We start from the raw sequence: 69,921 nt of genomic DNA, 5'->3' as shown, positions 1-69,921 counted from the left end.
TCCCAGCCTGCGACAGGCAGGGCGACTCCCCCATTGAAGGCCAGCATTAGAGGAAGGCCTTGCGATACTTACTGGCGTGTGAGCTGGCTGCAGCCAGAGATGACTAAGTGCTGGAGTCTCCGTAGAGAGCTAGCGGCCTCCAGGAAGCCTTTGTCAGTCAGCTTTCCGCAGTGACTCATGGACAGCTGCTCCAGGCTCTGGCAACCCCTGGCCACCGCTACCAGGCTGGCGTTGGTGATCTCCGGTAGCAAGCTGAGGGACAGCCGCCTCAGGGTGGGGAAGCGGATAACCTAGATGGACAGATGGATGAGAGCCCATCGGGCAGAGCTGGCCTGAACCTTTCCAGAGTATTACAGCTGTTGTGCTGGCACTCAGGTGGGCACATCTTCACCACCGGCTCCCGGCCTGGGCAAGGCTTGCACAGAAAACTTCAGAGCATAAAGTATTAGGAAGGAGAGAAAAGGCGTCCTCAGCCCGGCTCCCCCCCAGAGCCGCGGCACCGGGAGTTCTGAGGAATGAGGTCTTACCCCCAATCTCGCCCTGGGTCAGTACCGCTGCTGGCACTGCGCAGGAGGGGGTTGCTTTCTGCTGGAAGGGCAGCTTCTAACCCAGCCAGCCTGGCGTCTGCACGCTGCCCACCCAGCCGCACGGCAGCTCCCCAGCTGGAGAAGCAGATCGGAGCCTGATTCCTCCGCCTCAGCGCCCTGCGTCACGTGGGCACCTGGTGGGCAGTGGTGACACAGTCCGGTGCTGAGGGAGCCGTTAGCACCCGGCACCGTTTCCCCTGGTACGTGCACAGGAACACGCAGCCCAGGAGGATTTCACTGGACAGCCGCTGGGCTGGGCTGACCCCAAGCCACGGCCGGGCTCTCCATACCTTGGAGATGCTGCGGTCGGTCAGCTTGCTGCAGGCCATGAGGTCGAGCTCTTGCAGCTGTTCTAGCGCCTGCAGGGAGGCCTGGTGCTGCTTCTGGGACTCGTTCCGGGCGGAGTCGCTGAGGACCTTGGGATCCTGCTCCAGGTTCTGCAGGGGCGGCAGGAAGAATCCCATGTTACCGAAATTCCTGCTGAACTGTGGCCCTGCGTCCTTCTGCCAAGAAAAGGGACATGTTGCTGAGCCCGGGGGGCTCTCGGCCTCCCATCCTCTGAGCTGTGGCAGGGACTGGGCCTGGGGTCCCAGAGAGAAGGAACAGCCCCACAGATGTTCCCGTTCCATGCTGGCCCCCTGCAGGAAACCAAGGTGCCGAGCTGGGACTGCGCTGCCACCACCTCCATGCATCCTCCTGCCTGGGCACAGGCTGGCCCTTGGCAGCACTCAGAGAGCCCCTGCTGCCTCGGCTTTCGCTCCACGGGCATCAGCCAGGCTCCGGAGCGGGCTCTCACCTCTCTGCGATGGTTACGCTCCTCTCTGGGCTCCTCTACGCCCAGGAGGCCCCAGTCCGTCAGCTCCTTGCACCAGGCCAGTCGCAGGACAGTCAGCCGGGGGAGGTGGGAGGAAATCGCTTGGATGCTCACGTTGGTGATGGAGACGCAGGAGGAGAGGTCTAATACCCGCAGACTGGGGCTGAGGGACCTGGCCAGCGAGAGGACAGAGCTGTCCTGGGGAGGAGAAGGGAATGAGTGAGAAGCCAAAGAGCTGCACTGAGCAATGCCAAACATGCTCTGTGCAGGAGAGAGCCCCGGTGGGGCAGAGCCTGGCGGCCCGGCTGCAGGTGAAGGGGTATGGGACTGAAAGGCAGGGCCCTGCCCCCTCTGCCAATAGCAGGAATTGGGGCACTTACTCTGAGCAGAGAGCAGAAGGCGAAGCTGAGGGAGGCCAGGCTAGGCCGCAGCTCCGGGGTGGAGCACACTTTCACCAGCTCACTGCCGCTCACGAGGCTGCACTCAGACAGGTCCAGCCTCTGCAGGTTCCGGAGCTCAGCAATGCCCAGGAAACCCCCATCCGTCAGGCGCTGGAGCTTCCCCAGGCCCAGGCTCTGCAGGGCTCGCAGCCCCGCGGACACAGCGAGGGCGGCCCGGTCGGACAGCTCAGAGCACCCAGTGAGGTCCAGCACGGTCAGGTGGGGCTGGTGCGTACAGAGGAGGCCGATGGCCTCGTTGGAGAGGTCCCTGCAGTTCTGCAGCACGAGTTCCCGCAGGCGCAGCCCCTCCACTTGCACCAGGGACCTCATCGCCGGCGAGGTGATGCTGGTGCCGCTCAAGTCCAAGGCCCTGAGGCTGCTGGCCCGCTCCTTCAGGAAGCGCAGGAGGTTGCGGAAGGACAGCAGGGCAGAGGAGTTGTAGTTGCTGGACCCGCGGTAGGGGTCAAATTCAAAGGTGAGGTGGCAGCGAGCCAGTGAGAGTCTGGCCAGGTGTGGTGCACAGCCTGTCAGCCGGTTGAAACTGAGATCCGACAGGTAGCGCAGGCCGGCCAGATTCAGCTCCTGGAGGTTGGTCAGCGCTCGTCGGGCTTGGCTGATGGTCTCTGGCTTGGAGAGCAGCGTCCCAGACATGAAGAGGCTGTTGCAGCCACTCAGATCCAGCGAGGAGAGGCAGGGGCAGGCAAGGAGGAGGTGCACGAAGGCCGTCTCGGTCAGGCTGCTCCCACGCAGACACAAGCTCTGCAGATGTGGCCCCAGGTGACAGGAGACAGCCTGGATCACGTCCCGGGAGACAGTGGAGCTGTCGAGGCTGGTCAGGCTGACGCAGCTCACGTGCCGTCTGGCCAGACTCTCAATGGCAGCCAGGGAGGCGGAGGTGGCTGGGATGTTGTACAGGATGTTCTCCTGGAACCGACAGGGGAGAGGCTGTTGCCACAAACGGGGGAATTCAGAGTAAAGGCGCTCCCCCATCCAGGCCTCTAGCAATGCCCCCGGGAGGGGAGGCAGGACTCCAGGGAGAGATGCTTGGGGGAAGCATTGGAGGCACAGGCTAGCACAGGCCTTGAGGCTCCAAAACCTGGGTCTGGGGGCATTGGGGCAACAATGGAGGTGCCCTAGGCTCCACAGACACAGCCAGGGAACAGCTGTCTTCCCCTCCGCCCCTTCGTTGGGAGCAGACTGAGCATGTGCAGAATGAGGTGGTGAATGCAGATCCCAGGGAGTGACCATAGGAGTGCAAGCCTGTGCACTGCCTGAGAGCTGGTGGGGGGCAGAGGGGGGGGGAGGGGGAACTGCAGAGTGAGCCTGGGGGGGGACTGAGTGCTGCAGTGAGCTGAGGGGGTGGGGGCGGGAGGGGGCGAGAGCTGCAGAGTGAGCCGGGGGCGGGGGGACTGCATTCAGGTATGTGCTTGGCCTGGCCCTGTAACTCTCCTGTGCTGTCTAAGAGTAAAGAGGGGGTGTTAAAAAGTTCCTTGCAAAGCCACTGCCCTTGTTTTAACAGCCACCTGGTGCCTGGGGCTTGAACTGCCACCCAGAGAGCCTACAGGTAGGTGAGGCTCTGGGGAAATGTGCAGAGGCTTGGGAACTCTCAGCACTAGCTTTGGGGCCTGGGGCAGCTGGCTGTGGGAGTCCTTCGTCCCAGGAAGGGGGCCACATGACAGGTCTTCCCCGAGGATGGTGCCCTAGAAGTCCTGCCGCTTGAAGCAGGGACTGGACACGGCCCAGAGCCGGCTGCCTGGGCACATGTGGGATCCAAAGGTGGGGGCCGATTAACACAGGGGACTCAGCAGGACTGGGCCAGTGGGCACGCTGCGCAGGACCTGCCGCTGCCTGCAGCCAGCTCCGCACCCCCTGCCCGCAGCCAGCCCCTGCCGCACCCCCTGCCCTGTCTCCAGCCAACCTCTGCCGCACCCCCCTGCGGCACTGCCCGAAGCCAGCCAGCCCCACAGCCCCCCCTGCCCGCACCAGCCCTGCACCCCCTGCCCTGTCTCCAGCCAACCCCTGCCGCACCCCCCTGCCTGAAGCCAGCCAGTCCCGCACTCCTCTGTCTCCAGCCCTGCCAACCCCTGCCGCATCCCTCTGCGGCCCTGCCCGAAGCCAGCCAGCCCACCCCACACACCCCTGTCTCCATCCAGCCCCGCACCCCTTGCCCTGTCTGCAGCCAGCCCCTACCTCCAGCCAGCCCCTGCCTTGCCTCCAGCCAGCCCCATGTCCACTGGTGCCCTGCAGTTCCCAGGGCAGTAACCCTGCACACCTGCTTCAATGAGGGGGGCAGGGAGCAGCTGGGACCCACACATGTGCACACCCTAGGGTGACCAGACAGCAAGTGTGAAAAATCGGGAAAGGGGGTGGGGGGTAATAGGATCTTATATAAGAAAAAGACCCAAAAATCAGGACTGTCCCTATAAAGTCGGGACATCTGGTCACCCTAGCACACCCCCAGGGAGTGGCGGGGACCCACACATGTGAAACGGAGCTCATTTCTAGTTCAGGCCCATCTTTTTAAAAAAGGACTTTAGGTAGGGTTAACATACATCCGTATTTTCCTGGACATGTCAGGCTTTTTGGTTCTTAAATCGTCGTCCGGGAGGAATTTTTAAATTTTAAATTTAAAAATTCCTCCTGGGAAAATACGGACGTATGGTAACCCTATGGTACAAAAAATACATACTGTGGCACATCCCTTAAATCAGAACTTTTTATAGGGATCCGGTTGCTAAGAAATGAAAGGCTTTTTTTTACGGGTTTTTTTTTAGTCATCCCTGCCGGGGCCCCGCCAAAAATGTTCGAATTGGGCCCCACACTTCCTAAAGCCGGCCCTGACGCCGCGTGGATGAGGGCTGCTGGGAGGGGTGGGCTTTACCTGCCGAAGGGAGTCCTGGGCCGCAAAGTACCAGGTGTGATTCACCAGAGAGGCCTCCTTCCTGTCGGCAATGGGCAAGAAGCTGAGGATGTAGGTGATGACCTGGGAAGAGAATGGGAGACGCATGGGGAAGGGCCCCAGAGCAGGACTTGCGCAGCACAGAAGAATTAGGGCATTTGCTGGGGAAGCCGTGATTGGAGAAGAACAGCAGTACCTGACTTGCTCCCGTTTCTGAGACGCTGCTGTACAGTCTTTAAAATAAGAACACAGCATAATTGATGCCGTGATGTCTGCCTGGGTCTGCAGCCAGCCTGAAGCAATAGCTCAGAGGTGCGAACTACCTTCTTTGTGCGGATGGTGTGAGCTCTGAAATGCTCATCTAATGTCAGCATGGTGAACTGTCTCACTCCAGACAATTTCAGCTGAAACTTCCAGCTCACGTTTGTATCCCACAATCCCAAAGTGGCTCTCCCTCCTTCCCAGGAGGCAAAAGCCCCAGCTGTTCCCAACTCTGGTGCAGGCTTCCCCCAGACAACTTCCACAATGTCATGCTATATGGTCAACACAAAACTCTGAGTATGCTGTCAACTTAGAGACAGTGCAAAATCAAATGATCAAATTCAACAACCCAGAGACGCTGCACTGGTTCCATGATTCATTGCCCTGTTTAATGAATCAATAGACCACCTCCCTGTTTTAATTTCTCTGAAGTTTCGGCCCAATTCCCAGGCTGCTGCATGGGAGGGCTGAAGAATTCAGATCAAGTTTGCCATGCACATGGCCCTGAGGAGAAATGTGGATTACCTCACCCCACCCTGAAGTGTGACCACTTCTGTGGTTGGACACAGCAGCTGGGCATGCACAGAGACGCTGCCCAAGCATTTAGGACAGGAAGTGAGGAATGCTTTATCCTAGTATGCTTGCAGGCACAGTTCCCAACCTCCTTTGCACCCTGTAATATTTCATGTCCACTTTGGCCAGGTGCTGTCTCAAGGGTGGGCACTAACTGACAGGACTGGAGGAATACTCCGCACATTTGTAGTGGGAGCAAGGCCAGCTGGGATTAGGATTTTGTTTGGCTCCAGCAGAGAAGTTGTAGTTACTGAGTCTGAAACATCCGTGTTGTTTTCATTCCTTGATCAGAACCTCGTGACTCCACACTAAAGGACAGAGAGGCCCAAGCGTGGTCAGAAAAGCCTAAGTAAAAACAGCGTGGCCTGCTTACATGACGAACAAACCTACGTGGCCTGGGATGGATTTGGAGCTGCCTGTTTTCACGGATCCACTCCAGCTTTTAAACAGCTCCTTGGAAGGACCCCTTCACTGTGCCAGACTCGCAAGGGGTCTCACCGTTCCTTCAGGGTAGGCCCGGCAGCCTCAACGCTTCCAAGACTGAAGCTTTGGGTTCCAGCACTCCTGTGTCACACCATGAGCTCCGCCCAGCGAGTCCAACTGAGACAGACTCCTGGTCAGAGACCGTTACACTCTTCTGGGACCAGCGCACCTCAGCCACTGTTTGCGGTGACACCAGGCAGAGGCGGGTTTGTTAGTCACCCAGAAGACAGCATCGGGAAGTCCTTAGGTTAGTACAGACAAGCAAAGGTTAAGACATGGTCCATCCTGGCCAAGCCAGTGTTTACCCAGCCATGCTGCCTGGAATCCATTTCTGGCCCTCTCCCTCTGTCACCTCTTTGGCCTTGGCTACACTGGCGCTGTACAGCGCTGCAACTTGCTGCGCTCAGGGGTGTGAAAACGCCCCCCCCCCGAGCGCAGAGAGTGCAGCGCTGTAAAGCGCCAGTGTAATCAGCGCCTGCAGCACTGCACGCTCCCTCGCAGCGCTGCAAGCTATTCCCCTCTGAGAGGTGGAGCTCTCGCAGCGCTGGCGGCGCGACTACACTCGCGCTTCACAGCGCTGCCGCGGCAACGCTGTGAATCCCCAAGTGTAGCCAAGGCCTTTGTCAGTCCCAGGTGAGAGCTGCTGAGTCTCTCCAAAAGCCAGCTCTGATCCCCCTCCTGCCAACCCATGCTGAGGTGAGGTCACATGTTCCACCTGCCAGAGATTCCATGTCCTGGGGCCTCCCATTGTCATTCTAGATCCTCCACTGATATGGGTCAGCTTCAGCCAGTCCTTTAACGCCCCATTCATCCCACCCCAGACAGTTCTGTGACACACGCACCTCAGGCTCCTGCTCTGCCCTAGGTGTAGAGTTAACCCTTTTGCACCACGGGGTGGCAATCCCGCGCTCAGTAAGTTACTGCCATGCATATCCTTCCTACAGATATTACAGACCAGTCCCACTTTGCCACACCTGTGAAGCTTCCTGAGCACTGCAGCAGGCCAGGCCGCTGTGGGGTTTACCCAGGCATCTGGTGAGCTAGTTCAATAGCAGCATTGTCAGAAATGCCCTAGGAAGAGGGGGTGGGCAAGAGCCCTTCACGGGGCTGTTCCAGCCTGACCGCCGGCAGAGCTCACCAAACTGCCAAACCCAGGAAACGGCCAAGCAAGGCCTTTGGCTGGCTCTAAGGACAGGGGGCGTGCTGGGGGGAAATGTTATGGGGAACAGTCTGTCCCCCCACAGGTAAGGACTCTAGACGTGTAGACTTTGGTTGTTGTAAAATCCCTTTTTCTCTTATGCTCTGCTTGGATCCTGAGGTCACACGAACACTGCTTTGGTCTGAGAGAAGGCTGCCTGGTCACTAGCTCTCCAAGGGAAGACCCACAAGCGCCGAACCCCATCACACCGGCAGGGTGAGCATGGTCAGTCCACAGGGGCCTGCAGCCCAGGGCCTGGTCTAAGAGTGACAGTATCATCACCAAGTCCCACAGGGGATCAAAGGCATTGAGGGAAGCTGAGGGAGGACAGGTAATAAAGGCAGATAAGCAGTCTGGAGAATTCTAGTGAAGCTGTTCTGCCAGTCTATTGCTTGTTACTGTTAGGTACTTTGGACTCTGGACTCTGGATCATAGCAGAGCTGTACGTTAGCTACTCTTATCAGCATCCTTAATGACCCCTCTAAAGGGTGTTTCCACAGCAGCACTGTACGCACTGTACAGAAGATGGCTGAATACTTTAGGTGCTTTTCAAACTTACACCAACCTCTTGATGCAAAGGTTTCTAACTTAGTGCCATGCTGAGCACTCTCAGCTCCCACTGAAGTCAAAGTTATCCCAGTGAAATCAAAAGGAAACTGAGGATGCTCAACACCCAATAGAAGGCATGCAGCACCCTGCAGGATTGGCTCTTTACTGTGACAAGGAACATTTGCTCTCCCTTGGTTGATTGAAATATACCTAGTGTTACACACAAAAGTGCTTCCATTGACTGTTGGGTGGCTAAGGAACCAGACAGACAGACCTGGCATTCTCAGGGCTAAGCACCAGGATCAATCACCCGATGCCAGGGCAGGTGAAAGTGCTGGCACAAAGCTAAGCACCCCAGTGGGGAGAGGGGTGCTGTCAGGAGCAGAGTGCCAGCTCCGTTTCACAGTTCCCTTCGTTGGTAGAACTCCTACAGTCCCCCCTCATGTCCACAACCAACAAACATAAGAATGGCCATGCTGGGTCAGACCAACGGTAAGTTTGGACCACAGAGGAGGGTGTCTCAGGACTTCTCCTTAGTTCAAAGATCTGCACCTCTCGAGTGCTTTACCAGCAGAGGTACCGTGGCTAAAGATTCCTTGGTTCAGCCTGTGTTCCCTGCTTTCCCGTCACATTGTCCCCGAAGGGGTTAAACTAGAAGCCAGAGTACCCACAGCTAAGGTGGGGCTCGGGGGCTGCGTGTGTATAGTGTTTTATGTTCCTTAATATAAACGAGGCTCTTTACAAGAAAAAACGCCAAGGAGAGAGGTGCTGGCTGATTTGGAGTTTTGGTAATGGGAATCCTGGGGGGCTCAGGAGGTCTCAGGGATGAGGGGGGCAGCATCCCACATCCCAACAAGGGCCTCAGCCAGGAGGTCTGAGCCCAGGAGGGTAAGCTGCCTGAGCTAGAAGCAGAGCCAGCCGGCTGGGAAGCATGTGGGACCCTGCTTGTAAGAGACCTAGTGATCATAGAGAAGGGCCCTGTGCCAGGTTATAACATTGTCTTCTCCAAGTGAACAACTTACTGGGGATTATAGCAGTTGGCTGTGAACATCAGCATCCCTTCAAGCACTGCACTTGGAGTGTTTTTATTGCAGGCTGTGGCCACAGAGGCATACACATTCGTCCTATAACGTGTGGTAAAGGTGTGATGAGCCCTAAAGAACCACTGCCCTCTCTGAAGCCACGAGGGAGCAGCATCTCTGGTGGATTGAGTCCCTGTCCCTGGAGAGCAGGGCCGACACTGGTCACACAGACACCAGCAATAACATTCTAGTAGCCCATTTAGATGACGCAGGCTGGGCCCTGCTACCAACCTAGAGCCCAAGGAAACACAGGAGTGTTGTCCTCATCTGAATCCCAGTTCCAGTCATATGAACTCTTGTGACCCTCCAGACACTGACGGGTCTTGGAAGTGCCACAGGGGTCCCCCATCCAGCCCGCTGCCGTCCAGCCTGAGCTATCAGAAGGTGTTACCTCCACTGGGAGCCTTCGCGTTTCCATGCCGGTGTCCAGGGGACAGCAGCTGCATCTGCCCCTTCTTGGGACCCCCAGCACGGATTGCTCCTGCTCAGGCCCACCTGCTCCCCTTGGTTCGTCCAGGCGATTGCCTCAGTCTCTGGAGTCCAGACAGAGAGCGATCAACACGTGGCCCTCCCCAATGCCCCCATCCTGTCTGTCTGTCTGTCCTACTGCCCCACCCCGTCTGCCTGTCCTACTGCCCGCACCCGTCTGCCTGTCCTACTGCCCGCACCCCATCTGTCTGTCTGTCCTACTGCCCGCATCCCTGTCTGTCTGTCCTACTGCCCCACCCCCTGTCTGCCTGTCCTACTGCCCCCACCCCTGTCTGTCTGTCCTACTGCCCCACCCCCTGTCTGCCTGTCCTACTGCCCCCACCCCTGTCTGTCTGTCCTACTGCCCCACCCTGTCTGCCTGTCCTACTGCCCCCACCCCATCTGTCTGCCTGTCCTACTGCCCGCATCCCTGTCTGTCTGTCCTACTGCCCCACCCCGTCTGCCTGTCCTACTGCCCCACCCCCTGTCTGTCTGTCCTACTGCCCCACCCCCTGTCTGTCTGTCCTACTGCCCCACCCCGTCTGCCTGTCCTACTGCCCGCACCCCTGTCTGCCTGTCCTACTGCCCCCACCCCATCTGTCTGCCTGTCCTACTGCCCGCATCCCTGTCTGTCTGTCCTACTGCCCCACCCCGTCTGCCTGTCCTACTGCCCCACCCCCTGTCTGCCTGTCCTACTGCCCCCACCCCTGTCTGTCTGTCCTACTGCCCCACCCCCTGTCTGCCTGTCCTACTGCCCCCACCCCTGTCTGTCTGTCCTACTGCCCCACCCCCTGTCTGTCTGTCCTACTGCCCCACCCCGTCTGCCTGTCCTACTGCCCGCACCCCTGTCTGCCTGTCCTACTGCCCGCACCCCATCTGTCTGTCTGTCCTACTGCCCGCATCCCTGTCTGTCTGTCCTACTGCCCCACCCCGTCTGCCTGTCCTACTGCCCCACCCCCTGTCTGTCTGTCCTACTGCCCCACCCCGTCTGCCTGTCCTACTGCCCCACCCCCTGTCTGCCTGTCCTACTGCCCGCACCCCATCTGTCTGTCTGTCCTACTGCCCGCATCCCTGTCTGTCTGTCCTACTGCCCCACCCCGTCTGCCTGTCCTACTGCCCCACCCCCTGTCTGCCTGTCCTACTGCCCCCACCCCTGTCTGTCTGTCCTACTGCCCCACCCCCTGTCTGTCTGTCCTACTGCCCCACCCCCTGTCTGTCTGTCCTACTGCCCCCACCCCATCTGTCTGCCTGTCCTACTGCCCGCATCCCTGTCTGTCTGTCCTACTGCCCCACCCCGTCTGCCTGTCCTACTGCCCCACCCCCTGTCTGCCTGTCCTACTGCCCCCACCCCCTGTCTGTCAGTCCTACTGCCCCACCCCCTGTCTGCCTGTCCTACTGCCCCCACCCCTGTCTGTCTGTCCTACTGCCCCACCCCCTGTCTGTCTGTCCTACTGCCCCACCCCGTCTGCCTGTCCTACTGCCCGCACCCCTGTCTGCCTGTCCTACTGCCCGCACCCCATCTGTCTGTCCTACTGCCCCACCCCCTGTCTGCCTGTCCTACTGCCCCCACCCCATCTGTCTGCCTGTCCTACTGCCCGCACCCCTGTCTGTCTGTCCTACTGCCCCACCCCCTGTCTGCCTGTCCTACTGCCCCACCCCCTGTCTGCCTGTCCTACTGCCCGCACCCCTGTCTGTCTGTCCTACTGCCCCACCCCCTGTCTGCCTGTCCTACTGCCCCACCCCCTGTCTGCCTGTCCTACTGCCCGCACCCCATCTGTCTGTCCTACTGCCCCACCCCCTGTCTGCCTGTCCTACTGCCCCCACCCCATCTGTCTGCCTGTCCTACTGCCCCCACCCCATCTGTCTGCCTGTCCTACTGCCCGCACCCCTGTCTGTCTGTCCTACTGCCCCAGCCCCTGTCTGCCTGTCCTACTGCCCCCACCCCTGTCTGCCTGTCCTACTGCCCGCACCCCCTGTCTGCCTGTCCTACTGCCCGCACCCCTGTCTGTCTGTCCTACTGCCCCACCCCCTGTCTGCCTGTCCTACTGCCCCACCCCCTGTCTGCCTGTCCTACTGCCCGCACCCCATCTGTCTGTCCTACTGCCCCACCCCCTGTCTGCCTGTCCTACTGCCCCCACCCCATCTGTCTGCCTGTCCTACTGCCCGCACCCCTGTCTGCCTGTCCTACTGCCCCACCCCCTGTCTGCCTGTCCTACTGCCCCCACCCCTGTCTGCCTGTCCTACTGCCCGCACCCCATCTGTCTGTCCTACTGCCCCACCCCATCTGTCTGCCTGTCCTACTGCCCCCACCCCATCTGTCTGCCTGTCCTACTGCCCGCACCCCTGTCTGCCTGTCCTACTGCCCCACCCCCTGTCTGCCTGTCCTACTGCCCCACCCCCTGTCTGCCTGTCCTACTGCCCCCACCCCTGTCTGCCTGTCCTACTGCCCGCACCCCATCTGTCTGTCCTACTGCCCCACCCCATCTGTCTGCCTGTCCTACTGCCCGCACCCCATCTGTCTGCCTGTCCTACTGCCCGCACCCCATCTGTCTGTCTGTCCTACCGGCCGCACCCCTGTCTGTCTGTCTGTCCGTCCGTCACTCACGCCTCTCCCCTGGCCCTACCACCCCATCCCTGTATCCGTCAGTCCCACTCACTGCCGGTCTCTGCGCCCGCACTTCCGGGTTCACCATGGCAACGCCGCAAAGGCTACTGGGAGTTGTAGTCCGGTGCGGGGTCAGAACCCCGCCTCTTTCCCAGAGCGCTCTTTCGTCTCTTCCGTTTCCGGTGACGCGGACCCGGCGCCGGAAGCTGCGCTAGTGCTGAGTTGGTGTCGCTGCCGCCGGGGGAGCTGGAGACGCAATGGCGGTGAGGGGCTGCGGGGCGCCTGGGGACTCCCGCAAAGCGCCGGGGGCGGCCTGAGCCCCCCCGTCCGGCCCCCTCCCCCCGGGCTTGGCCTGAGCCCACCCCCGTCCGGCCCCCTCCCCCCACATATGGCCTGGCCTGAGCCCCCCCGTCCCGCCCCCTCCCCCCGGGCTTGGCCTGAGCCCCCCCCGTCCGACCCCCTCCCCCCACATATGCCTGGCCTGAGCCCCCCCGTCCCTCCCCCTCCCCCCGGGCTTGGCCTGAGCCCCCCCCGTCCGGCCCCCTCCCCCCACATATGGCCTGGCCTGAGCCCCCCTGGACTTGGCCTGAGCCCCCCGTCCGCCCCGCCTGGACCTGGCATGAGCCTCCCCCGGGCTTGGCCAGTGCCCCCCGCCTGGCCCCCTCCCCCCACATATGCCTGGCCTGAGCTCCCCTGTCCCCCCCGTCCGGACCTGGCCTGGTCTGAGTCCGCCCGCCCCTAGCCTAGGCCCTCAGCCTCGACACTCCTGAGAGCGAAACAGGAGGGTGTTTCCCTGCGCGAGACCCTATCTCTGCTCCCCCACGAGGGCTGCACAGCGGGGTGCGGGAGTGGGGGGGTGATTGTAAAAGCACGGAAAATGGTGAGGGGATCTCGAGGGTGGATGTAGAACGTGATGCTCGTTTATTTAATTGACATGACTTCGATTGACTGTCTCTTTAGAGCTGTGTATGGATCCCTCAAGGGTAGGGTTATAATAGACAACATACGGATAGAGGCCTTCAGGAAAGAAAGGGGAGTGACAGAGATGTTGCCTTGCCCTGTCCAGCCTGTAGACATCAATGACTGACCAACTGTCTTGAAACAGTTCTCCAAACCAGGGCTCCGACTGAACAACAGAGGTAGAAACTGGGGATGATATGCTCACCCACATAAGCTGTCCTCCAGAGAAACTGACAACAGTTAGAAGCATATGGCAATGCTTGGACTTTGCAAGTCAACTTAGGATAAACAAAAAATGTTCATCTACAAAATGCCCAAAGACCAGCCGACTAAACTATGCTTTATAAATGCTGGGGTAGAACCCACACGGAGCTCTACCTAGATGGGCCTCGGAAGTGCAGCCTGCTGACAAACACAGGAGCAGAAGAAGCCTGTAGGTCTTAAGTGCCATTAACAAAAGCCACAGGCTAAATATTGACCACCAGAAAACTACTATGAAAATGACCTGACAGCATAATCCAACCTGTCCTGGAATATGGAAGCAAAGCCAGGGGCCTGACCTTAACGGCCATCTACAACAGCTGGGGCAAGAAACCTACAGTTCCACAAGCAAATTATACATGTGTACAAGAATTCGCCCAACGACGGCTGGACAGAACGGAGATTTTTTTTTCCTCTTTAGACCATATGAAAAGAGCACTCAGTTTCTGGTGTCTCCACACTCAAAGCAGTTAAATGACTACTCTATATAATAACTCCAGGCCTCAACAGCACTGCCTTTGGGATCAGTGGGTTGTGGAGGGGGTGTCGGCAGGAGGAGCTTTGGAGAAGGGATTGAGATGTGAGCAGAGGGGTGCAAGGATGTATGTGTTAAAGGCTGCGCTCTTTTTCTAGCCAAAGGGGAAGGTGGGAACCAAAGGCAAAAAGCAGATTTTTGAAGAGAACAAGGAGACTCTGAAATTCTACCTGCGGATCATCCTTGGTGCTAATGTGAGTGTCTCTCTCCATCAGTCTTCCAGGGCTATGAATTCCAGTCTACAGCTATTGGCTGCAAAGGCAAATCCGAGCATATTGGGCAGGAAACTGCTTCCTTCCCAGATGCCTATTTTGTCCCATCCTTTTGTGGGGCCTGACAGCCCTAAATCCTGTGGGGCCTTAGTGGTCGAAGGGTTGGGGGAATTGAAGAAGGGATTCCTTCTCTGGCTGGCAGCTCCATTTCAGTCAGGGCGAATGTGAAAAGGGCCGTATGGCCTCACGTAACTTCTGCACTTAGGGGCTGTAGGGGGAGCAGTGACACACCTTGCTGAGTCCCCAGAGACCTGGGGAAAGAGCTGACACCTCTGTCTCTCAGTGGAGGTGGAATGGTTTTAACTTCCAGGAATGGGTTAGCAGGGAGGGAGCTGACCCAAACCTGGCCTGTAGTGAGGGATTGCAGGTTGGGAAGTGCACCTTCTCCCACCCAGCGCTCTGAAAGCTCGGGGGTGGGGAAGACTTTCTTTGGGTTTTTATTTTCTGGGGAGGAGGAGAAATGTACAGCCCCACATGACAGAAACAATCCCCCAAACTCCATATATGTATTGGCCTATTGCGTACTGTAAAGGCAGGTGTGGCTAGGAGGTATGAAGGAGCTAAGAACTAGCACTAGGAAAGCAAGGAGCTCTCCTTCGCCTTAAAGCTTTCACCCCTAGTCAGACGAACATTTCTGCTCTGCTGGAGCCAGCTCATAGACTTGTGGCTTGCCTGGCTCTGAAAACTGTCTGGATCCAGCTTCAGCTTTCTGACGCCAGGGAGCTCTCTGGAGCGTTCCTTTTCCAGCGTCGTAGGGCAATAGATCTTGGAGAAGCAGGCAAGGTGCAAGTGGGGGTGACCCTCTGAGACTCAGGCCATTTTTCATGATAGCATATTGGGAGAAGGCCCAAAGCTGTCCCGTCCCTGAGGTGTTCCTTCCCCTCACACTCGCTCATTCTGGCTGCTTGGCTTTATTTCCCTTGTCTTCAGGCCATTTATGCAGTTGTGAACCTGGTGATCTTCTACACAACAGCCTCCTTCTGGACCTGGGTAAGTCCCTGATCTCTGACCCTTCCCTGTTCAGGGTGGAGAAAGCGAGGGGGTAACACCTGCTGGGGTATTTGTTCCAGTCTCTCGCCCTTCCTTCTGCTTCTCCCTGGGGCTGTGAGGAATCTTTACTGGATGTTCAAACAGCGCCCCTCAGATCTCCTGTTGGGGTTAGTGTGGAGTTTGGCATTCACTCACACTGTCTTGGGCCTGCTGCCCCCTCATTGTTTCCAGGTTGCTGTGATAGGCAGTGCATAAGCCATGTTTCCCTGGACACACAGACCCCATGAGGGGCTTTTACCCAGCTGAGACGAGAACATCTTCACTGATCAGAAATGTCAGTACAAATAATTGCTGTGGGGCTCTGCTCCTGCTGCTTTACCCTATGGGCTGGTCGCTTTCATGGCTGATCTTTATTTGCTTGTTGCAGGTTGCGTTTGTGTTTAGCATGGTGATCTACGGTGCCAGTTACCGCTCCATGAGCTCCATGGCAAAGGCGTCTTTCACGGACGATGGCAACCTTGCTGACGGGGGAATTGACCTGAATATGGAGCAGGGGATGGCAGAGTGAGTGTCCACACCCACACGAGTCCAGGTGAGCAGGACCTGCTGCCTGAGTGCGTACACAGACCCATTTACCCCTGAGAGCGTGGGCAGAAGCATAGCAGAGCCTCAGCTCTGAGACCATCCCACAGAGTTCACTTGCTCTCCCCAGTGGGAAACTTTCTAATCATTCTTGTCATTTCCCAAGAATCCGTCGAACTATCCTCGTTGCTTGAACGTCTAGCTCCACCTCCAGGAAGTGAGTAACGGGACACCCCAGGAAGTGTGCTAGGCTGAGATAGTGACTTGCTTAGGGCCTTCACTAGGCTGGATGGGTGACCATACCCAGCTGCTCCGCCAACTCCTCCTTTGCCCTTTGGCTTCTCTCCTGGGGTGTTACATTCTCTAGCAGAGGACAGCTCTTCCCCTGCCCTTTGACTGAGGGGGATGTTTAGGGTGCATAAAATCTTTACCCTCTCCAAAGTTCTTTTCCTTGGATTAGCTGCCTGAAGCACCTACACAAGAGTTGTTTCCTTAGAACAAAGTAAGACCTATTAAAAAGAGAGACAATGGAATTAAAAGAAAAGCAAGCTTGCTTAACAGACCTTGAATTATATGTCTGAGCTAAGCTAATTCAGGCACCCTCAGCTTGCTTACAGGAAAGACCAGGTAATTGTGTGTAGTCAAGAGCAAGTCCTTGTTCTCTGGCCTCTCCTCGGAGATCCAGCCCACGCTTTCCAGAGAGAGTCAGTCCCCTCCACCTATTTGTCAAATCTTTGTTAAAGGTCCTCACCATCCGAGGTGAAGCATTCTGGTTGTGTGTCTGTCCCTTCCTCCACTCTGCATCTGTCTGCTCTGTTTTGATTGTCAGCTCTCTGGGGCAGGGACTGAGTGTGTCTGTGTGTGTTCAGTGCCCAGCCCTGTTCTCGGGCCCGGGGCGCTCCCAGGAGGAAGAGAGCTAGGCAGTAGGAGGCGCTGGTGGGGCAGGCAGTCTGCTCCAGGGGTGAGCTGGGTAAGTATCAGAGTGAGGGGAGTACACACAAAGTTTCACTCCTAGGGATGGAAATATCGTTTAAAAAGTTAACCAGTTAAACGATTAAAATTATATCGTTGAACCGGTTAACCGAGGTGGCTCTGGTGGGGCCGGGGGCTGAGTGTTAATGGTTACGGTTGGTTAACGGTAAGCCTAATGTTAACCGTTTAACCTTTTACATCCCTGACTCCTTCCCACAGTGCCCTGTACGGTACGGTGATGTCGCCATAGTGGTCTGTCGCCGCGTGTCAGCTGGTGCCAGGACAATCGGGGGGGTTAACGTGCAGGCTTGGGCAGATGGCGCCGCGTTGCTGTATGTTCAGGAGGCCCCCTTCTGACAGACAGGCAAGAAATGGCACCTTTTTAAACCTGGAACTAAAATTCTGTGGAAAACATTGAGGGGAAAAACTGAATTCCACTGGGAGGCCCAGGGTGGCATCCCCTCCCCGAAGGCATGTCTGCAGCATTGAATGTTAAGGCCCCGCTGATGGGTGGGAACCAGGGGCTTAGAACAGCAGAACCATCCCAATCTGACTGCACTGTTGCCATCCCAACTCTGTGACTCCTCCTGTTGCCCTCTGTGTCTGTTGCACATGTTGGCAAAGTTGACATTGCAGCTAAACCAAAGACTTTCTCAAACTTTCTGGGCAAGGGAGGACTCAGGGAAGGAGAGGTGGGGGAAGAGGAGGAAGGTGGCTACCACCAGAAAAAGAAACTGCTCGTGTGTTGGTGCAAGGGCCGCTTGCACTATAGCTTCTGGCGCAACTGGCCTGGGTATCACCACCTCACCCACCTGGTTTCTCCCTTGTCTCCTTACTACTTAGTGTCTCTCTTACTCTCCTCATTGACCACTTACCTCTGGAAAGCTTGCTGGGGCCTTTGTGTGACGCACACTGTACAGGGCAGAGCGGTAGTGAAAAAACGGAACCACCTGATCTTTTCTGAAATCCTCCTAGTACTATGGGAAATTGTTTGGCTGGATAATGATAGTGCTCCAGATGTGACACATGGCCTGGTGCTTCACAATACAGCTGTGTGATTGGGAATGGCAGGGAAGATGATTGGCAGGGACGGGACTTTTATTGGCTTGTTCTAAAAAGTGAAGGTAAATGATTGTATATGTCCCTTGAATCCACAGCTCATATAAGTTCTATCTTTCCTGTTACAACTGTCCTGAGTTACTTTTGCCTGGGCAGTAGAGAGAGTTTTTACTTGCCTGATATACTACAATTCACTGCCTAGAATAATTTTTGTCCAAGATAAATAATAGTGCATGCAAAAATCCACTATTAATGCAGCATAGATGTGCTAAGAGACACCGAAGTCACCAAATGCAAAGTTATGGTTTACTGCTCCACTCTGCCCCCTTGTGTTTGTGCATTGGAATAGTCTCCAGTGATGTGATCTCTGGGTTTTCCAGTATTTTACTGCGCATTTTTTCCAGCAGAATCAGAATAGGTGTGCAGTGTGTTAGGACTAATGTGCTGTACTCTCAGCTGTTCCGTTCATGTCAGTTTGCCATTTGAAACACTCCAAGAAGCATTGTTCCACTTCCCTTTCACCTGACAGTCCTGTCACGTTGTACTTTGCCACAGGAACAAACGCTCATTTGAAACTGCGTTTTGTACAGTACTGATTGGAATGTATTTCCAGCGTCCCGTCTAACCCCAAAGAGGATTTGGTACGTTCCTCGAGGATGTGGTGTAGGCAGTTGTTACTTGGGAGATCTAGGTTCAGTCCCCGTGGACTGTGGTGAGGAGAAATTCATTCCTGTTTGCGAGGTGCTCACGTGCTGTGGGTCAGGTCCAGATCAGTACCCAGAGAAGCTGTTTCCAAATGCTGGGTAGCTTGGTGCGGCACTGCATACAGTGAGACATGCTAATTCCTGCTGGTGCAGTGTCTGCATGCCAGCCTATTGGTTTCTTACTCTAGTACGTGTTGTTTCATGTGACTGCCGGGGGGTCGTGTTTCTCTTCTGTGCACATTACAACGGTCTGGGTGTGTCTGAGCTGTGTAGAAGACAAACGTATCATGCTGTTGTGAGCGCTGCGATTCAGCCCACCCCCGCCAATGGCTCTCGCCGTTTGTGTGTTACCTCAATGGTTTTGTGTGTGGGAAATCAAAGGGGGGGGGTGGGAGAACCTGGCCTGGGGTCAGATGAGTAATGGGCAGTTGACCCTCCGGCTGTTTGTGCCCCTTGGGGTATGTTTATCCATGGGATGCTGTGTCGTGTTAGCTCAGCAGCTGTGTGTATGCGGAGGGGCTAGCTGCTATGGCATGGGACTGCACCATGAAGTTTAACACCTCTCCTAGTGCTGCCAGTCAGGGTCCTGTGAGCAAGCAGGCTTCATGCAGAACACAGGCCAAAATTCATACGTAGCTGCCTGTAATGGCGTTGATCATTTTTTCTCCCATTCAGACAGGCCTGCCCTGCCCCTCCGCTGGGGAGCCCAAGGCCCTATTTGAGTCTTCAGAAGAGACTATTTCTCCGAGGCCCTAACTCACATGGCAGAATGGGGAATTGAACACATGGTTTCCCAAAGCCATGGGACTGTTCCTGCCCAAAGGAGAACTGGGAAGGGCTAGAGGGGAGCCCCGTAGCTTTGTAGTGGCAGCAGAATTGTAGTGTTGATGACAGGGTTTGGACTGCAGATGTTCAGTACAGAAAACGGGCCCTGGCTCAGTGCAATTAACCTGTTGCTTTTCCCGTCCCTCTCAGGCACCTCAAGGATGTGATCCTACTGACAGCCATTGTCCAAGTGCTCAGCTGTGTCTCCCTCTATGTCTGGTACTTCTGGCTCTTGGTAAGTCTTTGGGGCCCTTCTCCCTACCCCCAGATTCAAACCTTGCCTTGCTCTCCCTTCCAGCTCTGCTCCAGTTCATAGACTCCACGTCCAGAAGGACCGAGGCTGCCCACCTATATAGCACAGGCCAGAGACCTGCCCCAGCAGAATTCCCAGAGCAGATTTTAGAAAAACCGCCAGTCTTGGTTTAAAAATGGCCAGGGATGGAGAAGCCATCACGGCCCTTGGTAAATTGTCCCAGTGGTTAATTACTCTCGCTGTTTACACCTTATTTCCATTTCATTTCTCACCCTCCCTTCCCAGCCTAGAGCTGGTTTTTGGTAAACCATGCAGCCCTCCCCCAGTCTTCTCCAGAAGAGAGAGTGCCGTTATGCACGGGAATGCTGAGGCCTGCCGGGGTTTGGGTGGCACCTCTCTGAAAGCCCTTGGACAGTGAGAGGCCCAGCGGGCAATGATAGATGGGGGAGGGGCATTTGGGGCAGAGTCCAGGATGTCTTGGGATGCGCATTGATACTTTACATGTGCGTGGTGACGGGGTGAGCTGTGAGTATTTACCTGCCTTGCCTTGACCATGTCGGTGCAGGGGCAACCCTGACTGAACTGGGGAGCTGCTGAGCGCTCAGCACCCCTGAAAATCAATTCTCCCCCCCCCTTCTAACTTATCAAAGACTTTAACACCTGGCACAGGTAGACGTACATCAAAACAGAACTTCCTGCATAGACTGATTAAAAACCGCAAACTGATTATTACCTAGCTTTGTCACCAGTGGGTCTGTGTGGCAGAAGCCACCCGTTATAAATGGCTGGCTGACTAAAACGTAACTCAGAATGTTTTCCTTTGTCGGCGGAGCGGCCTCGTGTCTGACCCCTGTACTGGGCGTCTTGTCAGGAGGAATAGACTGAATTGAATAAGCATTGAAATGGAGTAGCCCATATTCTCCTATTCCGAGGAGCAGTCCTCCTGGAATGGGGGCGAGCCCGTTGCTGGGAAGTGGGGCCTGGTCTGTGGAGATCTTAGGAACTGAAGCCAAGATTTTCATGACTAGGCTCCGGTCATGAGGCCTCAAGTCTATATTTAGGCCCCTAAAGAAGCGGGTGGTTCTCAAAAGTGCGGAGCCCCTGCAGCTCCCATTGACTGCGGCACGTATTTAGGGGCACCTTTCACCAGCACTGACGTCATTAAAGACTAGACCCAGGTCTGGATGTAGAATCAGCTTCTCCAGAGCTCTGCGGTCCCTGGTAGCCGAGCGGTGTCCTACAGTAACTGAGTTTGCTGCCTGTTGTGCTTTGTAGGCGCCAGGACGGGCTCTCTATCTCCTGTGGGTGAACATCCTGGGGCCCTGGCTCACGGCCGACTCTTCAGCTGCCACCCAGGAGCCAAATGAGAAGAAGCAACGCCGCCAGGAGCGCCGCCAGATGAAGCGCTTCTAGCTACACACGTGGGGGTGAATTCGATCTAATTCACCATCTCCACCTGGTTACTTCATCAGGGATGCGATTTAAACCAATCAGAAACCATCACAGTGTCTGTCACCCTCTCATCAATCCATTCCACTCTAAAGGCTGCCAGAGACTTCCCTTGACTGCTTCTGATGGTCACATCAGGGGCTGCTCCACCACTTGGGGCCTTACTTGACAAGGGGGAGGGAGGTTACGATGGGATATGTGTAAATAGCTTTTTCAAGCAATGGTGTAATGAGTTTGGGGATTGGGAATTGCCTTGTTGGAGGAAATATATTAAAGAGGAGAATCTAAGCGATGGGACTGGTGGCCGATGTTTGCTTCAGGGTCAAACTTTGCAACAACAACAACAAAATCACCAGCAGGCAGAGATGAGAGCTGGAAAATGTCATGCCGCCAAGTGAAAGTTTGACAAAGTTCTAAGCAATGGAGAAAGGACATTCAGAGTGGAGCTGGCTACTCTCACTGAACTATCACTGACAGGCTGGTACCGTTCACAATAGTCCCCCAGCACTGCCAGAAGCTGGCGCTCAGATTTCAAGTTCTTGGGTGACACCTTCCCCCATTTCTTCGCTAGTCCCCTAGTGAGGCCTCCAGCGTCACTGACACTTCCCATGTAAACACGAGTGGAAAAAAATCTTTATTGGGGGAATTAAAATCCTCCTTACAGCTGAGGAATGGTCAAGGGCAAAGGCATTTTTACAGGCAATGTCTAGACCAAGGGTGGGAAGCAAATAAGCAGTTGATTGAGTTCTGGTGCAGACTGTGCTGACCAGAGCGCCTGCTCATGAGGCAATATCGCGCTGTCAGAAGCTTTTCATGGCATGCAGCCTAAATTTGATTTCTTTAATAATATCCAGTTCCCTCTCACCAACTAGAGAAGACACTCCGAGCTGTCTGGCTTCCCCTCTGCCCAGGTACTACAGTGATGAGCACAGTACAAGAACCGATCTAGACTAGAACAGACCTGGTGCTCCTTCAGCCACTCATCCAGCTCTGCTCCTCCAACACCTCACACCCTTCCACCCTCCCTGACCAAGCCCCCGCTCCCGCCGAGGGTTTTAATCTATGATCTGCAGACTTCTCACAGTCCTCTCAGTGATTCCTAGAGAAACATTTCTCTTCTCCATCTTGGATTTGGGCTGTTTAACTATCTTCCATCATCCTTCCTTCCCCCAGTGTAACGCCCTCCCCCTGCAACAGCATTTAAAAAACACAACCCCCAAAGCACCTCTGCTGCTAGTTCCCTCCCGTGGCATTGCATGCATCTTAGCCATCATCCCCTCCCCCCCACCCTCACCGCTGCATTCCATCCTGCTACGCCATGTCCTGCTGCAGGAATCCACACAACCAGCTCTCCCTTTGCAGGACCCGATGCTGAATGGATGGGAGGAAGCTCTGAAATGGCAGCCTGCCTCCTCCAGGTGAGGACTGACCTGCCGACCAGTCACAAAACGAATAATAAATACGCAGACCCCTGGGCACCCTAAATGCTTTGGACGGCTGCAGTCAGACACGCACACAAGACAACTCCCTTTTGTGCCAAAGGCTTCCTGTCCACAAGGCAGTGTGGCCTGGGAAATGGGACTCTGCCACGGGGCAGGCAGGTCAGGACCCTGCAGACCTGGTCAGTCCGGCAGCAACTGCTCTAGCTCCTCCTCATTCAGTCTGTTGGTGGCAATGATGTGGTCAAGCTGCTGCCTGTACCGTTCCATGTCCTGCATGAAATGGGGGATTCGCGCCTTCTCCAGAACCCCAAATTGCTTCAGCTGATTCACATCTTCGTAGGAGACCTGGTGGAAAGAAAACAGATGTTTCAGGCCCTCAGGCCAGCCACCCAAGGGGATCACTGCACACACGCAGCCCCGCATGCATTCTGATTCACTCACCTCCTGCTATAGCATCTGGGGGAGGGCTGCTAATGTAACGACACTAGCCCGGGCCTTACTGAGAGGGCACCACATGGTAGCAAGAATGGATGGACCGTTCCCAGGAATTCCAGGCACCTGAGCTACATGGTTGCTCTGGCCAGGAGGGATGGGGGGCTGTGACCCACCAGCTCCAGACTCTAGGGTCGGGGTCACGGAGAGGCTTCTAACAGATACTCTGATTTCTCGCTGCAGTGCATGAGACCCAACGAGCTGTGCAGATATTGGAGCCTGGCAGGTCAGGTTCCCATCTGGAGCAGAAATTGCTGATATGGAGGCAGGTGACACAGAGCACAGGCACCTTCTCTCAGGCCCAACAAACAGCGGCTCATTTGGACAGACAGGAACCCAGCTTGCACCTGGTGGGGCTGCAGCAAGGGCCAGGTACAGGGTGGGCCGGCACCGCCTTGCTCAGCCATAGAACAAACAGAAGTAAGCACACCCATATCACCGTGACAGGGACCAGAGCACCTACCCTAGGCCTACATCAGCAAATGTATCGACGTGAGCCGTGCAGTGAGAAATGGGTCAGGCCAGAGCTTCAGAAATACACATTAGCCTCTGACTGCCCAGGCCAAGCTAAACCAAAGAAGGACCCACAGAGTCTCTCGGGTGTGGTGACGTTCTTGGGAGACTCCCCAGGTAGGCTGGTTAATTTCCTGGGTTCTGTCACCTCACACCGCTGGTACCTCGTCTTTGTGATCAGGAAAAACGCAGGCCCAGGGTAGCAAGTGACACCTGTCTCTAAAAGCTCTTCTGTGCGGTAGAGATACGGGAGCGCGACATGACCGGTTCCACTGGGCGAGAACCAATGCTGACACGGCCATTAGCACGGGGTGAGCCTGTCTGAGTCTGCTCAAATCTCAGCACCATACGGAGGGGGAGGGCATAGGCGCCGACTTCCCCTCTTTTCCATGGGTCCCCGCCCCTCCCCTGCCCCCAACCCCACCCTGCCCCTTCCATGAGGCCCCGCCTCTTCCTCATCCCCATTCCAACCCCTTCCCCGAAGTCCCCGCCCCAACTGAGCTGACCAGAGATCCTGAGTCTGAAAGTCCTCCCCGGCCAATAGATGAAGCATCTGTGACTAGGGTCACTGAGGGGAGGGTTGGGGAAAAGGGAACTGGTTGTGTACACTGGCAAGGTCCAGCCAACAGTCCAGGGATGAGAGGAAACTTGTATGTATGGGAGTCCGCACGTCCTGTGGATGCTGAGTGGGACAGCAGGCAGACTTCAACCACCTCGGCAGGACTCTGCGGAGAAGTCTGGCACGCTGAGCCACGTACGTGCAAGCTGCCACATGACCGAGACGTCTCAGTGAACTCCTCACTGTCATACGAGCATACGCTTTGCAGTCTTTGTATGAGCCCGGTCCTGCCTGAAACCTGGCCTGAGGTACAGAGGAGCTCGGTGTGATCTGCTCAAGAGACACTCCTGGGAATTCAACTCTCTGGACAGGGAGAAGAGAGTTACTTACTGTGACACTGAGACCCACTGCGCCAGCCAGCAAAGGGGTCACTGCCTGGCTCAGACCTGACAAACTCACGGTGCCTAATACACTGCGTCCAAGGTATTTATCCATGAAGGGCAGCTTGTGAGGTCTCTGCTGAAAGCTTGTAACGTATCGATTCTCAATCATTGCAAGCTGTGTGCACGGGTTATATTTAAGGGATAATGTAACTAGAGTGAAAACTAGGCCGTTATGGGTCTTGAGGAAAGCCCATTGAAGTGGGAAGTGACTGCCACTCCCCGTCGCTGGCTAGCCAATCACATACCGTATAGTGCTGTTGTCCACCACTGCAGCAGCCCAAACGGTCAGTGGCAAACCATCAACGATAAACTATCAGCCCACTGAAGTGAGATGGGCTGCTATGGCAGCGAGGGGACGGCCCTCCGCAGAAAGGCAAAGGACTGATCAGCGTCTCACAGGGTGGAGAGAGACATGCTGCAGCATCCAGCCACTGAGAAAGAACCTGGGGGAGTGGCGATGCTGCAAGGAAGATGCTGGCCTAGCTCCTAGGGACTAGCAAATGCTGCAAAAGACTGAACTGTCAGGAGAGAATCTACCTGATTGGCTCGGAAAGGTCACTAGTACTAAGTGTCAGCCCTAGTTTGTGTTTTATGGTTGTTTTATATGTAACCATTTGTTTCCCTCACTCACACTTGTATCCATTCTCTTTTTCATAGAAATTCAGGCCAGGAAGGGACCTGGATAGGTCTCTAGTCCAGTCCCCTGCACTGAGGCAGGACTATCTAGGCATCCCTGGCAGGTGTTTGTCCAACCTGCTCTTAAAAACCACTGACAACAGAGATTCCACAACCTCCCTAGGTTATCTGCTCCAGTGCTTAGCTACCCTGAAGTTAGGAAGTATTTCCTAATGTCCAACCCAAACCTCCCTTACTGCAGTTTAAGTCCATTACTTTTTGTCCTGTCCTCAGTGGTTAAGGAGAACAATTTTTCACCCTCCTCTTTATAACAACCTTTTATGTACTTGAAGACTGTTCTCATGCTCCTCCCCTCCCCGCAGTCTTCTCTTCTCCAGACTAAACAAACCCAATTTTTTCAGTCTTTCCTCACAGGTCATGTTTTCTAGACCATTCATCATTTTTGTGGCTCTTCTCTGGACTTTCTCCAATCTGTCCACATCTTTCCCGAAGTGTGGTGCCCAGATGTAGACAATACTCCACTTGAAGCCTTACCAGTGTAGAGTAGAGTGGAAGAATTACTTTTTGTGTCTTGCTTAACAACACTCATAGAATCATGGAATATCAGGGTTGGAAGAGACCTCAGGAGGTCATCTAGTCCAATCCCCTGCTCAAAGCAGAACCAACACCAACTAAATCACCCCAGCCAGGGCTTTGTCAAGCCGGGCCTTAAAAACCTCTAAGGCTGGAGATTCCACCACCTCCCTAGGTAACCCATTCCAGTGCTTCACCACCCTCCTAGTGAAATAGTGTTTCCTAATATCCAACCTAGACCTCACCCACTGCAACTTGAGACCATTGCTTCTTGTTCTGTCATCTGCCACCACTGAGAATAGCCGAGTTCCATCCTCTTTGGAACCCCTCCTTCAGGTAGTTCAAGGCTGCTATCAAATCCCCCCTCACTCTTCTCTTCTGCAGACTAAATAAGCCCAGTTCCCTCAGCCTGTCCTCGTAAGTCATGTGCCCCAGCCCCCTAATAATTTTTGTTGCCCTGTTGGACTCTCTCCAATTTGTCCACATCCCTTCTATAGTGGGGGGACCAAAACTGGATGCAATACTCCAGATGTGGCCTCACCAGTGCTGAATACAGGGGAATAATCACTTTCCTCGATCTGCTGCCAATGCTCCTACTAATGCAGCCCAATATGCCGTTGGCCTTCTTGGCAACAAGAGCACACTGCTGACTCATATCCAGCTTCTCGTCCACTGTAATCCCCAGGTCCTTTTCTGCGGAACTGCTGCTTAGCCAGTCGGTCCCCAGCCTGTAACAGTGCATGGGATTCTTCCTTCCTACGTGCAGGACTCTGCACTTGTCCTTGTTGAACCTCATCTGATTTCTTTTGGCCCAATCCTCCAATTTGTCTAGGTCACTCTGGACCCTATCCCTACCCTCCAGCATATATACTTCTCCCCCCAGCTTAGTGTCGTCTGCGAACTTGCTGAGGGTGCAATTAATCCCATCATCCAGATCATTAATAAAGATGTTGAACAAAACCGGCCCCAGGACCGACCCTTGGGGCACTCTGCTTGCTACCAGCTGCCAACTACACATCAAGCCGTTGATCACTACCCATTAAGCCCGATGATCTAACCAGCTTTCTATCCACCTTATAGTCCATTCATCCAGCCCATACTTCTTTAACTTGCTGGCAAGAATACTGTGGGAGACCGAATCAAAAGCTTTGCTAAAGTCAAGATATATCACATCCACCGCTTTCCCCATATCCACAGAGCCAGTTATCTCATCATAGAAGGCAATCAGGTTGGTCAGGCATAACTTGCCCTTGGTGAATCCATATTGACTGTTCCTGATCACCTTCCTCTCCTCCAAGTCCTTCAAAATGGATTCCTTGAGGACCTGCTCCATGATTTTGCCAGGGACTGAAGTGAGGCTGACCGGTCTGTAATTCCCTGGGTTCTCTTTCTTTCCTGGGGCACTATATTTGCCTTTTTCCAATCGTCCGGGACCTCCCCTGATCGCCACGAATTTTCAAAGATAATGGCCAGTGGCTCTGCAATCACGTCAGCCAACTCCCTCAGCACCCTTGGATGCATTAGATCTGGACCTATGGATTTGAGCATGTCCATCTTATCTAAATAGTCCTTAACCTGTTCTTTCACCACTGAGGGCTGCTCACCTCCTCCCCATACTGTGTTGCCCAGTGCAGCAGTCTGGGAGCTGACCTTGTCTGTGAAGACCGAGGCAAAAAAAGCATTGAGTACTTCAGCTTTTTCCTCATCATGTGTCACGAGGTTGCCTCCCCCATTCAGTAAGGGTCCTACACTTTCCCTGACCACCTTCTTGTTGCTAACATACCTGTAGAAACCCTTCTTGTTACCCTTCACATCCCTTGCTAGCTGCAACTCCAATTGTGTCTTGGCCTTCCTGATTACACCCCTGCATGCTCGAGCAATATTTTTATACTCCTCCCTAGTCATCTGTCTAAATTTCCACTTCGTGTAAGCTTCCTTTTTGAGTTTAAGCTCACCAAAGATTTCACTGTTAAGCCAAGCTGGTCGCCTGCCATATTTGCTGTTCTTTCTGCACATCGGGATGGTTTGTTCCTGCACCCTCAATAAGGCTTCTTTAAAATACAGCCAGATCTCCTGGACAACTTTCCCCCCTCATATTAGCCTCCCAGGGGATCCTGCCCATCAGTTCCCTGAGGGAGTCAAAGTCTGCTTTTCTGAAGTCCAGGGTCCATACTTTGCTACTCTCCTTTCTTCCTTTTGTGAGGATCCTGAACTCAACCATCTCATGGTCACTGCTGCCCAGGTTGCCATCCACTTCTATTTCCCCTACCAATTCTTCCCTGTTTGTGAGCAGCAGGTCAAGAGAAGCACGGCCCCTTGTTGGTTCCTCCAGCACTTGTACCAGGAAGTTGTCCCCAACACTCTCCCAAAACTTCCTGGATTGTCTGTGCACTGCTGTATTGCTCTCTCAGCAGATGTCAGGGTGATTGAAGTCCCCCATTAGAACCAGGGCCTGTGATCTGGAAACTTCAGTTAGTTGTCCGAAGAAAGCCTCGTCTACCTCATCCTTCTGATCCGGTGGTCTATAGCACATGCCCACCATGACATCACCTTTGTTGCTCTCGCCTCTAAACTTAACCCAAAGACTCTGAACAGGCTTTTCTCCAGTTTCATACTGGAGCTCTGAGCAATCATACCACTCTCTTACATACAATGCAACTCCTCCACCTTTCCTCCCGTACCAGTCCTTCCTGAACAGTTTATACCATCCATGACAGTGCTCCAGTCGTGTGAACTGCCCCACCAAGTTTCTGTTATTCCAATCACATCATAGTTCCTTGATTGTGCCAGGACTTCCAATTCTTCCTGCTTGTTTCCCAGGCTCCTTGCGTTTGTGTACATGCACCTAAGAGAACTAGCCGATTGCCCTACCTTCTCAGTATGAATCAGGAGGCTTCCCATCTTGTACCCTCCTCCTTGTGTTTCCTCACAGTATCCCACTTCCCCACTCCTGCTAATACATCCCAGAATGATGTTTGCATTTTCCCAACAGTGTTACACTGTTGACTCATTTGTGATCCACTATAATCCCCAGATCCCTTTCTGCAGTAATTTCCTATTCGGTATTTGTGCTAAATTCCATCATTTAAGAACAGGGTTAATGACCAAAGCTGGGTTTTTCATGTTAATCTCCTGAGTATTTACATTAATCAAATAGCAAAGTTTACGATTACGTCCCTAAGACCAAGGGGAAGAACCCTGGTTATCGCACTGGCTGGGGGTGTAAAAACATCACATAAATAATCCATAAACCATGGCCCATCCTGCAGCAGAACCGTTCCCATGTACTGATTTCACATCAGGAAACAGGTTCTGTCCATCTCTCCAGGCTGTTACCTTGCCCAGTGCTGCCAGCAACCGGAAGTCAATAGTCTGCCGATGCCTCAGGATCCGGAGAATTCCATCCAGATACACTTGATCCTTACTGAAACAGCCTGGAAGAGAGTAAGGAGGAGAAGTGGGAGCCCAGCCACCTCCCAACATGCTGGTTGCTGCGGACCTAATTTTCATCCCACTCTGGTACAAATCAACAGCATTTCAACAGACGTCAGCTGGGGTGTGTCTGCACTTGGTGCGAGGGGAGCAGTGCCCAGCTCACACAGACACACCGTGCTGGCTCTCATCAGCTAAAAGGATCATAGTGCAGCTGCAGTAGCCCGGGCTGGCCGCCCCAAGTACAAACCCGCCCAGGCCCCCTGGGTTTGTACATGGGTAGCCAGTGCTCCTGTACACTCCTGCTTGTAATGCGCTGGCTCGATGAGCACTACCGTGAGTACGTCTACACACACTCAGCACTGCAGCCCTAGCTCCAAGTGTAGGCATCCCTTAGAGTTAGACTAGGAAAGAGCTGATGTAAGTGAGGTCAGAAGCAAGTCCAATGGGCTGGGGTCAGTACTAGGACCAGCGGTCTCCAATATAGTCATTACTGACCTGGAAAAGGGGGTGAAGAGTGAGAAGATGAAATCTGCGTAGGAGAAAATTAAAGCTATCACTAAACTATAAGGGGTTTCCTGGGCCTGCTTGCAGGTTAGGGGGCTCTGAGAGAAGCTGTGTGATCTGGTTTCTTCAGACCAGTGGGTCTCAACTTGTGGTCCAGGGACCCCTAGGGGTCCGCAGACTATGGCTAAGATCTCCAAAGGGGTCCGCACCTCCATTTGAAATTTTTAGGGATCTACAAATGAAAAAAGGTTGAAAACCACTGTTCTAGACTCTCCTTTATACTCCAACTCAGCAGGTTTCTGTGGACAACACAAGCTTAAGCATGGTAAATGTCGTTTTTCCCACCAACGTTAGGAAAACAGCCCTCTGTTTATCAGTATCCTCTATAGCATACACGTAAAAATACTGCTCAAGTCTCTGAATGTATGTTGCAAAATCTTCCTTTTTCCCCCCCATTAAATTGGAAACTCTCCAGACTGCAGTAGGTAGCCATTTTATCTCTACTCTTCGTCATCCTCTTTTATTTTTCTTTCCTAAAGAAGCCGTCCCAGCATTCTCTGTTACGTTCACAGCGCGCGCGCGCACACAGAGAGAGAGAGAAAAGAAAAACAGAAATACTCTTTCTGCAGGCTGCCATGTAGTGCTACGTCATTTCTTAGACTATGTCTACACTTGGAGCTGGGGCGCAGCTTGAGGAGAGACAGGGTGCTAAAACCAGAGCGTAGCTGTGGCAGTGCGAGCTGCAGGACAGACCAGCCACCCCTAAGTATGTACCTGTCTGAAAGTCTGGCCCATACTCAGCGTGCCTAGCTCATGGCTACAGTTGATTTGTAGTGCGCTAGCTGGGTGAGAGCTACCTCGAGCTGGGAATCACACCCCTAGCTGCACGTGTAAATGTACCCGTAGAGTCCAGATCCCAAACCCAAAACAACCAAAAAAACCCAGAGAGAGACGAAGCAGGCTGTTCCCTAATACAGAGAGAGGCCTAACTCACCCCACTTTGCTCTAGGCTGGCTTTCCACAGACTGACTGCTGCTAGGCCCAGATCACACACTTCCCTACCGAGGCCCCTAGCCTGCAAGCAGGAGCAGGAAACCCGTTATAATTTAAAGTGGTAGCGCTGGTAATGGTAACACAGTTTTCAATACCCCACAAGTGACGCACTAGTAGAGGACTCTTTAATCTAGCAAATAAAGTCAGAACAAAATCCAAGGCCTGGGAGTTGAAACTAGATGAGGGTAATTAACTCGGGGGGAGGGATAGCTCAGTGGTTTGAACATTGGCCTGCTAAACCCAGGGTTGAGAGCTCAATCCTTGAGGGGTCCATTTAGGGATCTGGGGCAAAAATCAGTCTGGGGATTGGTCCTGCTTTGAGCAGGGGGTTGGACTAGATGACCTCCTGAGGTCCCTTCCAACCCTGATGTTCTATGATTAACCATTGAAAAAACTGACACAGAGGTGTGGTGGATTCAGTGTCACCTGAAGTCTTTAAACAAAGACAGGGGCAGCTGCTCAAAAGTATTCCAGTGCCTAGCTCCCAGTGAAACCAATGGGAGTCAAGCGCCTAAGTCCCTCTGAGTGATGGGGCTGCTACAGGGATCCCTGGTGACATTCTCCAGCTGTGTATGCAGGAGGGCAGAAGGGATGGTCACAGTGACCCCTCCTGGCCCTAAAATCTATAAATCTATGAAAAGCATGAGCAGCGGCAGCGCTCTTTGTAATCACAGTATTTCAACGACTGTCTACAAGGGTTCTGAGTGTTAAGTGTAAGTATCTGTCTGATAAACACACAGGCTGGTTCCCCTGTCTGTGACAACAATTGGGAGCTGTTACTATCACCCAAGTTCAGGGCTCCGGCTACCGTAGCGCTGCCTTGGACTCTGCGTAACATTTCCTGAAAAGCCCTGGACAGACCCAACTCTGCAAGTGCTACAGCAAAAAGTGAGGCTGAGGTGCCGGCGTGGGGGTGTCAGAGGAGTTGTGCACAGAGACCCCATATCCCACATTCCATCTAGTCAGTTTCACTGTTACCCCTCTACAGTCAGCCAGTTTCTCCTCTGGCTCATGTGGGTCTCGCACAGCCAAATGACAGGGGCTGGGCTAGGACCTGAGGCTACTTTTTTAACTCATTTTTGCAGAGGACTTAAAGGGTCACCTTCAAAGCTAGTCAGAGCGACACAAGAAAGGGAGAACTCTTCAGGGAAGACACCCCCCCGTTCAGGGTGTCCCCTTCCCCAGCCACGTGAGCTCAGGTTAGAAAGGAGCTGCTGGCAGGGGCCACCACGGACTCCACCAGCTAGAGCAGGGCCCAGCTGTGACACCACGGCCTTGTACAGTTCTCATGCTGGACCCTGTGCTGATGGGTGTCTGCATCATCCCCCTCCTGCCACCTGCCCTCCACGCTCACCCTCCCTTTCCTGCCAATCCCCACCTAAAACAGCAAGTCCCCAGCCCTGCACACACCCAGCAAGAGACCCTCCGTGCTCGGATGAGACAAGCTGGAACATAGGGCAGGAGAACAGAGGAACAGAGACTCACCCCTGGGCAGTAGCAGAGCTGGGAACAGACCCCAGCCTCCCAGCCCAGTGTCTTAACCACCAAGTCCCATCCCCACCCACGGGCCTGGCTCTGCCGTGGCGCTATCTGCTCACCTGGCTGTGAGGTGTCAGTCTGGCCTCGTTTTGCCCGCACGCAGTAGTCCCACCGGACCCGGGCGTCTTGGACGTACTGCTCCAAGTGCTGGAAGAGCACGCTGAAGGACATGTGACTGGCCTGGTGGACAGTGTAGTACAGCAGTGCTGCCCGCCACAGAAAGGGCTGCTTACGGAAGAGGACACTGTGCAGACTAGCCAGGCCTTCTTCTGTGGGGTTAGCAGGCTTCAGGCCGTACCGCTTACGGCCCTCCATACTGTGCCAAGGCTGGCGGGCATTATTCACCCCACGGATGTAGTGAGTGCCTAGAGAAGACAAGGGAGAGAAATTAGTCAGCTACAACCCGTGTCTCACGCACCCCGTGCAAAGCCCCTGGGCAATGGGGCTAGGAAATCAGGAGCATTGGGGAGAAATCGTTCCCCACATTGATAAGGGACATGGCAAACCCCCCCTACCCCACAGCTGCTCTTTCAGCAGATAAAAGTCTAAGAAAAGCTGGTCTCTCTCAACAACAGAAGTCGGTCCGATAGAAGGTATTACCTCCCCCACCTTGTCTCGCTGACAAAACCTCTGACATTTGATCTTCTCCCTCAGAGCTAAGGGGCACAGCAGCCACTAGCTATGCTCTAGGACTGGTGGCAGGAGGGCTGGAATAATACTCAATTAATCCTTTGATATCTAAACTGTCCCCCGGGGCCAGATGGCTTCACTGCTGAGTTTAACAAACTTTTACAAACTCTAGGCTCCATGGTTCAATAACTAGAAATGAACAACCCTCCCTCAGGCCTCTCTCTAGCGCAGTGCTTCTCAACCAGGGATCCGGGGCCCCCGGGGGGGGCAGTGAGCAGGTTTCAGGGGCTCCGCCAAGCAGGGCCAGTGTTAGACGTGCTGGGGCCCAGGGCAGAAAGCTGAAGCACCACTGTGCAGGGCTGAAGCCCGGTGCCCCGAGCCCCGCCACCTGGGGCTGAAGCTGAAGCCTGAGCAACGTAGCTCTGCGGGGCCCCCTGTGGTTTGGGGCACCCGGCAATTACCCTGCTTACTCCTCTCTAACGCTGGCTCTGGCTTTTATATGGCATTGGTGGGCCGTGGAGTTTTTATAGCATGTTGGGGGAGGCCTCCGACAGAAAAAGGTTGAGAACCCTGCTCTAGAGCCCTCCCCCCCACCACTTGCACTGGGGACGCCGCGGTGGCACTGGCACCCCTTCCAATGTGTGTCTCCTCCTTGATCGTCAGGTTTCTCCTTGCCATCTCCCATCCTAGCCCTGAGAAAGCACCTCCTGGGAGGGGACACCTTTGTCTGAGAGCTCTGAATGGTCTTTCAGTGGGCACCGAATGAGGCAGGGTCCTATGGAAAAAGTAGCATGTGATCCTGTAATTAAAGCCTGTATCCTAATGCATATGCACAAGGAGACCAAAGGGAGAGCCCTAATTCTGGTGCTTCTGAACTTTTGAGGGCTTGATTTTGCAACCCTAGTTTAATGAATCATAGAATATCAGGGTTGGAAGGGACTTCAGGAGGTCACCTAGTCCACCCCCCTGCTCAAAGCAAGACCAATCCCCAGATTTTTGCCCCAGATCCCTAAATGGCCCCTTCAAGGATTGAACTCACAACCCTGGCTTTAGCAGGCTAATGCTCAAACCACTGAGCTATCCCTCCACCGTGTGTAACTATAGTGGTAGCACTCCTACGCTGCGCTAACACCGCCCTAACACCATCCTGCCCTGTCCTAATACTACACTAACACCTTTTCAACTAATTCCAGCACTAGCGTTAACCCTCCCTCACAGCAATGGGCACGGCCGAGAGTGCTTCGGCTCTTCCAGCCATCAGTGCCATGTGTTCAGTGCCACCTGGGGGGAGGTCCTGCTCCCCAATGGACACAGCTTCAAAGAGGGCTCTGTGCTTGCCGCCAAGGGGCAACTCCCCCATGGGGATCACAGAGGCCTTTGAAGAAGAAAGGGCCATTTTGCAGTGAAAAAAATGTCCGCTGTGAAAAATTCTGAGCAGTTTTTCTTGGCGTCCTACCCCCGCCTGCTGGCCTAACCAACCCCCTCTGTGCCTCCCCCCCTCGGCATTCTCCATGTAGTGCCGAGTCCTCAACCCACCGTTGTGCAGAGCCAGCTCCAAGGGGTCCTCACACTGGATCCCGTCAGGCTCTGCAGCCCCTCACCACCTCTGGCTCTTCTCCTCCCTCCCTCCTATCGTCAGTAGCTTTGAGAGGTTGAGGTGCTCCCAGCTCAGGGTGTTATTTCCAGGGTGGTTACCCCAGAGGCCTATAGGGAAGGACGACTGCCTCCCAGCTCTGTGACATGATAGGCTCCAGCCTCCTTCTGCCTACCCCACCCCACAAAGGCCATGCAACATGCGGCTCCATTTTATTCCCTTTCAACAGCAGGAGCATTAGTTCCAGGCGAGTCCCTGCGCGGCTCCACATCCCCGGCGTCCCGCATGGCCCATGCCTCCAGCCCAGCTCTGACCTATTTCGTGGCGCAGCATGCCCTCCAGCCAGTATTGACGGGCTCCGGCCAGGTTAATTGCGAGGGTGGGCCGGCTGTTCTCCACCATCATCACGGCTTGGGACAGCAGATCCTCAGTCAGATGAACAACCACCTGGGGGCAGATGGAGAATAAGGGTCAGGATGATGGCATGGTCACAACCGGCAGCCCCATGCACACCTAGGTGATACTGTGCACTCCCAGAAGGACTATCAAAATTTAGGTGGGCCATTATAAGACAAAAGCTTTGTTAACTGCTCAGTCCACTCATGGAGCAGTACGTGCCAGGAAACAGAAATAGTTGATGGGGAGATTTTTCATCTCTTCGCTGTTTGAATTCTCACAGGGCCACAGAAGCCAAACTGAAGCCAGAGATCCCCAGGGGCTACCTCCTGGGTCTGCCCTGAAAGGCACTTGGAATTGACAGATGACTACAATTCTGTCACTCTCAGAATCTAGATGATAACTCATTTCTGTGTGTTGTTTGCTTGCTTTAACCTGTAAGTAACTCATTTCTTTTTCCTAGTTAATAAACCTTTAGATAGTTTATTACAGGATTGGGACAGGCATTGTCTTTGGTGTAAGATGTAGGTCCCAATTTATCTGGGCTATGTGATTGGTTTCTTGGTACTGGAAGCAGCCTGACTGTGGTGTAATTTTGGGTGTAAGTGACCATTTATCACTAAGTTCAGTTTGTCTGGGTGGCAAAATAGACTGGAGAGTCTCACGGGACTGTCTGTGCCCCCATGGGAAGACTGGTATGGTGATCCAGGAGTTCACATTTAGTACTGGGTTGGTGAAATCTAATTATAGAACATACCAGCAGTTTGGGGTGTCTGCCCTGGTTTTGACAGTCTGCCCTGAGGTAGGCACTCACAGTCGTGAGCCACTCCAGGCAGCGTGACAACTTCTTCTTGGAGCAGTTAGTCCTGGAGCCCACAAGGGGGGCGGGGGAGTTCTTGATTTAGTCCTGAGTGGCACAGGATCTGGTCCAAGAGGTGAACATAGCTGGAACTGGTCAGTAATAGCAACCACAATGTAATTAAATTTAACTGTCTTGTAGGGAGGAAAATACCAAAGAAACCCACCACCGTAGCACTGAACTTCAAAAAGGGGAACTACACAAAAACGAAGAATCTAGTTACATGGAAATTAAAAGGAACAGTCACAAGAGTGAAATCCTTGCAAGCTGCATGGAAACTTTTAAAAAACACATAACAGAAGCTCAAACTATACCTCTACCCCGATATAACACGACCCGCTATAACATGAATTTGGATATAAGGCAGTAAAGCAGTGCTTCAGGGGGGCGGGGCTGTGAGCTCCAGCGGATCAAAGCCAGTTCGATATAACATGGTTTCACCTATAACGCGGTAAGATTTTTTGGCTTCCGAAGACAGCGTTATATCGGGGTAGAGGTGTATATGTATAGCCCAAATAAAAACAAAACAGTAACAGGACTGAAAAATCTTCACCACTAAACAATAGAGTAAAAGAGGAGATTAGAGACAAAAAGACATCCTTTCAAAATTGGAAGTCAAATCTTACTGAGGAAAACAGAAAGGAACATAAACTCTGAAAGTCAAGTGTAGGTATAACCAGGCAGGCCAAAAACAGAATTGGAAGAGCAACTAGCAAAAGACACAAAAACTAACAAATGTTTAAAGTACATCAGAAGCAGAAAGCTACCAAACAATCCATGGGACACTGGATGATTGAGGTGCTAAAGGAGCACTCAAAGAAGACAAGGCCCCTGCAGAGAAGCTAAATGAATTCTTTGTATCACTCTTCACAGCAGAGGGTGTGAGGAAGATTCCCACAATTGAGCCAATCTTTTTAGGTGACAAATCTGAGGAACTGTCCCAGATTGAGGCATCAATAGAGGAGGTTTGAGGAGAAATTAAACAGTAATAAATCACCAGGACTAGATTAAATTAGCTAGAGACATAAGGAGTAACAAGAAAACATTCTACAAATACATTAGAAGAGGAAGATCAAGGACAGGGTAGGCCCATTACTCAATGAGAGGGGAAAGACAATAACAGAAAACGTGGAAATGGCGGAAGAGCTAAATGACTTGTTTGTTTCAGTTTTTGCCAAAAAGGTTAGTAGCGATTGGACATCTAACATAGTGAATGCCAGTGAAAGTAAGGTAGGATCTGAGGCTAAATTAGGGAAAGAACAAGTTTAAAAAATTACTTAAGACAAGTTAGATGTCTTCAAATCGGTAGGGCCTGATGAAATACATCCTTGAATACTCAAGGAGCTGACTGAGGAGATATCTGAGCCAGCCACAGATTATCTTCAAAAACTCATGGAAGACAGGCAAGATTCCAGGGGACTGGAAGAGGGCAAATATAGTGTCAATCTATAAAAAGAGGAATAAGGACAACCCAGGGAATCACAGACCAGTCAGCTTAACTTCAGTCCGGAATGATAATGGAGCAGATAATCAAGCAATCAATTTGCAAATACCTAGAAGACAATAAGGTGATAAGTAACAGTCAGCATGGCTTTGTCAAGAACAAATCACGTCAAACCAAACTAATAGCTTTCTTTGATAGGTTGACAAGCTTTATGGATGGGGGGGGGGAAAGAGCAGTCGAACTGGCCACCAGTTCTTACTCAAGCTTTGCCAGTGGGGCTTGAAGTCACAGTGGAATTCTGAAAGCTGGCATGGATTCTGGTATCACTGCATGGAAACCCCGCATTATAGTCCCTCTGCTGAATTCTCTGTTTGAGCTGCTTCTAGCTTACATCATTCTTCACTGACAATAGTCAAATCACCTGCTAGGATCAGAGTTCTCTCCAAGTGCCCTGGACTTGGCTGCGTAACCTCAGGCAGCTCCCTTCCTCCCTCTGCTGTGCCTCAGTTTTCCACTCTGCAAATGGAGGGTGATGACAAATCTATAAAGTACTCTGGGAGTTGGTAATGAAGTTTGCTATGTGTCGTAAGCAGAAAGTGTCATTCAGTCTTTGCAGCAACAGGAACAGAATCTCCACAAAGGAGATTCTGAGAATGGGATTTGGGTCTTTCTAATCTTTAACAGCAGAAGTGCTTTTGTAGTTTTCAGGCGGTTTGTACCAGGTGGCACAGTGATAAGATGTTAGCTTCAGAACACATTTCTGTAATTCCGAAGCTGCTAAAACCGGCCATCCCATTTTGGAGTCAAGAATTGTGACCAGTGATTCTGTGTCTGTGATTAAAGTAGAATTTCTCTCCTACAGAAACTCCTGGAATTTCTTCACTCCTAACAGAACGCTGTGTTACATCTGAGCACATTTTTTTATCTGCTTGACTTGCGGTTCTGAAAGTGACTGGCTGGCCTTTTGGTCCCATCTGCCATTTGTGACCAAACCCACTTCTCCCCACAGGTGAGGCTCCACCTGGACATCAAACTCTACTAGCACCTTCAAAGAAATGAGGATATTGGTCTGCATCAAATGCCTTGTGACATTCTTCACTCTTATCCGTTCTGAACAACCACAGCGTTGGGTTTTGGTTTGTGGGATTTTTACTGTAGACAGGACAGAAGAAGTTTTCCAATTAATGAAGTAACCAGCGGTGACTTGTGACATTCTTAGTAACTCTATTTTCTCTGGTAGAGGCCTTAGAGGCTAATCTCTATGACCCACTTGTGAAAAAACCCTTCTTTCCCAGAAACACAGACCCTTCAAACCACTGCAGCACAGGACTAGGTCTCTCAAATTAGCTGCCTCATTTACACCTGTAATAAGTATTTCATCCAGGCAGCCAGTAGAACTCTGTCACATTGGGTCCTCTCTGTGCGAAACCACAGCCAGAATGTTGGCTGCCTCATACGGCAGCCTGGTATAATGGCCAATCCATGATGAGAATGCATTACAAGATTTTTAGATTCTTGTTTGTGCGCCATCTGCTGGTGAACTTGAAACAACCAGGTGGCCCATTCCTGCTCTCTCTGATAGGAGCAGCAGCATCGGCTCACCTAGCTTGGGGAACTTTTGTTCTAAGTCCAGCCAGAGGTTCCCAATTACCTTACAGTCCCCACAGCCAGAGACATGGCTAGCCTATACTGAAACATACCCTCTGGTGCCGCCCACTCCAAATATTCCATAGCTGACCGGGCACTTTGGCTCACCAGCTCCTGGGTCAGAACTTACACAGGTTAACTTTGGCCCAGTGGTCTCAGCCTCATCGAAAGGCCAGCACGGGGTGAACAGTGTGGCAGATCTAAGACGAACTTTCAAGGACATCAGATAGTGTATTTGCCTTTGCCTGATTTAAGCATAAGCCCCAATGATAGACCTGTTACAATGAACATAGTAATACTGTTCACCTTATTATTCTTCCTCTACCTTAATTTCCCCACACACCTCCCACCTGCCATTTTCTTTACATTCTCCGGGTATGTGGAAATGACTTTTTGAGGCCTAACTCATGACCACGTGGGGTTGTTCCCTGTCCTAATGAACTATGCAGAGCGAGGGGGCAATATGGGAAGTGCCCCAAGTGGAGAATTTGGGTCTCTTCTTCCCAAGCAGCCATGTATGTGCCAGTGCATGGCCCAACTTCACATAAGCAAAGAACTCCTCCTCCTCCAGTGCCCTCTGGCACTTGTGCCAGTGGCTACACCTAGACCAGTGCCACAACACAATGCCGGAGGAAGGAAGTCCTCTGCTCATTCAGGTTTTGCTTCTGCTTTAATATTTATTTCTTATTCACTGTGCGTGTCATGGTCCCAAACCTGCAGATTCCCCTGCAGTAACATGTCCCAGGCAGCGACTGCCGCCTTGAGACCCACTTTTATTCGTACTGTCTTCCATCTCTCGTGGTCTCCCGTTTAGGAGCAATGAGGCCCGAGACGTGCAGGCTGAGTTCCCTTTGGCCTTGCCTGTGATGAGGCACCACCCTGGCAGGACTTACTGTTGGGGACTTAGGGAGGAACGTACCCTCGTGGTACATTTATAAAGATTGGTTTGGGGACCGAAGGAGATTTGTGTGGGATGCTCTGGGCTCTTGCTAATGTTTGTCTCTCCTATGCTCTTCTTTCTGGGGTCTGCAATGGAGGAGCTGCTCTCTGAAGCCTTCAGGCACATGGTATTTTAACACCTTCATAAAGGGCAAAGCAGTTTCTTGGGGAAAACGAGACTACCAAGTGTGACCCTCAGAGCCCCTCACTGCCAACTGGCAAAGGGTTCACTGTTCTGTAACAGTAACTCCTGACAGGCTGTGACGATGCTGCCTGTGGGAGCCAGCTGAGGTCACTCAATTAGGGTGAACTGCAAACAAAATGGGGCAGACAAACCCCAAATGCTGGTGGATATTCCAATACTTACATTTACCAAGCCAGCACAGAACAGCTTCTATAGTACTTCACTGGTTACTCAGAAGTTCAAACAACGCAGTTCCCTTAAAGTGCCCAGCCTCAGGCCTCCATCCAGACACACATGTCAGATATGATGATGATGACTGAAAATCTTATCTCATCATATAAAAGAAAAGGTTCTTCCAATCCCAAAGGGTCAGCCACATACCCAGGTCGAATTATAACTTAGATCTTACCCAAAATACATGCTTAGAGCCAATTCTTATTAACTAAGCTAAAATTTATTAAAAAAGAAAAGAGAGAGAGAGTTGGTTAACAGATCAATATACATACAGACTTGAATTCAATTCTTGAGGTTCAGATGCATAGCAGAGGTGAGCTTGTAGTTGCCAAAAGTTCTTTTAGAAATAGTCCATAGGGTATAGTCCAATGTCCATATTCAGGGTGACTCCAGTCAGTGACTGGGGATCTCAATCCTTATGGCTTAAGGTTTCCCCCTCTTGAAACCCAAAGCAGATCTGAGATGAAGAAGGATCGTGTCCCAGGGTTTTTATACATTTCCTGCAGCCTTTTGGCCTGAGAAAACAATAGGCTTAACTTCCCTTCTCCTAAACATTATGGCAATTAGCACAGGATAATTTATCCATTAAACAGTTCAGATACAGGTTACCACGACCTTCAAAGCGACATAGAGACAATAATACTATTTCACTTAAGTATCTTCCTAAATGTTAATATTCCTTTTTTGATCTTTGAATCAAAGCTATAGCAATAGACAAGACTTGTTTGCTTATATCACAAGACCTGAGCAAACATCTACCCTTCTATCTCTAACAATGCAGACTTGCATTTCAAAGCTCTGTTCATTTACATAGCTTCCTAACCAGTTTCTAAAGTTCGGCCCTGGGGCAGGTCAGTCTGTGAGTTAATTAACTCTTTCTGGCCCTGTCACCTTTCAATGAGATATTATATTAAACTCATAACATCACACAGGCCTCACAATCTCACCACCCCTAGCACATGGCTTACATAGTATTTCTCCATACAGGTGGGGTCTTCAATAAAAGCAAGGGTCACATTGGTCATTAACAGTGTTGTGACATATATGTACAAATACCATGTATGATGTTTTGTGTGTGTGTGTGTATACCAAAAATATATTCCTAATAAAGTCTGAATCAAGGGAGGATTGAGAAACAGGTTTCGGCCAGACAAAGGATATATGTTCACCTCTCTGCCTCGGGTCACATGTAAATGAAGCATTGTAAGTCCCTTTACCCTGGGGACGAAACAATGAATTTTGGGGGTTATAAGGAGAAGGCAAAAGGACACCTCTTTATCCTGCACCTGAGGAAGGAATTGGACAGGGTGATCACATTCCTGAAAACAGGATGCCAACCTGCCCTGCTTGGGAGCACTGTGAAGGACATACAAGTGAGGTAAGGCTCCTTTTAGACAAGTGGTTAGGCTGTAAAGGTTAGGTTTAGTCTCTAGAAAGCGTGTATGGGTTTTGTTTTATATATAACCTTTCTGTTTCCATTATCCTTACTCAGTATCTCTTAAATCTTTATCTTTGATAAAAAAAACTTGTTTTCACTATAAATATATCTCAGTGCTGTGATGTTACATAGGAACTTATCCTCAGTTGACTCAAACAAGCTGGTGTGTACGCTGTTCCCTTGGGGATAGCAAACCTGATATTTCTGTGATGGGCTGGATATCACAGGGGAATGCTTCAAAGGGGTTCACCTACTGTTAAGGCAAAGTAAGGGCTGACACAGCCCCGAGATTGTGTGGGTGGCTAGCAGGCTAGTGGCGTCAGGGAGCTGACATCCCTTTAAGCACCTGCAAGTCTCTGACTTGCAGGCAGAGGAGTAACAAGGGGACTGACAGTCCTGGGAACTTGAAAAAAACATCACACCGAGGCCCTGGGAGCCACATGGATCAAGTACAATTGTGTAAAGCCATTTTTCAGAGCATTGTCTTCCACTCTTTGGGCTGGCTCTCGACCGGCAGCTGTTTTACACTGTCGTACGCTCCACTGGCTGCAGTGGGGTCACAGCCCAGTACGGACTATGGGTCTCTTTGCCACAGGTTTCTCCAGTACAGCCTGGCTCAACTGAGTAAATGAGGGTTGGAGCTTTCAGCATGATAGTCCACATCTTTCTGTGGGTGAGCTCACGGAACCACTGAGCGCGTCAGATGGGGAAAGGAACTAGAGAGGCAAAGTTGTTATTTCAACTAACGGCGATTTATTGGAAATCCCGTGTTGAACAAGCAATGGTTTGACAGACACTGCAATACAAAGGGAATGATAACAGTAAAACATATTCTGATGAAAAGAACCGACAGCAAACCCACCAGGGTGTCCCAAATGTCAGTGCCCAGTGACGCACCAGGTGAACTGAGCACTTTGGATTGCAGTGATGGCTGGAGCTGCAAGGCACTTACAGTGAAGGTTGCCGACCATTTCCATTAAAAATCCCCTTTCCACTGGTTTTATTTTGGGGTGAAGCTTTTCAGGTTGGAAAGTCAAAGCTTGCCATAGTCCTTAGTGAGGAGAAGCGCCTTTCACTTTTCCAGCAAAAAATCAACTTCAATTCAGCTGAACTATGAGGCTGTAATGATTCTTTGCACCTGTGCTGCACCTGCTCTGTGAGTCTCTGTGTTTCACAGCGAAGCACAGCTGGTCTGCACATGCATGTGGAATTCCAAGTCCTGCAAAAAACACTGTGAGCCAGGTTTCATTCAATGTGCAAGTGGGAACTGAATGAAATGGCACTCTGCCTTAACCAATAGGATATTTTGAGATGAATTCCAATCTTGGCTTGCTTTCTGAATTCTTGTGTTGGTCTAGCCCAGAAGTCGGCAACCTCTGGCACGCAGCTCGCCAGGGTAAGCACCCTGGCGGGCCGGGCCAGTTTGTTTACCTGCTGCGGGCCGAGGGATGTGCTGGCCACGGGTTCCTGCCACCCCAATTGGCCTGGGACGGTGAACCGCGGCCAGTGGGAGCTGCGATCGGCCGAACCTGCCAACGCGGCAGGTAAACAAACTGGCCCGGCCCACCAGGGTGCTTACCCTGGCAAGCCGCGTGCCAGAGGTTGCCGACCCCTGGGCCAGCCAAACCATCTAGATAAAAGAACTTTCAGGTTACAAAGTGGAACACTCAAAAGTTTAGAAATGCCAAAGTTAAGGTTGCCCAAGTAACCTTAATTCTGACCCATGTATGCGTGTGCGTTATAGTACTACAGTGCAGTCTTTAATTACATGATCACACGCTATTGTTTCCCCCAAAAGTCCTATCTCATTCAGTGCACAGGATGGATGGGGCTCTGGGAATGAGGCAAGGGTCCCACGGATCCCTGACTTGTTCTAATCCAAATTTGTTACGGCAGGACAAATCTGAAGTAAATCCATTAAAGTCAATGAGCTTCAAATCTGCACCAGCCTCACTGAGAGCATAATCTACTTCAGGAGTGCAGGCAGGACAGTGAGCTGTGACGAGGCTGGGCTGCACTCATTTAATAGAATAAAAATCATCGGTTGCGGAATGACAGAGTGAAAAATAGTGCCTGGAACTTGCACAGCGAAAAGGGTTGATTTCAGTTTGGTTTGGCCACAAGTGTTGTGTGTGCACCTCTGCTCTATTGAGTTATTTAAAAATAAATGTAGCAACTTCCTTCTTACACTGTGCAATGTCCAACCTGCACACTGAAGCAGTGTCTCAGGACAGCACTTTAAGCATGTGCAATAGGACCTATGCATGTCCTTAAGTGCTGCCCTCACTAGGGATGCTTTCCTGAATCGGGGCTTGAATGAACCTGTGATTCCGCAGAAATAGCAGCATGTTGTTGTACAGGTAAAGACTGCCTGATCCCCCACTGTCTTCCCTGCATGTCATCATTGACACCTGTGCTAAATGGCTGTAAAACACTCCCACGGGGCGAGTGGACAGTTCTGATCTGGCAATGTTTCACTCCCCTTTGTATTTATTTTGCACATGTCTAAGTGGTTAGACAAGGTGGAGGGCAGTGTATTAGAATGTATATGCACAAGAGGACCGAGTTAAGGGTGCACGTGCAAACTTATTGTAGCTATTTCCTGATTTTTAAAGGATTCACTTTGCAATCTTAACATCATTTAACCAAGTTTCTGTCTGATAATCCAGTGTCTCATGCCAGGTCTGTGTGATGGTGAGGGTGTGTTCCAGCTGGGGCTGAGGTCGAGGTAAGATCGGCCAGTTAAATGGAATGGAGCCAGAGGACACTGCATCACCAAGGTTGTTCTCCTGCTGCCCATGCAGGGATGTCCCGGTTCAATGCCAGCAGCAGTGTCCTTCTAAGGAAACTTGGTGCCTGCAGTGCAGCTATTGACTCTGCCGCCAGACTCAGTCCTAGCCTGCTCTCCTGCCCATCTGGTGTCCAGTGCACTGCCCAGACATACACCATATTTCTGACACTTATGATCCGCTGTTTTTGTAGGGGGAACGAGCATGACATTCTCTCATCAGCCTGCAGATCTCCATTGTCAGGCCATCAATGAATGCACAATCCTCCGCTGGCAGGGAGGGCTGGGCAAAGTGCACATGTGCTATCTTGTCACTCGCAGTTGCCCCTGTATGAAGGAAACAAGGAGGATTGAATTTAGAGCATTAAATCCTGGGAACGTGCAGGAGAATACAAACTCCCCACCCAGGATCAAAGTTCTCCTGTTCTAAAAAGAAGTGCTTTCCCCCAGCCGGGCAGTCTATGGTGGGACAAGAGCTCACCTCTGTGCCAGTCTTCTTTGCCTGCCAAATTCTCTGTTGTTGGATGAGCAGCTGCAGTTCACACCTTTCCTGGATCAAAGAGCATGACTCCTCCACAAAACCCAGGGCACCGCTGAAAATCCTCGTTATCTGAGTGAGCCCAGGATGGCTCTGGCTGGGCTGTGTGGGGAACAAGGAACCAAATTTTTTGACAAGTTCCCCGTGTAGCTGGGCAACTGGCTTCCCAGGGAGTCAGGGAGCCCGAGCCACGTGCTCAGGGAGCCTGGGGCCTTGGCTCATGGCAGCCCGCCAGAAGGACCCAGGATCCTGGGAGCTCTCGTGGCACCAGCAGCCGGCCAGGTGGGCTCCTGAGGAGATGGGAGGGCAATCTGTCAAAAACATTCTGCTGGAACATTTCTGATCAGCTCTAATACAAGAGATTGTGATTTACATTATTCCGTGTGACATATTTTCCACTTTCAAAGAACCCACCTTTGTGGGCTGCACCACAGGAAATGAAAAGATTTCTTTCTGAGTAGGAGAACAACGCTTCTTTGAATTTTTCCCTACAAACTGCAGGATACTCATGCCCTTTACAGCCCCGCTCTAGCTTAGCCGACTCTTCTCCACACAAATGTGGTTCATGCAAACTATGGTGTTTAAATGGAACTTGTAAAGATAACTCATTACCTGCTTCGTGCCAGACTAGTCTGATGCCTTTCTTTGATAACTGAGTTTTTAGACAAGGGAAATGCGGTAAATCTAATATATCTGGACTTCAGTAAAGCGCTGACATAGCACCATGTAGGAAACCATTAGTTAAATCGGAGAAGATGGTGATTAGTACAGAATTGTGAGGTGACTAAGGAGCTGGCTAAAGGGGAAATGATAACAGGTTGTGCTGATAAGTGAACTATCAGACTGGAGGGAGGTTACGAAAGCTTATGCCCAAATAAATCTGTTAGTCTTTAAGGTGCCACCGGACTCCTCATTGTTTTTAAGAAACAGCTGGACAATCAGTGGCATTTGAGCTGATTTACAGCTGAAATCACCTTGGTTATCGAACAGCACAAAGATACCTCCTTTGACCAATGCACCAGGGGCTAAAGCCAAGAGTGAAGCATTCTTTGATATTCCATGTTCTGGGTATGTAGCAAAGGGGTGGCTGCTACCTATAAAGATGTGCTGGGGAGTTACTGACTGCTGAGGGCTAGGAACGCAGGACACGATTCTAGATACTAACATGTCTGAGTGTATTTTGTCAGGAGTCCTGGCTGATCAGTCCCCAAGGGGGGAATCCCTACTTTCTGTAGACTGTACAGAACTGTCCCTATCTCAGGCCCCTATCCTGGAAAGTTTGGGCCACATGAGATTTTTTCCAAGGTACCACAGAACAGTGGGAGGATCACACAAGTGTTAACAAAGCAGGGCTGATAGAGTCACCAGCTCTCACAATTTCTTCGAGTGACAGGATTTCAGCCAGCCTGGAGCCAGTCGGCAATGCTGCCAGAAGCTCCACCTCCTTACGAATATCAGCCCTGCCTGAGAGAAACCCTCCTCTGACTGGCTGCCTTCCCCACTGCCCCACCTGATGGGCAGGAGCAGCCAATCAGGGCTGATACAGGAAGCAGCCAAGGATAGTTCACCCCCGCACCTTTCAGGAGCTGAGAGGAGGGTTGCAGCTCAGGTGGTGGCTTGAGTCCAAGCCTGCCCGGCTCTGAGCTCAGGTGGTTAGCCCATGCTGCAGTGTACAGCCTGCTATTTTTAGCGTGCTGCCTCGAGCAGAGCTAGCTCGAGTCTGTCTACGGGGGCTTGGAGGCACGCTCCCAGCTGCAGGGTAGACACACCCAGTCAGTCCTGTCCCTCATACACCAACTGTCTCCATGGGCAAGGCCAGCACAGTACAGAATGGAACCTGACTGAAGCCACGTCAAAGACCACTTGAGTTGTATTTCATAACAGTGCAGTACTCACCAGGAAAGGCGGGGAGTTCCTTTGCTGCAGGGAGTGGGAGCAGCTAGAAGAATCATGGGCAGTGTGGGGAGGTCTCTATGAGCTCTTGCAACATCACCTCCGCCCTGAGCCAGAACAGAGCCAGACAGGGTCAGGATCTACGGCCTGAACCATCCTGAAGGAAGTCTTTAATTGTAATGCAAAAAGACTTACCGGTGGAATGCTCCTCGATGTGCAGGAACCCGTGGTACTCTGCCTTCCCAGATCAGTATATCCCTTGATGCCCAGAGACCAGGGATAGAGGGAGGATGGGAGCTGCGCCCTCGCTGCTCTGGAAGCCACTACCACTGCTTGGCCCAAGCAGCCCATTAGAGTTCTCTGCAGTCAGCTTCTCACTGGTCAGGGCAGGGGTGGGGGAGGTGAGAGAGCTGGGCTGCTGCTCTGCCACCAGCTATACTGGAGCGATTGCGCCCAAAGTAACTAACTCAATCTGGCTTTGCAAATGCTAATCTAGACACTCACAAGTGCGTGGTCCAGGATTTAAACCCAGACTTTGCTCTGGCTTAGTCTAGATTAGCATTTGCAAAGGTGTTAACTGCCAATCACCTTGAGTTCCAGCAGGCCCAAACTTCAGTTTAGACACAGCCTAGGTGGGGAGGAGCCCCCTTTGCAGCCCACTTGCCGTCCATCACTGTGGAGTCAGACCAGGCTGTTAGGTGAGGCTGGGCTCTGTCTCTAAGACACGATCAGTGGTGCTTCATCAACACTTCTTACTGTATATACTACTGCTATTGAATGCAGCTCCTCAGGAGACCCCAGAATTGCAGGGGGGATCTGGCTGGGGACAGGCAGCTAGAGGACACTGAAATTGTGTCCGCACCACATTAGTTCCCTGTTTCCTGGCTTTCAAGTACTTGAATTTTCACTACAACGTTCTGATCATGTTTTAAATTAAATGGTGTGGCTGAGATTCTGTGCTGCCACTGGCGGAGACCCAGCATGCCTGGCCCAGGCCAAAGGTAGGGTGGCCTCCCGATTCTGATCTGTTCTGGGAGCACTCCCCATCCCACCCCCGGTGTAACTCAGGCAACCCTGGGGGCTTCTTTAAGTTATGGCAGCCTTCCAGGAATACCTCAGCAGGGTATAGCAATGGGCAATATGGCTCCACCCTGACTCCACCTCAGCTGTTGGAAGGGTGCCAGTGTAGGGCTATCTAAGGCAGAGCAATGCAGTGCCTGCACTGGGGGGGTGGGAGAAGGAGATACTCCACGGAGCCCTTGCGAGCTGTGTATGCTTCCTACACCCTGCCGGAGTGGCATATAGGGCTGGAATCCCAGATGGTCTGTTCACAACCTTAACTGTCCAATTCCACAGGGAAGGGTAGTGGGATGCCAGAGAACTGAGCGATGTGAGGAGCTCCTAAACTCTGCAGCTATGAAAACATACTACTTCAGTTAAAAACCCATCTTGGCAAAGAGGACACGAGCTTGCAGAATCTCTGTTCTCATTTTCACCATCTGGAAACAGGGGCTGAATGATACTTGCTTCCACTAGGTCAAAAGGTGATTTTGAGTTGGTTGGTTTTTTTGCGGGGTGCGGGTGATTAGTGAACCAATGATTCAATTTGTGTTGGATGTTCACGTTGAGTCGATAGGAACCGTCTAGGTAAAAGCGTTACCTCTTTGGCTCAAACAGCAGAAGTCTATGCAGTGGTGCTCGGAGTCCTGGCTTTACACACTGCTCTGACGAACAAGGACAGAGAAATGAGCTTGGAGTCACAAGCACCAACTTTTTTTGGTGCCGGTGGATGCTTGTGCCCCCCCCGACCCCGCCCCCGCCCCAACTCCATCCCAGCCCCAAAGTCCCCACCCCAACTCCGCCCCTTCCTGCCCCTATTGGACCCCTCCCCAAATCCCCGCCCCGGCCCCATCTCCTCCCCCAAGCGCGCTGCGTTCCTCCTCCTCCCCCCTCCCTCCCAGTGCTTGTGCCGCGAAACAGCTGTTTCGCGGCACAAGCACTGGGAGGGAGGGGGGAGAAGCAGGTCCCGGCGGCATGCTCAGGGGAGGAGGCAGAGGCGGAGGTGAGTAGAGGCGGGGGGGCGGGGCAGGGAGCTGCCTGTGGGTGCTCAGCACCCATCAATTTTTCCCCGTGGGTGCTCCAGCCCTGGAGCACCCACGGAGTCGGCACCTATGCTTGGAGTATATTGTCTTGAGAAGTAGTAAGAGAAAGGATTGGATCCAAAAGACACATGATACATTACCTTCAGGAATTTAACTCCTAAAACCACCGACAGCATGAGCTAGTTGGTTTGTGATGTGCTTATATGTCTGAAAAACTCGGTCACTGCAGTGACAGAGACATTGGACAGATTAATCTGCAGGACAGTTCATCTTTTAGACCTGCTAGCCTTGGGTGTGTGTAAATGTCACACTCATTGGGCTTGTTCCAGGGCCTGTGGTCAAAAGCATGGCAAGGCAATCCAAGGCTTACTCTGTTACGCTACTGGTAAGTACAGCATTCACTAAGGAGTGAGAGGTATCAGAGGGGTAGCCATGTTAGTCTGGATCTGTAAAAAGCAACAGAGGGTCCTGTGGCACCTTTAAGACTAACAGATGTTTTGACATCTGTTAGTCTTAAAGGTGCCACAGGACTCTCTGTTGCTTTTTAAGGAGTGAGAGTAAACCTTATCTTGCCCAATCACATTCTTGATGGTTGGCCAGTGCCATGTCTAATCCAAAATCCTCTTACACCCAAATCTTCAACACCAAGCTACATACTGCCTGATCAACTACGAAGCAAACACTCTTGTCATACCAGGAGGAATTCTAGCACGTCCAGACCCTGTCAGCTGGCTACACCCTTCAATCAGCCTATCATAGAATCATAGAATCATAGAATATCAGGGTTGGAAGGGACCTCAGGAGGTCATCTAGTCCAACCCCCTGCTCAAAGCAGGACCAATTCCCAACTAAATCATCCCAGCCAGGGCTTTGTCAAGCCTGACCTTAAAAACCTCCAAAGAAGGAGACTCCACCACCTCCCTAGGCCTATGCCGATGTCCGCACAATCAAACGCTGCTGTTGGTCTGCAAATTCTTTATAAAATATTACAAATTGTTTGAATTCCCCCACAGAAGTGAGATAAAGCTTCACCAATGTTATCTCTGGGGGCACATGCAGCGGTGTTACTTCATTTAGAGCTCTGTAAAATATTTTTAGGTGAGTTGTGTCACTTCTGCGTATTGGAACATGAATTACATTCATAACGTCACGTCTTAAAGTTAACAATCAGCCCACTGAACAAACCCCAGCTGAGACTTGTATTTATTGAAATGAGTTTCCTCCCGCAGTGCTTTCAGGCCCCTGCCCCTTGATGCTGAAGTTGCTTTTCTCTCTAATTTCCAATCCATTCACGATGAGCTGCAGCTCACTGCCCCACCCCCTCCCCCAGCAGTCTCGTGCAGCGCTGCAGCTGTCACACTCCGACATTTCTCCAGCTTCCAGCACAGTGACTCACTGACCTCAGGCCCTAGCTAGCCTGACCACTGCTAACTGATGTCAATTACAGCATCACAGATGAAACACATGACCATAAGATATCACACTGAGTGGGCCCTGGTGCCTAAAGACAGCAGCTCCTCATAGGTTTTGTATATGGCATGTCTGATACAATATACACGCTCAGCTATAATGGGCCAGTCAAGCTGTGCTCAGTGCAGGACTCGGAGTGGGGTAAAGACAAAAGCAGCTTTATGCCGTCTTGGTACATGACCAATTCCAGGGCTTCCAGAGGGCAGATTCTGACCCCTGGCACAAATTATGGCAGTAAGGGCTGCTCATATATATGTCCTGCTCTGTAATGGCCCCAAAGGGGCTCTTACCCTGATGGCGATTGCTGGTGCATGCCTGCTCGTGAGTTCCCAGTGTGACACTGTGGCCGAAAGGGCTAATGTGAACCGTGGATGTGTAAACAGGGGACTCTCAAGAAGGAAAAAGGAGATTATTTTACCTTTGTATTTAGCACTGGAGCAACTGCTGCTGGAATACTGTGTTCAGTTCTGGTGTCCCTAATTCAAGAAGAATGTTGAAAAACTAGAGAGGGTTCATAGAAGACCCACAAGAATGATTAAAGGATTGGAAACCATGCCTCACAGCAATAGGCAAGGAGCTCAGTCTATTTAGCTTACCAAACAGAGGTCCAGGGGTGACTTGATTACAGTCTAAGTGCCTACGTAGGGAACTGAAATTTGATAGAAGGCTCTTCAATCTAGCAGATGAAGTTATAACAGTGGCTGGAAGCTGAAGCCAGACAAACCCAGACTAGAAATCAAGGCTCAAATGTTTAACAGCGAGAGTAATTAAGCATTGGAACAACTTACTATGGGCTGTGGTGGATTCTCTGTCACTAGAAATGTTTAAATTAATATTGGATGTTTGATTCCAGGAATTAATTTTAGAAAATCTAAGGCCTGGTCTACACTAACCCCCCCACTTCGGACTAAGGTACGCAAATTCAGCTACGTTAAGTTACCGCGGTCCAGACGCGGCAGGAAGGCTCCCCCGTCGATGCTGCGTACTCCGCTCGCCGAGCTGGAGTACCAGCGTCGAAGGTGAGCACTTCCGGGATCGATCCGGGGCACTTCCGGGATCGATCCGGGATCGATTTATCGCGTCTTAACCAGACGCGATAAATCGAACTCAGAAAACCGATTGCTTACATCCGGACCCGGATGTAAGTGAAGACGTACCCTAAATTCCTGGAATCAAACAGGAATTAATTCAGGGAACTTCTCTGGCCTGTGTTATACAGATCAGACGAGATGACCACAGTGGTCCTTTCTGTCCTTAAAAATCTGTGAATCTGTGCCCCCTACAGTATGGGGCCAGGAGGGAGTGGCGCAGAGCTGAGCTAGCTGAATCCTCAGCCGTCCTTTTAGGGCAGCTTTCTGCACCCTGCGAGCCATGAATAGCACTCAAGACGGGCCTGTATTGGCTACATTTGGTTACATCTTTGGCTCCCATATTTAATAAGAGGAGCAGCTGTATAAACTAAGATCAATGTGTATTTTTTTTGCACATGTTTTACAGCTGCCACTGGGCTCAGTGGTGCTCTGGTATAACTCCACTCCAAGAGTGCTTGTTTCCATGAGAACTGGATTTAGTCCACAAAGGGTGAAAACTCAGCTTGGTAACATTGTGTTTTGGAATCAACATGTCTGATTTATGTAGTCACTCTGGATATCACTTTTACGCCAAAATGCCTTGAGTCTTTCCTGTGCCACATTCCTAGAACTGTTTGTGCTACAGTTTGTTAACATCTTCCTGGTTCTGAAGTGCTCAGAAGTGAAAACAATATTTCCAGCTGCAGACACCAGAGCCATATAGAGAAGTGCTATTCAAACCCTGCTACTCTAGGTGTCGCTCCTGCCGCACAAAATTACATCACATTTGTTTGCAGCAACTTCGTGTTGCAAGCTCATACTTACTTACCCACTCTCACTGCTGGGTTCTAAGAATCATGGGTTCCCAAATTGCTTCCTCTCAATCAATAGCTATGTTTAATTTTGGCTTTGTCGGTATATGTGACATTGCACTCTATATGATTTTATGAAAATACGCTAATGTAACTGGAATATGCTTCATGCAAAAGGTCTCTTGTAAGGTATCATTACAAAGCTTATAATCTACTGAGTGTGATCATCCTTTTTGTATAAATGTAACATTCTTGTATCTGAAACTAGAAATATGAAATAGAACTCTGAGGGTCTATTGTAATTATGCAAAGTGTGGGCCATTAATGGTGGTTTGGAATCTTGATGACTCCCATTAACCAGGACAATTGACTGCAGATGTCTCTGTTTTACTTGTAAGTCTCCCTGTATACGTGTGTGCTGGCAAGTGGGTAATGAAGACTTACAGTGACATGTGATCATGTCACCTGAACTGAAATCCATCTTTAACCTGGTGCGTTTCCATTGAGAAGGGGGGAGTAGGAACCCAGAGGGACAAAGGATTCCCGCCTTATGCAAAAGATATATAAAGGGGTGGAACAGAACAAAGAGGGAGCCATCATGAGGAATCCCCTAGGTACCACCTGAGCTGGAACAAGGGCTGTACCAGGGGAAAGGATTGTGCCCAGACTAGGAAGGCGTCCAGTCTGTGAAAGAAACTTATTAAAACATCTTTCAGGGTGAGATTTTATCTGTACTCAATTTTATTACCGTATTAGGCTTAGATTTGCGTGTTTTATTTTATTTTACTTAGTAATTCACTTTGTTCTGTCTGTTACTACTTGGAACCACTTAAATCCTACTTTCTGTATCTAATAAAATCACTTTTTACTTATTAATTCACCCAGAGTATGTATTAATACATGGGGGTGGGGCAAACAGCTGTGCATACCTCTCTATCAATGTTATAGAGGGCGAACAATTCATGAGTTTACCCTGTATAAGCTTTATAGGGCAAAATGGATTTATTTGTGTTTAGACCCCATTGGGTGTTGGGCATCTGAGTGTTAAAGACAAGAACACTTCTGTAAGCTGCTTTCAGTTAAGTCTGCAGCTTTGGGGCAAGTAATTCAGACCCTGGCTCTGTGTTGGAGCAGACGGGCGTGTCTGGCTCAGCAAGACAGGGTGCTGGGGTCCTGAGCTTGGCAGGGAAAGCAGGGGCAGAAGTAGTCTTGGCACATCAGTTGGCAGCTTCCAATGGGGTTTCTGTGATCCACCCCATCACAGTATACATCATACTTTTGAGTCCAACTCTTCTTTTCTCTATTATCCCTACTGATCTGTGCTAGCAGTGATTGTGGTGAAGGTGCTTCATAAACAAAATGAAGACAATTATTACCTCTCCCACACAGCCCTCCTTCTGCATGTACTTCCGGATAATAGACCAGATTTGGCACTTGCTCAGCAGTCTTCCACCAGTGGCCACTTCAAAGCTCTCATAAGAGCCGTACTTCTCCAGGACGGCATGAATGATCCCAGTTGCCTGCCACACACACACATAAAAGAGAGTCAGTCTTTCCCCAAGCTACCTCCTACAGTTTCAAGTGCAGCCTCCATAGCTATACACAGATTTCCTTGGGCTACGCCCAGTTAAAGGAATACCTGATAAAAGAATCAAATAGCTGACCGCTTTTGATACACAAAGACATTGTATATATTTTTGTATGTTATCTGATAAAGGAATAACAGATTTTTCAACAATTTTTTGGGTTTTTGGTCAGAAAATGCCGATTCTTTTGGAAGGTTTCTCAGGTCCAGGATGGAATTTCTGGTCAAAACCAGAGAGAAAGCAAGCTTCTAGAATAGCCAATAGTCCCCTGAGGTTAGGGCACTCACCTGGGACGAGGGAGACCCAGGTTCAAGTCTGATTCAGAGCAGGGACTTGAACCTGGGTCTCCCACATCCCCGGTGAGTGCCTAATACCAGTGGACTAGTGACTATAACGGGTCTCCCGCTCCCGCTCCCGCTCCCTCCCTACATCTTTTCATGAACAATTTCCAAATGGCTCAGGTTCATCCTGCATTTGAAAGAAAACAAATTCAATCGCAAATGGAATTTTGTTGCAGCCAATAGACAAAAATCATCACGATGGGTGGTACCTGCCATCCTCCTCACTCTAGAGCACGGGTAGGCAACCTATGGCACATGTGCCGAAGGCGGCACACGAGCTGATTTTCAGTGGCACTCACACTACCCGGTTCCTGGCCACCTGTCCAGGGGGCCGTACATTTTAATTTAATTTTAAATGAAGCTTCTTAAACATTTAAAAAACCTTATTTACTTTACATACAACAATAGTTTAGTTATATATTATAGACTTATAGAAAGAGACCTTCTAAAAACGTTAAAATGTATTACTGGCACGCGAAACCTTAAATTAGAGTGAATAAATGAAGACTCGGCACACCACTTCTGAAAGGTTGCCGACCCTTGGATTACAGCATGACTAACTAGTGTCCTTCTGACATGCTAGTCCCGAGCCTTGGCCAAACAACTCTTAACTTTACTGGTGCTTGGAAATAACGTCTTCACAGCTTAATAGCACAGGCATCATTTTTTTAGCTCCCTTGAAATGCTTACCAGGAGGTTAGTTAGGAAATGCTTACCAGGAGGTTAGTTAGGAAATGCTTACCAGGAGGTTGCCTTCCTGCTAGTTTCCTAACAGCCCTGCTCCACTATTAAATTAAGTCCACTCAAGCATACAGTGAACAATCCAATCACTCAATATAGTCCTACAGTAACTATCCCAATAACCAGCTCATCTGTGACAGGTTTCAGAGTGGTAGCGGTGTTAGAACTGACCCCCCACTTGGTAAGGCAACTCCCATCTTTTATTGTATTGTGTATATACACCGCTACCTCAATATAACACCACCCGATATAACACGAATTCGGATATAACGCGGTAAAGCAGTGCTCCGGGGGGGCGGGGCTGCGCACTCCGGTGGATCAAAGCAAGTTCAATATAATGCGGTAAGATTTTTTGGCTCCCGAGGACAGCGTTATATTGAGGTAGAGGTGTATTTCTGCCTACTGTATTTTCCACTCCACTGCAATCAGGAGAGTGTAGGTATGGGGGGGAGGGGGGACAGATAGCTCAGTGGTTTGAGCATTGGCCTACTAAACCCAGGGTTATGAGTTCAATCCTTGAGGGGGCCACTTAGGGAACTGGGGTAAAAAATCTGTCTGGGGATTAGACCTGCTTTGAGCAGGGGGTTGGACTAGATGACCTCCTGAGGTCCCTTCCAACCCTGATATTCTATGATTCTCCCTGCATCTGATGAAGTGGGTTTTACCCACGAAAGCTTATGCCCAAATAAATTTGTTAGTCTCTAAGGTGCCACAAGTACTCCTCGTTCTTTCAGCTCATTTGTAGTATTGAGAAGTTATTACAGATCAGCCCCATGCCCTTCACGCTTAGCTCTCCCACTTGTAGATCTCAAAGCAGTTGACGAACAGACACAAATAGCCCCACTTTATAGACAGCATATCCAACCACCCACATGTGAAGTGCTTTTGCTCAAGCAATGTCATCTGGTGGATCAGCTATGGGTCTATTAATGCAGTGATCTTGGTTCTGTTCTCAGATCTGCCATAAACTTTGTGTGACCTTGTGCAAACCACAGGCCACAAGGCTGCTGACGTTCAGAGTCTAACTCGGTCTCAAGGATACGTCTGCACTGCAAAATAAACCCCACGGCAACAAGTCTCAGAGCCTGAGCAGCAAACTTGGCCTTGTGTGGCTCACACTCTGAGGCTAAAAATAGATGTTTATTCATTCCCGCTCAAGTGGGAACCTGGGCTCTGAGACCCTCTCCCCTTCCCGGGTTTCAGAGCCTGGTCTCTAGCCCAAGCGGGAACATCTACACTGCTAAAAGAGCCTTGTAGCACCAGCCCTGTGAGCCCATATCAGTGTAGATGTACCCAAGGTGTCTACCTGGGACCTGATTTCTGGAAGTGCCAAGTACCCACAACTCCAGCTGAAGTCAATGAGAACTACGATTGTTCAGTAACTCTGAAAAAATCAGGCCCAAGCTGTTACAACTGGCTACCTAAATAGTGAAGGACCCCCAATTAGTGGCCACTTTTGAAAGTGTTGGTCTTAACCTTTTTGTGCCTCAGTTACTACTTCATCTGAAAAGCGTAAGCAGCATATTTTGCCAACCTCCACGGAAGAGGTTTGAACTGCAGAGAATGATTAAGGCCAGCCAGTGAAACCCTAAACTATATAGGAAGGACAGGTCAGGTCAGAGGTGGGGAGTAGCACCTAGCAGATTTAATAGAAATGAAAAAGAAATGTTTTGAACTGACAGGACCTACCAACCCCAAGTCCTAACAATTCACATATACTAGTGGCCTCCTGATGAGGAAAAGGGAGAGCATACTGTTGTAGGAGACCAGAGAGGCAACCATCTCCAACAATGCAGCGATAACGGGTGACTTCAGTTCTGCATATGTGTCACATCTGTCACACTGGAACAAGAATTAAAGACGCAACTGATCAACATTACAAATGATTGCTTCTTGGAACAGCTAGTTTTACACCAAAAGAGGAGAGGCTATTCTTCCATTAGGCCTAAGCAACACACAGGACGCATATTTCTTGAAGTGGCAATTATATTATTTAACTATTAGTAAAATCAACATCCTCAGGGAAGGGATCGTAAAACTTTAGGAAGATGGAATGTATGATCCTATTGACTAGCTGTGGTTCTTTTTTAAGCCAAAATGAAGGAATTAAAAAACCACGGTTTGAGCATGTAAACAAATTCTACAACCATAACCACAAGAGGCATGTGGATCTCTCACTGAAAAGGAGGCAAGAGAAGAATAAACAGCATGCTTAATTGGTAAGGTTGGAGAGGTTATCTGAGCCAAACAGGTTACCTTCTAAAGGTGGATATCCAGCCCAAGTGAAGCAATGGAAAAAGAGAACATAAACTATAACAGCTAAAATGGAAAGTCAGAGGAATAATAGGGAATTTGAAGAGCAAACACCCAGAGACATAAGAACAAGAAATTCTTGAAGTGTATTAGAAGCAGGAAGTCTTGTTGACCACCAGAGGTAAAGAAAGCAATTAAGGGGTTAGGAATATTGCAGACAAGCTAAAGGATTTATTTTGCATCAGTCTTCACCATAGATGACGTTAAGAACATAAGAATGGCAATACTGGGTCAGACCAAAGGTCCATCTAGCCCAGTATCCTGTCTTCCGACAGTGGCCGATGCTGGGTGCCCCAGAGGGAATGAACAGAACAGGTAATCATCAAGTGATCCTTTCCCTGTCGCTCATTCCCAGCCTCTAGCAAACAGAGGCTAGGGACACCATCCCTGCCCATCCTGGCTAATAGCCATTGATGGACCTATCCTCCATGAATTTATCTAGTTCTTTTTTGAACCTGTTATAGTCTTCGCCTTCACAACTTCCTCTGGCAAAGAGTTCCACAGGTTGACTGTGCGTTGTGTGAAGAAATACTTCCTTTTGTTTATTTTAAACCTGCTGGCTATTAATTTCATTTGGTGACCCCTAGTTCTTGTGTTATGAGAAGGAGTAAATAACACTTCCTTATTTACTTTCTCTACACCAGTCACGATTTTATAGACCTCAATCATATCCCCCCTTAGTCATCTCTTTTCCAAGCTGAAAAGTCCCAATCTTATTAATCTCTCCTCATACGGAAGCGGTTCTATACCCCTAATAATTTTTGTTGCCCTTTTCTGAACCTTTTCCAATTCCAATATATCTTTTTTGAGATGGGGCAACCACATCTGCACACCGTATTCAAGATGTGGGCATACCATGGATTTATATAGAGGCAATATGATAATTTCTGTCTTATTATCTATCCCTTTCTTAACGATGTCCAACATTCTGTTCGCATTTTTGACTGCTGCTGCACATTGAGTGGATGTTTTCAGAGAACTATCCACAATCCAAAACCTCTTTCTTGAGTGGTAACAGCTAATTCAGACCCCATTATTTTATATGTATAGTTGGGATTATGTTTTCCAATGTGCATTACTTTGCATTTATCAACATTGAATTTCATCTGCCCAGTCACCTAATTTTGAGAGATCCTTTCGTACTTCTTCGCAGTCTGCCTGGGACTTAACTATCTTGAGTAGTTTTGTATGTTGGGGAGTTACCTATTCTTTTCAAGTAATAAATATTAAGTTATCAAAAGAGGAGGTTCTGAAACAAAAATTACAGAGCAGCGAGTCACCAGGACCAGAATGTATTAATCCAGGAAAGTGGAATTAGCTTCTGAGGTACTACCAAAAATATGCAATATCCTAAAAACCAGCAGCTTATACCAGAAGACTGCAGGGAAACAAACATTATACCTATCTTGAAAAATAGTACTGGAGGAGATCCTATGAATTATAGGCTTGGGAGCCTTAATTCAGTGCAAGGAAAACTGGTTAAAACTACATTTAAAGAGAATTATAAAACCACATAAATAACACATGGTAGCGATGGCACAGCTTCAGCTGCAAATGGCAGTCTGTGTCTGAACTATTTTTACTTTTGTTGTGTGGATAAAGAACCAGTTTACAAGATATAAAAAAAAATGACAAAGAAGCAAATTACATAGTCACGAGGTGAGAGGCAACTACTCATGCTTAAGAACTTGGCTGAGTGACAAAGATTCTCAGGAGTAGGAACAGATGGTCAATTTTCAATATTGAAAGTGATCACTAGGATATCTCAAGGTTCTGTACTAGAACAGGTGTTTAATATTTATTATCTGGAATAATGGGAGAGAAATGAGGTGGCTAAAGTTTCAGATAACAAAGGTATATAGGTCAGTCAAGACTAGAAAATTCGGATTGAACTGAACACTTAAAATTCAGTCTTACAATGCAAAGTTATGTGCATTGGATGGAAAAATCTGAATTATTCATACACTTTACTGGGTTGTAAGTTAACGGTAATCATCCAGGAAAGAGACTTGTGTGTCACTGCAAACAGCTCAATCCGCAGCATCAGTCAAAAGAAGCCAACAAAACATTTAGATGCAGGAAGAATGAGAGAAAATAAAACTGAAGATCTCACAATGCCATGTCATAAATCAACACTTCCTCCCTTGGGATACTGGTCTCCCTGTCACAAAGCTACAGCAGAAATAGGAGTGGTGGAAATGACGAGAGGCTGAAAAGTTGTCTGTATAAGGAAGACAGAAAAGACTGGGGCTTATTAGTTTAGGCTATATCTACACTACGCACCTTTCAGCGACACAGCTGTGCCGCTACAGCCGTGCTGCTAAAAGGTGCGCAGTGCAGCCACGCTTTGTTGGCAGGAGAGAGCTCGCCCGCCAACAAAATTAATCCACCCCCAGTGAGAGGCGGTAGCTTTGTCGGTGGGAGAGCTCTCCCGCCGACAAACCGCTGTCCACACTGGCACTTTTCGTCGGTAAAACTTCTGTCATTTGGGGAGAATTTCTGTTGTTTTTTTCACGTCCCTGAATGACAAAAGTTTTACAAACGAAAGTGCAGTGTAGACAAAGCCTGAGGAAAGTTGTCTGTATAAGGAAGATAGAAAAGACTGGGACTTATTCGTTTCGATAGAAGAGGAACAAGAGATATAGGAGAGATATAACAAAATGAGTAGGACACAGATGGTCTCAGCAGTTCCTATTCACCCTCTCACATAATAACAAAGGGATATTCAAGGACATTTAAAGGTTATGTCTACACTACAGACCTTACAATGGCACACCTGTACCGCTGCAGCTGCACCCCTGTAAGGTCTCCCGTGTAGCCGCTCGGTGCCGATGGGAGAGAGCTCTCCCGTCGGCATAATTAAACGATCCCCAAAGAGCGGCGGTAGCTATGTTGGAGGGAGAGCATCTCCCACTGACAAAGCACTGTCCACACCGGCGCTTCTGTCGGTCAGGGGTGGGTTTTTTTCATTCCCCTGAACAAGAAACGTTTTACCGACAAAAGTGCTAGAGTAGACTTATCCAAAGGCAACATATTAAATCAAAAATGACTTTTTAAAAACCCAACACCTAGCCAATCTGTGGCACTCACTGCCACAAAAATATGATTGAGGAGAAGAGCCAGTGTAAGATTCAAAGAGGATGAGATATGTATAACAAGAACATCCACAGACAGACAGATTTAATAATATTTAGAGATCAAACCCACCCTGCTTCAGCCTATAGATCATCCACTAACTGCTCTGAGTTGGGAAGAAACGTCTCTTATGTGCAGATTACATAATTGTCTGTTGTTATAGAGTTTCTTCCACCGTCTTCCTCTGAAGTACCTGGAACTGGCCATTGTTTGAGACAGGATGCCAGACTAGATGGTCTGGTCCAGTATTGCAGTTCATAAGAAGGAAGAATAGATCTCAGGACCTCCTGGATCCCAGACCAGTGCATGGCCTCCTGGACTAGGAGATAGTGTGGGGAAGAACTCAGAAGCCACTCTTGCCCTCCTTTCACTAGAACCTAGATGGTCCTGAACCTTTTGGAAATTAGTCGTTCCAGGTTCTGGGTGATTCCAGGGACTATAGTTTGAAATTACATGTGCGCAATGCAACCACCTATCTTCTGAACACTGCTCTGAAAGAGGTATTAATTGTATTTCAGATACAAAGTATACATTTTCAAATCCTCATAACTTGGTCAATTTGCAATCAGTTCTCACAGGAACACTTAACCTCTCTTTTAGGGAGGGCTATTTGCATATCAATTATCAGCCCTTGATCCCCAGCGTCTCAGCACTAAGGCACACAGAAAGTTAAGAGTGCGTACGTGTACACAGCACATTTTTACCTCAGTCTCCTCTCATTCAAATGATTGAATGTTATTTGCTCAAACCTATATACTCAATCACCATGTGTGGTAGAGACCAAGCCTAGAAAATTTCAGCCCATAAAGTGAAAGTTTCAGAAAGTTACAAGCAATCAAAACAGGAGGCTAGGCTGGAAACTGTTATACAACCTTAACTACAGCAGGTCACAACCATCAGCTGCTAGAATACTCACTGAGAAAAAATAGCAGAGTTAAGGTTGCTGCCACCCAGTGGAGCCTTCTGCTCTTAATATCTTTCCCCAAAGCGATAAGAAAAAACAACCCCCAAACTTAGTACTTTGCATACAAAAGACAGGAGACGCACTGTTAAGGTGCTGCTTCACACACAAGACAACCACATCTCCCTCCAGCTCCTAGATGCACCATTCATTCTTTTGGGAGCCGAGCATATTTACTTAAACTACACAGAAATCATTGTAAGGGTACGTCTACACTTACTTCCTGGTTCGGCGGCAGGCAATCGATCTTCTGGGATCGCGTCTTGTCTAGACGCGATCGATCCCGGAAGTGCTCGCCGTCGACGCCGGTACTCCAGCTCGGCGAGAGGAGTACGCGGCATCGACGGGGGAGCCTGCCTGCCGCGTCTGGACCCGCGGTAAGTTCGGACTAAGGTACTTCGAATTCAGCTACGTTATTAACGTAGCTGAATTTGCGTACCTTAGTCCGAAGTGGGGGGTTAGTGTGGACCAGGCCTAAGAAATCCCCTAATGCATGGTTAGTCTTTAACAGCGACTGTGCCACTGGAAACAGTAGGAGAGTAACTTGTTGTGTGCAGTGTGATCTATCAGCCAGCAGCAATCGCTCCCCATATCAAGTAAGGAGTTCTTATTTATTATTTGTATTGCAGTAGCAGATACACAAACAAGGGAACCCAGGCAGACACATCATATCTTGCCATAGCACTCTTACTGAAGGCATACCAGAACGGACAGAAATCATCTTGACCACTCACCACACAAAAGACCAGCTTCCTCCAAGACACAAATGACTTCCTCCACAAACTCCACAACATTAACAGCCTCCCTCAGAACACCATCCTCGCCACTTCCCTAGACACCAACATCCCTCAAAATGACAGCATCGCTGCCTGCCTCAAATATTTACAAGACAATGGACATCCCTCAGATAGCACCCCAGATACATGGCCGAACTCATCCATTTCAGCCTAACCCATAACAATTTTACATTCAACAAACACTTTGTCCAAACCAGGGGAACAGCCATGGATACTAGGATGGCTCCCCAATATATCAACCTCTTCTCGGGTTCTTCTTGAAGAAGAATTTCTGGACAAATGCATCATGAAACCAATGATATACCTGAGACACATTGATGATATTTTCATCCTCTGGACAGATGGCTTAAACTCGCTCATAGATTTCCATCACAATTCCAACAATCACCACCAGTCAATTAAACTCTGGAACACTCCCACACCGGCATCAACTTCCTGAACACCCCCACCAGCTTCAACAATGGAACCCTACAGACAATTATATACAAGAAACCCACAGATCACCACACTTACCTTCATAGATCCCCAAATACACCAAGAAATCTTATCTACAGCCAGTTGCTAAGATACCACAGAATGTGCTCCAAGGAGAAAGTCTGGGATATACACCTTAACACACTTAAAAACACCTTCATCAAACAAGGATGCTCCACCAGAGAAGTAGATTGCATCATGGAACGGGCCACCCAAACACCCTGAGAGAACCTGCTTCCGTACAGAAATAAAACCCCTTCCAACCACACACCCCTAGTTGTCACCTACCACCCCACACTGGAACCTATACAGGATATTATCAAACAACAACAACCAATACTTGATGGTCACCCCATCCTGAAAGGAAGAATCCTGAATTCACACTTCTGGCCTTCAAACAACCCCAACCCTCCAAGCTCATCATCAGAAGCAAGCTCCCCACAGACCAGAACACACCAACTCAAAGCAGCACTGGACGCTCCCAGAACAACAGCTGCAAAACCTGCAGACACATCTCCACTGCTGCAATGATCAACACTCTCACAACACACCTTTCAAGATCCGTGGGCCCTGCACATGCCTATCACAACATATGGGGTACCCCATCCAGTGCACTCAATGCCCCACAAACAACTGTGTGTGTGAAACCAGACACTCACTGTACTCTCCATGAACTCACACAGGAAAATGATAAAAGACAAAACACCCTGTCACCTGTGGGTGAACACCTTTCACAAAGCAATCGCTCTATGTCTGACCTATGAGCACTCATCTTCAAAGGAAACCTGCAAATCGCTTTCAAATGATGAGCCTAGGAGCTTAAATTCATAACTCTGCTAGACCGGGGTGAGCAAACTTTTTGGCCTGAGGGCCACATCGGGGTTCCGAAACTGTATGGAGGGACAGGTAGGGAAGGCGGTGGCTCCCCAAACATCCTGCCCCGCCCCCTATCCGCCTCCTCTCACTTCTCACCCCGACTGCCCCCCTCAGAACTCCCAACTCATCCCAGGACCCCCCGCCCCTAACCACCCCCCGGGACCCCACCCCCATCCAACCCCCCCGCTCCCTGTCCCCTGACTGCCCCCTGGGATCCTCTGCCCCTTATCCAGCCCCCCTGCTCCCCGCCCCCTTACCATGCCGCTCAGAGCACCAGGACTGGCAGCCACACCGCCCGGCTGGAGCAAGCCACGCCGCCGCGCAGTCTAGAGCACTGGGGCAGGCTGGCCGCTCTCACAGCCATGCTGCCCGGCAGGAGCTCGCAGCCCCGCCGCCCAGAGCGCTGGCAGCACCGTGAGCTGAGGCTGTGGGAGAGGGGGGACAGCAGGGGAGGGGCTGGGGGCTAGCCTCCCCGGCCGGGAGCTCAAGGGCCAGGCAGGACGGGCCTGCGGGCCCTAGTTTGCCCACCTTTGTGCTAGACACTATCATGGACTGAACAGAGACACTGGATATATGGCTTATCACAACGATTTGTAACGGACTAACCCCCTCTTTTTGTCCTACTATCTTGAATGGTCCCTTAGAATATGTGCTAACTACTTATGCCAAACAATCTGTTCCATTTTACATTTAGCTGGGACACCGGGAGTACCTTTCAAAGACCTGGAGGAGAGCTCTTTGTAAGCTTCAAAGCTTGTTCTCTCACCAACAGTTGTTGAGCCAATAAAAGATAACTCCAATTTTCCAGCCTAATCCGACTGCATTTAGATTTTAGAGAAGATTCAAAATTCTGCTTTAAACAAGAAACACGTTGCAGTCTTAACTATGGAGGGATTAGCAGTTGCTCCATAAAACATAAGCTCAAAGTCAGAGGTAATGTTGTTCTAGCCGCTTTAATTCTGAATTTGAGATTTTGGGCTCATACAGTTTCACACCAATGTATCCTTTCTTTTTTCCATTTTATTTATTCTAACATACCAACTTTTCACAATCTATAATGTGGGGTAATGACCACTATGCATCAGTGTACAAGAGCACTCTGTGACAAGATAAAGCCCAACAAGCTTGGAGACGGAACAGAAATATCTGAAATATAAAAACAAGGGCATCAGTTATTCCATTCAATAAGGTGGGTTTCTTAGGCTATGTCTACACTACGCAGCTTTTAGCAACACAGCTGTGCTGCTAAAAGGCGCGCAGTGCACCTGCTGTTTGTCGAGAGGACAAAAAACTTCCACTCCCAACAAGCGGCACATTAGCTCTCCTGCCGACAAAATGCTGTTCACACCGCTTGTCGTCGGCAAAACTTTTGTCTTTCGGGGGTGTGTAGTTTTTTTAACACCTCTCACAAAAGTTTTGTCTTTCACTTGCCAATGTAGACAAAGCCTTAGTATGAGCCCTTCAAATGAAGACATGTTCCAGAAAACCAGTCAAACGATTATTTAAATGTTGCAGTATGTGATAGACTCCTTGACATCAGGGAATTGCTCTGACAGAAGGATATCCCCTCCCCCACCAATGCTGGAGGAGCATTATTCCCTGGTTCCAGCCCTGGCTGTACTTAGGGGGAAGCTATCTCCAAGGTGTCAAACCAGCCCACCTCCTTGCTAGACGGGGGAGAGGGTTATCCCCTGAGTGTTGACCTAATCTGGCCCCTTGCTGTGTGGCGGCTTTAGTCTCAGGGCAAGAAGACAGTCTGGCATTTTGCTGTAAGGGGTGGGTGGGTTTGTGTGTCCGTCCCTTAGGGTAATGAGCCAACCTGCCTGTGGGAGGGATGCTCAAGGGACTGGTTTTTTACCTGTGTAATGAACTGGTCTGATGCATCTCTGTATTTCTCCAGCACAGCCGTGGGGACAGGCTCCTCATACTCAAACTGTGGGTTGTAAGTATAACAAGACTGGAAGAACTTCTCTCTCTCCTTGTCAACATTCAAGGGCCTAAGGGCCACCAGCAGGCAAGGACTCCTCCTGCTGACGTTGATCTCCTCAGCCTTTGGCCTGGCAATATGAGGCAGGGAAGCTGCACTGCGGATCTGTGCACGTGCCCGGCCACTACTATTCACAGTGCAGGTGCTCTCGCTACGGCGCATCCAGCTGCAGGGGCTTGGGAAAGCAGGGCAGATTTCCGACAGCCGCCTGACCTCGGGCCTTGCTTCTGAGACCTTGGAGCACTTGAGCTTGGTAGGCGTTTTGAGCCTTTGGCCCAGGTGGGTAGGGTCTGAATCTGGAGATGGTGAAGGGGAGAGGTAGGAATAGAGTTGCAGCCCATTGTGTTCAGAGAACTTTTTCCCGCCCCTCTCGCGCTGGGGGCTGGCGCTCAGGACATTGCGATGCCGCTCATATGACTGTGTCCCCGAGTCCAGCACCATCTTCCTTGACCAAAATCCTTGTCGAGATTACATCAAACCGGGCGCTCTCCTCTCATCTCAGCCCTGTACCTAGAGACACACACAAAGAGATGCAGGAACTGCACAAACAACCTCAAAAGAGAAGTCTCCTAAACACCAGGATGCTGTAACTGTGATGACACCGCAGTTATGAGGAACAAAATACCTCTCTTCTTCGAATTTCCCAAGTAGGTTGGCTCTTACCTACATCTGCAGGTAAATTCCCCACATCCAGAAGTTCAGTAACCCCAGACATGGAGGCAAGCCCAGCACAGCCACCAACTCTCCAGAAGAGATTAGACCAAAAAGCACCAGGTGATTTACAGCCTCACCTTCATTTTCTCACTCAAAATTGTAGCTTTGGATCTAAAGTTTTCTGTGCTTGTTATGTACCAAGAGGTCATTTCCACAGTCAGCACAAGTATATGCACAGCTTGTGCACCAATCTAGTTTCTAAATGCACCTTATTAAATCAGTGCAAACCATGCCCCCACCCCCATTGAGGGTTTAAGTGTCCACAGAAAGGGTTTGCTGCTTTAATTAAATCAGTGCACACACTGCACAGATACAAGCCCTAAGTGTGAGTTACGGGAGTGGAGGAAATGTGCTTTTCCTATTGTTAAAAAACCCCCAGTATTTCAATATAACTAGAGCTAACTTGGCCCTGACAGAGTTCTCAATGAGGAGCATGGATTTGGTTTGGTTTAAAGGAAAAATTAAGAATAGAATAAAACAAAACTATAAGGTGCAGAGGTCTGCCTTACTGCAGTGTTAAGATTGCGGAGTTAAAACCAAGTCACGAAGTGCAGAAGTTACAGTTCCCACATTAATGAGAACTGAACAATGGCATGCCATAATATTTTTATATGCAGTGGTGTTGTAGCCACGTCGGTCCCAGGATATTAGCAAGACAAGGTAGGTGAGGTAATATCTTTCACTGGACCAACTTCTGCTGGTGAGAGACAGAAGCTTTGGAGCTTATCCAGAGCTCTTCTTCAGGTCTAAGGCTAGGTCTATACTACAGCGGGGGGTCGACCTAAGATACGCAACTTCAGCTACGTGAATAGCGTAGCTGAAGTGGTGTATTTTAGGTCGACTTACCTGGCTGTGAGGACGGCGGCAAGTCGACCGCTGCCGCGCTGCCGTCGACTCCGCTACCGCCTCTTGCCGCGGTGGATTTCCGGAGTCGACGGCAGAGCCATCAGGGATCGATTTTATCGCGTCTTCACTAGACGCGATAAGTCGATCCCCGATAGACCGATTGCTACCCGCCAATCCGGCGGGTAGTGAAGACGTGCCCTAAGAAACTTACTTCAGGTCTAGGAGACCTGAAGAAGAGCTCTGTGTAAGCTCTGAAGATTGTCTCTCTCACCAACAGAAGATGATCCAATACAAGATATTACCTCACCCATCTTGTCTCTCTAATTACACTTTTAGCCAGGCATGCAATTCTGCAAACAGGCATTCTTCATGCAATGTTACATCGCACATATGGTGCATGCGAGGTCACGCTATGTGGAGGACACTGTTCTTTTCTACAAAATGGCATCCTCCATGCACATTCAGGGGCCAGACACAGTCATCCCCCAGGCACAGTTTCCTGGGGCATGCAATGCCTGCCTTGCATATGTGCCACTGGAACTATATGCACTGATAGGGCATTGCTCAGTCTTGTTTTCTTGCACAATGGGTAACTAACATCCCTCACCCAGGGTGCGTGGACACTTGGGGCAGCAAGTGGACTGAGGAACTGCTGCTTCTTTCACAGAATGGTCCTGCTGCCACTAATTTTGTACTTTGCTCAGGAAAAGAGTAGCCTAAAGTATGCTGGGAAGTAGAGCCCGTGCAGCTGCTGGGAGCTGGGGTGTTGATCAGGCAGCTGCTGCTAGGAGAACAGCCTGTGAAGAGGTACGGAAGGGTGCGGTTTTTTTGTGGCGATGGAGGTGTGCAAAATGTTAGGGTGAATTAAGTAACGATAGAAACAAATTAAATAACTGTTCAGGTCACGCTGTCGAGCAATCAAAGGTCAGGAAAGGCCAGAATGAAGTTTGCCCAAGCAACCTTAATGATCCCCCCCTCCCCTTATGATAAAGTCTCTAACTGCATCGTCCCACACTTTTAGTTCTTAAACCTGTGGGGCAGCCTCCCCTGGGTGCAGGCTGGTCTAACGGGGAGGGCAGAGCAGGCCAGGCCTGGTAGACAGGGGCCTGGGGGAAGGGGAACACCGTGGGGCGGGGACGGCAGAGGGCGCTGCGGAGTGGGGATGGCGGGAGGTACTGGGGGGGGCCCTGCAGGGCGAGCACTGGGCAGAGGCGGGGACGGCAGGGGGCGCTGCGGGGTGGGGATAGCGGGAGGTACTGGGGGTGCTGCGGGGCGGGGACGGCAGGGGGTGCTGCAGGGTGGGGATGGCAGGAGGTACTGGGGGGCGCTGCGGGGTGGGGATGGTGGGAGGTACTGGGGGGCGCTGCAGGGCGAGCACAGGGTGGGGACAGCAGGGGGCGCTGCGGGCTGGGGATGGCGGGAGGTACTGGGGGGCACTGCGGGGTGAGGACGGCAGGGGGCGCTGCGGGGTGGGGATGGTGGGAGGTACTGGGGGGCGCTGCAGGGCGAGGATGGGGCAGGGATGGCAGGAGGTACTGGGGGCGCTGCGGGGACGGGGTGAGGACAGCAGGGGGCGCTGCGGGGTAGGGATGGCGGGAGGTACTGGGGGCGATGCGGGGCAAGGACGGGGCGAGGATGGAGGAGGTACTGGGGGGCGCTGCGGGGACGGGGCGGGGACAGCAGGGGGCGCTGTGGGGCGGGGATGGCGGGAGGTACGGGAGGCGCTGCGGGGACGGGGAGAGGACAGCAGGGGGCGCTGCGGGGTGGGGATGGCAGGAGGTACGGGGGGCGCTGCGGGGCGAGGATAGCAGGGGGCGCTGCGGGGCGGGGATGGCGGGAGGTACTGGGGGGTGCTGCGGGGACGGGGGGACAGCAGGGGGCGATGCGGGGCGAGGACGGCGGGAGGTACTGGGAGGCGCTGCGGGGAGGGACAGGAGGGGGCGCTGCCGGGTGGGGATGGCGGGAGGTACGGGGGGCGATGCGGGGCGGGGATGGCGGGAGGTACTGGGGGGTGCTGCGGGGACGGGGCGGGGACAGCAGGGGGCGCTGCGGGGTGGGGATGGCGGGAGGTACTGGGGGGCGCTGCGGGGACGGGGGGGACAGCAGGGTAGGGATGGCGGGAGGTACGGGAGGCGCTGCGGGGACGGGGAGAGGACAGCAGGGGGCGCTGCGGGGTGGGGATGGCGGGAGGTACGGGGGGCGCTGTGGGGCGAGGATAGCAGGGGGCGCTGCGGGACGGGGATGGCGGGAGGTACTGGGGGGTGCTGCGGGGACGGGGGGGACAGCAGGGGGCGATGCGGGGCGAGCACAGGGCGGGGGTGGGGATGGCAGGAGGTACTGGGGGTGATGCGGGGCGAGGACAGGATGGAGCGCTGCGGGGTGGGGATGGCGGGAGGTACGGGGGGCGATGCGGGGCGAGGACGGCGGGAGGTACTGGGGGGCGCTGTGGGGTGGGGATGGCGGGAGGTACGGGGGTCGATGCGGGGCGAGGACGGGGCGGGGATGGCGGGAGGTACTGGGGGGCGCTGCGGGGACGGGGGGGACAGCAGGGGGCGCTGCGGGGTGGGGATGGCGGGAGGTACTGGGTCGCTGCGGGGCGAGGACGGCAGGGGGCGCTGCGGGGCACAAAGGCCTGTCACGTGCTTGCTGGGGCCCGCGCGGACGCGTCCCGAGACAACAGGCCCCGCCCCCAGAGCCGCTCTGCCCCGCCCCAGCCTCCCCCTCCCGCCAGGGGGCGCCACAGCGCGCGGCGCCGGGCACAGCCGCCCCCCGCCTCATCCCTCGCACGGAACCGGCCGCACCCACCGCGCGGGGGACGGGCTGGGGCAGCGGCCCGGGTGGGAGCGAAACTCGGTCCGGCCCCGGGTCACGGCCCGGCCCGGTCCCACCACCCCCGCCGCGCCCCGCCCCGGTCACAGCCCAGCCCCGCGTCTCACCCCGGGCAGGCCTCGCGCAGCCCGCAGCTGTCCTACATTCCGGCCCCTCTCACCAATCGGAACGACTCAGGGGGAGATCGCCCCGCCCCTCCTTCCCATTGGCCAGGCACAGCCGCGGGGCTCCCCCTCCCACCGGGGCCGCGCGAGATGCTTGTCCTACGGAGGG

General features: G+C 51.3%; 3 protein-coding genes across 4 annotated transcripts in view; 1 reads left to right on the top strand and 2 right to left on the bottom strand.

Moving 5' to 3' along the window:
* Nucleotides 1-4,875, bottom strand: part of LOC135888994 (uncharacterized) — a 5,082-nt gene extending 207 nt beyond the window's left edge. Inside the window, exons 1-6 of the mRNA XM_065416806.1 lie at nucleotides 4,723-4,875; nucleotides 1,782-2,066; nucleotides 1,401-1,599; nucleotides 1,351-1,364; nucleotides 878-1,024; nucleotides 73-290 (exon numbers count right to left, since the gene is read on the bottom strand). Of these exons, the coding sequence (XP_065272878.1) occupies nucleotides 73-290; nucleotides 878-1,024; nucleotides 1,351-1,364; nucleotides 1,401-1,599; nucleotides 1,782-2,066; nucleotides 4,723-4,848 (989 nt within the window). The 5' untranslated portion in view covers nucleotides 4,849-4,875. The remainder of the gene's footprint in view (nucleotides 1-72; nucleotides 291-877; nucleotides 1,025-1,350; nucleotides 1,365-1,400; nucleotides 1,600-1,781; nucleotides 2,067-4,722) is intronic.
* A 7,265-nt stretch (nucleotides 4,876-12,140) lies between these two features.
* On the top strand, nucleotides 12,141-21,107 carry TMEM208 (transmembrane protein 208). Of its 2 annotated transcripts, none has more exons than XM_065416565.1 (6): nucleotides 12,141-12,222; nucleotides 13,814-13,909; nucleotides 14,918-14,977; nucleotides 15,405-15,541; nucleotides 19,270-19,354; nucleotides 20,648-21,107. In XM_065416565.1, the coding sequence occupies exons 1-6, from the start codon at nucleotides 12,217-12,219 to the stop codon at nucleotides 20,783-20,785; spliced, it is 522 nt and encodes a 173-aa protein (XP_065272637.1). In that variant the 5' UTR covers nucleotides 12,141-12,216; the 3' UTR covers nucleotides 20,786-21,107. The 2 variants fall into 2 exon arrangements, with proteins under 2 accessions (XP_065272637.1, XP_065272638.1); XM_065416566.1 differs by lacking the exon at nucleotides 12,141-12,222 and adding an exon at nucleotides 15,209-15,311 and having other exon boundaries at nucleotides 13,886-13,909.
* A 1,336-nt stretch (nucleotides 21,108-22,443) lies between these two features.
* Nucleotides 22,444-65,700, bottom strand: MATCAP1 (microtubule associated tyrosine carboxypeptidase 1). The gene is made up of 6 exons (XM_065416477.1): nucleotides 65,131-65,700; nucleotides 53,425-53,568; nucleotides 34,549-34,681; nucleotides 32,070-32,375; nucleotides 28,816-28,913; nucleotides 22,444-22,608 (listed from the first exon to the last, which is right to left on the bottom strand). The coding sequence occupies exons 1-6, from the start codon at nucleotides 65,698-65,700 to the stop codon at nucleotides 22,444-22,446; spliced, it is 1,416 nt and encodes a 471-aa protein (XP_065272549.1).
* Nucleotides 65,701-69,921: the final 4,221 nt, after the last annotated feature.

Source organism: Emys orbicularis, chromosome 14, assembly GCF_028017835.1.
Source record: "Emys orbicularis isolate rEmyOrb1 chromosome 14, rEmyOrb1.hap1, whole genome shotgun sequence".
In the NCBI taxonomy this organism is placed as follows: domain Eukaryota; kingdom Metazoa; phylum Chordata; order Testudines; family Emydidae; genus Emys; species Emys orbicularis.
This window is presented reverse-complemented; position numbering and strand designations above follow the sequence as displayed.

What these genes read in the sequence shown, in the direction of transcription:
- MATCAP1 (XM_065416477.1), bottom strand. Translation starts at nt 65,700, where the DNA reads ATGGTGCTGGACTCGGGGACACAGTCATATGAGCGGCATCGCAATGTC. An exon ending in GACTGACACCTCACAGCCAG is followed by an intron (nt 28,914 to 32,069) that starts GTGAGCAGATAG and finishes ACTCTCTTCCAG; the next exon opens with GCTGTTTCAGTAAGGATCAA. An exon ending in TGCTGGCAGCACTGGGCAAG is followed by an intron (nt 22,609 to 28,815) that starts GTAACAGCCTGG and finishes TCTTTCCACCAG; the next exon opens with GTCTCCTACGAAGATGTGAA.
- TMEM208 (XM_065416565.1), top strand. An exon ending in ATGGAGCAGGGGATGGCAGA is followed by an intron (nt 15,542 to 19,269) that starts GTGAGTGTCCAC and finishes CGTCCCTCTCAG; the next exon opens with GCACCTCAAGGATGTGATCC. An exon ending in TCTGGTACTTCTGGCTCTTG is followed by an intron (nt 19,355 to 20,647) that starts GTAAGTCTTTGG and finishes TGTGCTTTGTAG; the next exon opens with GCGCCAGGACGGGCTCTCTA.